This window comes from Grampus griseus (assembly GCF_964374135.1).
Source record: "Grampus griseus genome assembly, chromosome: X".
Classification (NCBI taxonomy): Eukaryota; Metazoa; Chordata; class Mammalia; order Artiodactyla; family Delphinidae; genus Grampus; species Grampus griseus.
In genome coordinates this window covers 110,766,104-110,836,084 of record NC_138999.1, presented here as the reverse complement: position 1 = coordinate 110,836,084, position 69,981 = coordinate 110,766,104, and the positions used below count along the sequence as shown (strand labels likewise).

At 48.5% G+C, this 69,981-nt stretch overlaps 3 protein-coding genes across 3 annotated transcripts in view; 1 reads left to right on the top strand and 2 right to left on the bottom strand.

Annotated features, from left to right (window-relative positions):
• Positions 1-386: 386 nt before the first annotated feature.
• On the top strand, positions 387-31,726 carry ZDHHC9 (zDHHC palmitoyltransferase 9). Its single transcript, XM_082681319.1, has 11 exons — positions 387-515; positions 857-924; positions 2,117-2,418; positions 13,055-13,215; positions 18,806-18,964; positions 23,789-23,926; positions 24,880-24,954; positions 25,709-25,803; positions 27,251-27,354; positions 27,759-27,855; positions 30,144-31,726. Exons 3-11 carry the CDS (start codon positions 2,252-2,254, stop codon positions 30,258-30,260), a joined length of 1,113 nt encoding a protein of 370 aa, XP_082537445.1. The 5' UTR covers positions 387-515; positions 857-924; positions 2,117-2,251; the 3' UTR covers positions 30,261-31,726.
• An 8,464-nt stretch (positions 31,727-40,190) lies between these two features.
• On the bottom strand, positions 40,191-53,896 carry SASH3 (SAM and SH3 domain containing 3). Its single transcript, XM_082681329.1, has 8 exons — positions 53,714-53,896; positions 46,228-46,323; positions 45,683-45,829; positions 44,145-44,286; positions 42,773-42,921; positions 42,442-42,651; positions 42,156-42,306; positions 40,191-41,624 (listed from the first exon to the last, which is right to left on the bottom strand). The coding sequence occupies exons 1-8, from the start codon at positions 53,768-53,770 to the stop codon at positions 41,434-41,436; spliced, it is 1,143 nt and encodes a 380-aa protein (XP_082537455.1). The 5' UTR covers positions 53,771-53,896; the 3' UTR covers positions 40,191-41,433.
• A 9,535-nt stretch (positions 53,897-63,431) lies between these two features.
• XPNPEP2 (X-prolyl aminopeptidase 2) overlaps positions 63,432-69,981 on the bottom strand; it is a gene marked incomplete at its 5' end in the record, with an annotated part of 24,872 nt that continues 18,322 nt past the window's right edge. The window contains 6 exons of the mRNA XM_082681470.1: positions 63,432-63,833; positions 64,122-64,211; positions 67,021-67,097; positions 67,609-67,668; positions 68,088-68,192; positions 68,687-68,756. Of these exons, the coding sequence (XP_082537596.1) occupies positions 63,639-63,833; positions 64,122-64,211; positions 67,021-67,097; positions 67,609-67,668; positions 68,088-68,192; positions 68,687-68,756 (597 nt within the window). The 3' untranslated portion in view covers positions 63,432-63,638. The remainder of the gene's footprint in view (positions 63,834-64,121; positions 64,212-67,020; positions 67,098-67,608; positions 67,669-68,087; positions 68,193-68,686; positions 68,757-69,981) is intronic.

The following is a 69,981-nucleotide window of genomic DNA, read 5'->3' as shown; positions in this document are numbered from 1 at the left end:
GTCTCACAGTACGTGTGGGGGGAGGCAGGTCCCCTGTCCCTCCTGGTCCCATTGGCACTACCCTTCACCCCAGTCTCTTTGGAACTATATTAATAGAAGGCGACACTTCACATTGGCGCTCAGACCCCAAAGGGAGTCTGGCAATGGCTTGGCAGGTGGGCAAGAAGCCGGGAGATGGGTGGGAGAGTGGGGCGGAGGCATCGTCGAGCGGCGTTTGGCTCAGCCAATGGTAGTTCGGGGCAGGGGTGGCAGAGGCGGAGGCACAGAGGAGGATCAGCCAATGGAGGGCGAGCAACTACTGGAACGACCTGGTGACGTGAGGAGCGTTCCATTCGCCCAGTGGTGGGCGGCTGCCACAGCTGGTTTAGGGCCCCGACCATTGGGGCCCCTTGTCAGGAGGAGGCAGCCTCCGGGCTGGGGAGAAGCCGCTGCCACCTCGGGCGGCCGACGCGGTCCCCTGGGACAGTGCACTTCCTGGCCTCGGTTCCCGGCCGAGTTCTGTCTCCGGGGTTCAGGTAACAAGGGGTGGGGGTGGGGGTCTCCGGGGTTCGGCCGCGTGGTCTACCGCTCCCGCGGCTGCTCCGGGACGCGCGGACCCTGGCTCTCCCCTTCTCGGCTAGGCAACTTCCGAGCCCCTGGCCGGGGGTGACTACACGTGGCGGGGCGTGTGTGAGTGTGTACGAGCGTGCGGAGGTGGCGCACGTCCCAACCTGCCCGGGGCGGTGGTCGGCGGCGTGGCCGAGGCAGGGCGGGCCTCCCGAGGCCGCACCCGCCGCCCGCCTGGGACTCCGGCCTCGGCCCCGTGCCGTTGGGCCGGTCGCTGGTTCTTGACGGATTTTGATCTTTGTTCTCCCAGGCCCGGCTCCCCTTCCTGGTCTCTCTTCTCTCGCTGGGCCGGTTTATCAGGAGAAGATTGTTTTCCAGGTTAGTTTTACACAAAGGAAGTGTTCTCTGTACCTCTGGTGCCCCCTCCCCTTTCCCAAGCCTTCCACCTTCTCCTTTTCCTGCTCAGTTCCTCGTCTCTCTTGGGACCCTTACCCTCTCCAGCCCAGGAATGATTTCGAGTTGGTTGTTTCTCATCAGTCAGTTGGGCTGCAGGCTTCCGCCTCATTCTTGCCAGCGCGGGGCATGTGGTATCAGTAAATAGAGGCCACAGCACCCGACCTGAGAGGAGGAGAAGGGTGGCAGTGGCAGAGAAAGGCTGGGCCTGGGGATTCAGGATGCTAAGTGGAGATGGTACTTCTGAAATGTCCCAGAAAGCACCTTTATGACTTTTCCTGACTGCTGCCGTCCCCCCCTCCCGCCCCTCCTCCCCCCAGCCATATCAGAACCTCTCCGGCTTAAGTCAGCCTTTCACCTACAGGTCTGTGATGTGGTTTCATTAAGATTCCCACCAATGTTAGGCTAGACCAGCAAGGTTGGTTCATTTCCCGGACTCAGGAAGTTAGGAGGGTTTGATTAGGGGAAATCTGTTTTGAGTAAATACAACCTGGGTTTGTGTACAGAGTGTCCACAACCTCCTAGCTCTGCCAGAGGATGACTTGTTCCCTGGTGTGATTCACATTTGAGTGGCTAATTGAAGAAAGAAGGCGAAGAACTGGAGGAGGGGTGGGAATGGCTCCTTAAGGGCAGAAACTCTACTATTATTTTTAGAGTCCTCTTTGTGATGATTATAGAAAAATATGGTATAGTGGAAAGTTCCCTGGACTGAAAGTCAGCAGACCTGTTTTCTTGGCTTCGCTTCATGGCTTTGTGACCCTGGAGAAGTTATCTCCCCTCTTCGGTCTTCACTTTACTCATTTCCAAAACAAAGTAATTGGGCCTATCAACTACAAAATCCCTTCTAGTTCCAAGGTTCTATGATAATCACATCATCAGTATTATATTGGAAGTAAAGGGGTATATTTAAGAAGATATGCTAGCCCCCTTCTCTTTTTGAGAACCTTTAACCTTTTCTTCTTTTAGGGGACAAAAACAGATTGGAAATAAACTCTCCCATTTCTTCACCCCCATCCCTTCAAGCAGTGCTCATCTTTCTGCCTCTGGGAAAGGAAGATTGAACTGCATTTTCTTGTTCCTGTCTCATTTGTGTGTGTGTGTGTGTGCTTTTTCTTAGGGCTAGAAATTGGACTTCTGATGATGTTTGACCCAGCGGCAGCAATAGCAGGCAACGTGATTTCAAAGCTGGGCTCAGCTTTTGTTTCTTCCCTCTTGTAATCACAAAACCCATTTTGGACCAGGAATTCCAATCATGTCTGTGATGGTGGTGAGAAAGAAGGTGACACGGAAATGGGAGAAACTCCCAGGCAGGAACACCTTCTGTTGTGATGGCCGCGTGATGATGGCCCGGCAAAAGGGCATCTTCTATTTGACTCTCTTCCTCATCCTGGGGACGTGTACACTCTTCTTCGCCTTCGAGTGAGTTTCCATTGAGTACAGTTGCCTGATTATGGTTACCTTGGGTCCAGGGGAAGAACCTTCTTTCTGGGGAGTTTGTGGCTAGTCCTTGGATGGCTGTCATTGTCCTCTTGGGCAATGTCTATAGATCATGCCAACTGAATTCATTGCTTTGAGCTTATAGCAGAGTATGTACCTCCTAGAAACACCAAGACCCTTGATACCAATTTTATAGCACTGATTTGGGGCCACCCTTGGAACACTTGGGAAATAAAAGAGTTTGTCTTTATTACTCACCTCCCCTTTTCAGTGGTCTCCTTAGGTGCTTAGTGACAGACTGCCTCTTCCCTACCCCTCCCGAGCCTAGGGGCACGCCCCGTGGTCATAACTCCACCCCATAATACTCACTTATTCTGTTATTCTGGGTCCTATTTCCTTAGGGCTCAGCTCTCAGCTGTTAAATTGAAAAGCCAACTGAATTGGGAACCTGCAGATTGGTTCCAGCCTCAGCTGTGCCACAATCTAGCTGTGTGTGTGGCACATATGTGCTTATTAAATGTGAGTTGCTCTTTCTTTCACTCAGAATCGCTCAACATAAACAACTCTCTATTCTGTGTGTGCCTGATACCAGCCTTGGAGTTATTTTTTCTGTGATGTAATAGCTAGTACTAGAGCCACTGTTTGAAGTCCGTGTAGGTCACTGCTCAAGGGAAGTGGCCAGTTGGATTCTAGGGTACTGTGGCATGACTCCTGGGTATGCTGAGAATGCTGTACACTCTAGGGCTGGGAGTAATGCTGATCGGTTTGGGATTACAGTATTATGAGGAAGGCCTTGAGGAGCCAAGAGGTGTGTTTGTGGACTGTGAACCACACCTAATAGGAGCCTGCTACAGTTCCTGTGCCCCGTGACCTGGAAATGGAGCTCCCATGAGGGGGTGTGGCCATGGGACGGAGGACAGGGCTTCTTGGCCAGACTTCGTGGGTAATTAAAATGAGCTCTGGTCTCTTGGGGCTCATTTTTGTCTTTCTTCTATAAGGGCTTCAGGCTTACCCAGTGCATCAAGAGTGATTTTTTTTTGGGCTGCTTTACCGGACTTTTTTTTTTTTTTGCGGTACGCGGGCCTCTCGCTGCTGTGGCCTCTCCCGTTGCGGAGCACAGGCTCCAGACGCGCAGGCTCAGTGGCCATGGCTCACGGGCCCAGCTGCTCCGCGGCACGTGGGATCTTCCCGGACCAGGGCACGAACCCGTGTCCCCTGCGTCGGCAGGCGGACTCTCAACCACTGCGCCACCAGGGAAGCCCTTTACCGGACTTTTTGATGTTTGCAGCTGGCTTGAGTAACAGCAGAGGAAGGAGGGGGACGTAGTTTATAACAGGGCTAGGAAAGTAAGGTCAGAGGACCTCTTTGTCAAAGGCACTTCTGTTGCTGCTATTGCTGCTGACTTTGTAAAGTATTTGGCAAAGTCAGACAGTTTGATGTTGGCTTCTTAGCTGCTTTCCAGTCTGAGTTTCATGGCTGAGTGTGTGTGTGTGTGTGTGTGTGTACTTGTGTGTGTGTGTACCTATGTGTGGTACAAGTGAGTGTGTGCAGGTGGGCAGGCATATGCATAACATTAAAAAAAATGTTTCCCCACTCGTCACCCTTCTCCAAGTTTTCTTTGTTTTATTCCTGCCTTGCTTCTTTTTGGAAGTGCAGAGATGAACTCTGCTTTCTATCATTCTCACTCCTTCCTCTGCTGAATCACTAGCTCTTTTGCCACCCTCCCTGCCCCGCCCAGGGTTAAAGTTTTGTGGTTGGAACCATTCAAAACAGAGATGAGATTTATTTCTAGACCCTGAGTGAGCTGGTAATTCTGGGCCCAGGAAACCTCTGGTTTGACTGGCCAAGGGAACTTGAAATTTGGAGCTACTGGCATTTGACCCTTTTTGTATCTGGGAGCCAGACAGAGTCTGATACGGATCTGTTCCACTTCGGCCCTGAAGGCCTCTGAAGAAAACTGCCTGTGGGATGAAGCTTGTAATTAGCCAAGTTACTGTTTGACAGAGGCAGGTTGGGTTTTCTACCAAGATGACTTTTTCCCCCAAGTTATTTCTTGCGCTTTGCCCTCAGATATGAAGGGCGAGGTTGTTTGTAAACTGCCCTGGGTTCCAGCTGTCTGTGGGGTAAATATTTTTGAGGGTAGGACTTGGGGGAGGGAGTAAGGAGGCCGGAGGGGAGAAGGAAGTAAACGTGTTAGCTGAGCAGTGGAGTGGGGAAGGCTACATCTGACCAAAGGGGAGAGGACCCTGGCAATGAATGCTTTTTTTACTGAGAATGGTAGAATCTGTGTTTGTGAGTGTGCATGCATCTGTCTGTCATATGCAGACACACAGGCACTCTAGGTGGCAGCTGCCTTGAGCCTAACCAATGACAGGCTGTACAGAGGATACCAGCATGCCTCTGAGGAATGACATTTCTTTCTGGTTGACCTTTTTCTTTGGGGTCTGTAATTTACTACCCACCACGTGGTGGTGGATAGGGTTTGGGGGCAGAATATGGGCTCCTTCACTAGTATGAGAACTTAGGGAGACCTCAAGAAATCAGCTGGGGGCTTCCCTGGTGGCGCAGTGGTTGAGAGTCCGCCTGCTGATGCAGGGGACACGGGTTCGTGCCCCGGTCCGGGGAAGATCCCACATGCCGCGGAGCGGCTGGGCGCATGAGCCATGGCTGCTGAGCCTGCGCGTCCGGAGCCTGTGCTCCGCAATGGGAGAGGCCACAACAGTGAGAGGCCCCCGTACCGCGCATAAAAAAAAAAATCAGCTGATCTAGCCCCCTGCCTTCAGGCAGTTGAGGGTGTCTGAACCACCAGTGACAAAGGGCTGTCTCTTTTCATCTTTAAACTGTCTAGGAGCGTAGACTATATGTCCCCTGGCTGCTGCATTTTGGCCTTGAGGAAGAAAGTTCAGATCTTGAGGCACATCTGGACCTGCATTTAGTAACAGCGTCCTGCTTGCAGCAGGTGCATAGGAACGAGTGCGAGGTGATTTATAACCACCCGTGGCACAGCCCTGGGTCAGCCAGATGGCTTGAGAAATCTGGTCAGGCATGTGGGCGCCCCTTGATGAAAAACATGCAGTGTTAGTAGTGCCAGTGGACATCTTTTTATTTTTGGATTTTGCCTTTACACGTTTAGATTTCTCAAAGGAGGGACCTGTAATTTTCAGTGGACAGACAGTAGGTTGAATACGTAAAATGAACAAAGGTGGTCCATCCAGGAGCGAGTTAGCTCTGTATTGTTAGAAGTGTTTCCAAAGAAACTGGGTAGCCATCTCTCAGGGCTGCTGTCACAGAGTGGATTCCTGCCCAGGATGGGAAATTGGGCTAGATTATCACTAGGCCTCTTGCAACTCTGAGAGTCTGAAATTCTATATAACTCTTGTGTCTGTCTGGAAAATTCAAATACACACACAGAAAAGGAGGGGATAGAAGATTACCAGTAGGTAGCTGTATTTTAAATGTAATTGTATCTGTAGTAAAAATGTCTTTGAATTTTGAAGCAGAGTGTAAATTGTACAGTACTTAAAAAAAAAATTTCCTTGCAAGTAGAGATTATCATACTAAGTGAAGTAAGTCAGAAAGAGAAAGATGAATACCATATGATATCACTTATATATGGACTCTAAAATGTGACACAAATGAACCTATCTATGAAACAGAAACAGACTCAGGGACGTAGAGAACAGACTTGTGGTTGCCGGCGGGGGTGGGGTGGGGTGGGGAAGGGATGGAGTGGGAGGTTTGGGTGAGCAGATGTAAGCTTTTATATATAGAATGGATAAACAACAAGGTCCTACTGTACAGCACAGAGAACTATATTCAGTATCTTATGATAAACCATAATGGAAAAGAATATAAAAAAAAGAATGTATATATAACTGAACCAGTTTGCTGTACACCAGAAATTAACACAACATTGTAAATCAACTATACTTCAAAAAAATACTTTAGTTAAAAAAAAAAAACACTTCCTAATGTATTCTTAGGATGAGGTATTTAGGAAGTGTGAGCTTTGAGCACATGAACCATTCTCAGTCCTTTTTGCCCAAACCCTGTCCAGCTTGTGTGATGAACACATAGCAAACAGCTTGGCCGGGAATGTTAGGACACTATAGCAGAATGACACTGACAACCTGTGAGCTGTCCAGCTACTGAAAGGCTATTGTGGTATTTAGTCAAATTCAACTTCCTCATAAAGCTTGGGGAAAGGACCAAGTGCACTGTGTTCTGGAAGTGGCTTCCTAGCTGTCTCTTTTAACATTGTGACCAGATCACTAGTGGGGTCAAGGTCCTGAGACTTCTGTTGTGGCAAGAATGATTGTGTGACTCTTGACCCCTGAAGTAGAAGTAGTTTGCTGCTATGATCAGTGCTTATGCCTCACTGTGCTATATCTAGAGGAAACCGTATCAAGGCACTATCAAACCCTGTTGGACTGACCCTCCTGGGTGCTCCTGATGTACAGAGGAGTCGTTGAATTGGATGAACTGAAAGAAGTTTTGTAGCACTGCTTAGTAATTGTCCCACTTCTAGCCTGTTCATATTCTACCTCTTTTTCAAGTCCCTTCTTGAGTCTTCCTTCCTTCATGAAATTTTTCTAGTAATTTCTGCATTCTCAGGACTAATTGTACATACCAGTCATTTAATATGTAATTGACATTTTTTATATTTCTGAATTCTGTGGTGATTACACTTCGAGCTCTTTCAATGTCAGGGACCATCTTCTGTGTCTATGTGGCCCCCACAGTGCCCTCTGCCAGGCCTTTCATAGAGTAGGTGATCAATAAATGTTACTGAATTGATACATTCTGGATGCACTTAAAATGTAACATTCTTGACTCACAGAATCACAGAGTGATAGAGCCGGAGGGGGCCTTGGAGACTATCCCTATCCTTTTGCAGGTGACAAAACCAAGTCTACAGAAATGGGGTTATTTCATCAAGATCGATCGGCCAGCCAGTGCCTTTATATGACACTACTTTTTTTTTTTTTTGCGGTACGCGGGCCTCTCACTGTCGTGGCCTCTCCCGTCGCAGAGCACAGGCTCCAGACACGCAGGCTTAGCGGCCATGGCTCACGGGCCCAGCCGCTCTGCGGCATGTGGGATCCTCCCGGACCGGGGCACGAACCTGTGTCCCCTGCATCGGCAGGCGGACTCTCAACCACTGTGCCACCAGGGAAGCCCTATATGACACTACTTTTCATCTCATTGTTACCTTTTGAATACGGAATCGTGAAGACGTGCAGATTACTGAAGATGTGCGTGGTGCTGAGTGCTGGACACGCATATTCTGGGATCTTGCTAGCTAGTGTTTGTGTTACCTTAGTGGACTCCAGGTTATTTTGGCCTCCCTAGCCCATGCTCCTAGAAAACGAAGGCATCTTTGTGGAAAACTGACAGCGTTCCAGCATGGCATTCTGGTAGCCTTGCAGGGACAAGGGAGCCCATGTCTAAGTGTGAACTTAGCAAGTAAGCTTTGTGTGTTACAAGAGGTTATCACTGCTGTCGCTGCCCCTAGTCCCTGCTGCCGGGATGAGGACAGCTCAGAGAAAAATTAAGCAGTGTGTGCTCCCTACCATGTTACCCTGTGGGTGATGGTGATGAAAGGGACACCGTGTCCCCATGGACAGGAGGAAGAGAAGAGGCAATCTGATAACAAACTTAGCAGGTTTGAGGAGACACAGGGCTGGGTAGACCAGAGCCAGACTCTGACATGGCAGAATATCTGTGCCTACAGTGACAAGGTCCAGGTTCCTGAATTCCTTAGGTGAGATTAGGAAGAGGAAAAAGTGACTTTATCATGATCTCTAACCAAGAGAGTATTCTCTGCAGAGCTGCTCTATGGAGATTCAGTCTTGTGCTTATCCTGCCCAAGATTCTGTCTGTGACTTGGTCAACCAAAGACAGTTTTAGAAAGGCATAGTTGCCTCTTTGATATCAATCTGTTAACAGTACTTAGCTAAACTCAACTTCCTGATAAAGCATGTCCCCTGAAGAAGGATTGGGTCATGTCTCCTGAACAGTGTGCTTTCCGTTAACAATTCTTTACGGTTCTGTCATTCAGAATTCATCTGTATATTTTCAGCCTCTACTACCTTTTGCGGTAATGAGTTTCACACTGTCAGTCTCCACTGAATGAGTCTCCCATCTTTTGAGAATGAGTCTTAATTGAGTATAGTGATCGTCTATTTTAGGAAAAGTGAGCACAAAGAACAGGGATGTCCCTAGCATGCCTACATCAGTTGAGATGTTTATTGAGGGAGAGGAGTCCTAAATCTTCCTCCTCAGAGATGCCAGAGGTGGTATTGTGTTTAAGAACAAAAAAAGGCATCTTATGCCTCTTGCAATAACAAGAGGCTAGTGAATTCAGGGTAATGAGGGAGATGTGTCTGGAATGGAGCAAGGAGGAGGCAAGAACCTTATGATAATGATTAGATAAGGCCAGTTCAAGGAGGGCCTCGGAATACTGGCCTGAGGAGTGGGGGGCTTAATATAATAGGCAGCAGGGAACTATTCTAAGTTCTTGATCAGGAGGATATTATAATTGAAATTTTTTATATTATAATTGAAATGTGAAATTTATTATTATAACTGAAATTTGGCAACTACTTAGCAGGTTTGCCTGGATAGAGATTTTGGCCTTCCTCAGTGAGAGGATGGCTCATTGCCTCACAATTGAAAAGGTCCCTGTTTGGTTAATTTTCCCCACTGCTCCTGGAGCAAAACAGGGTTATGCATTTTCCTTTGACCTTCACATAGCAGTAAATCTGGAGGGTGATATTAAATTATGTTTTTAGTGTCCAAGGAAACTTTTTCCCTCGTAGCAGACTCTGAGTGTCATCAGAAGAATGTTGAACCAGTCTTATGGGTGGTTGTACGTGTTTACTGTGCTCTAGAGGTAGGTCATATGTAAAAGGACAGACAGCCATCCATATCAGGGAGGACTTATAGCAAAGGCTTATTTCTATTATCTGGGATCAAGGGCCATTATGGGGCTCCAACCCTTGGGCCATTCCTGCCGTTCCAAGCACAGCTCTTCCTTAAAGCCAACCTTAATGGCTGCTATGGGAGCAGTTTCAAGCAGCCATCAGCTTCCCAAGAGAGCTCTTCTCTGACCACTTACAGTCCTTAGAGTCTGACTCACCATGTGAACACTTGATTATTGGTCTTATCTTATTTAGCTGTTTCATATGTTAGTTATGTTTTCCTCAACAAAATTAACTCCCATTTCTCTTGCTCTTCATTTGTTAGACCCATAAATACTTGTTGGCTGATTGATTGCATTGATAAAAGGACAACAACAAAAAGCATAGCAAGAAAGCTATTAGGGAGACTTTGAAGCAGAGTATAGAACAGTAGTCCACACTGCCAGTCTGTGAGACAGCCCTGCCATGGAATCTGTCTGGTTTCTTACCAGCTCCCCTCATGAATCTCTTTTGAGTTTTTTTGTGTGAATTGAAGTCTGTGTCATTATCATCGTCCCTCCAATGAACGCTAGTGTGCTAGGGATGGGGGATGGAACATGACACACCAGCTCAGCCTGGCACTGCTGGTTACTGCTGGTCAGTACCACCATGTGGGAGTCCTGTCGTCTAGTCCAGCTATGGAAGCCTGAGGCCAATCGAGAGGTTGGTAGAGGATGGCTTAAAATGATGATGTCTCTTCAGGTGGCAGAAATGAAGACTTAGTGGGCACATGGTTGCATTTATAAGATTCACAAGGGAGAAAAGCAACTTCTAACCCCGTGGTACTCTGAAGACAAAGGAGAGTTCTGTGTCAAGAAGTGTATGGATATCATTATTCGTATCGATATAGATGGAAACTACTACGGGGTTTCAAAAACAGCTTATATTTGTGGATGACAGATCCGTGTTTCACTAGGACAAATTAGTGATGTTTGAGGGTACTCCTGACTTTTGAGGTCGATACTGGGAATTACCCCCAAATCTTCACATAGCTTATTCCTATACAAGACAGATCTCTAGCTTACTGCAATTATGGGACTGACCTAGGTGGGTATTAAAGACAGACAGATGGGTTGTAGTTCACAGTGGTCTTAGCCGCTGGCTCTCTTATTTCTTCTTATTCGGGGTAGAAAGGCCTGCTGGTCCCACATCTGCCTTGCCAGCCACACCCACTCACTAGTGACAACTGGCTGCCAGTATCCTTGTCTCTGGAGAACAATACAATGGGCCTGTTGTGTACTTGTTGACATACAGAGTGGATTGTTTTAGCAGGTGCAGATGATAGTCTGTGTGGAGATTACAGAGACCTTTATCCTTAATGGCATAGTGTAATTGAAATCTAAGTTGTTCTTTGTCTGGTCAACAAGCAGGTGTTGAAATGGGACTTAGTTAAGCTTGGGTCTTCTGTGCATGGGGGCGACATTAGTATGTGTGTGTGTGGGGTGTGTGTGGGTGTGTGTGTGTTCTACCTTCTCTGTATCTTTTCCCTCTAATAAAACAGTTTAAACTCCCTTAGGTGGCCAATCAAATGGCTCTGATTTTTCTAAGGGTTTTCGTTGGAGACTATACACCCAGGGCAGTTTGAATCCTGGAGACGTCACTTCTTTGTTTTCAAGAGTGATTTTAGAGATGGGCAGTGATGAGGAAGATGGCTGTTTTCTGTCAGCATGGTAATTTCATTTGGCTTGTTTGTGAAACGGAGCCTCGTGATTCTCCTGTGTCCTTTTGGGTCCCTGATAAGTGGAGGTGACTTTTCTGAATTCACTTCTTAATTATCTGTACCAGTGAAGGGGAATAGTGGAAAAGAGGGTAATCCACAAGCGAGTGATATGGAAGGACCTTCATTACCCTGAACTCAGTTAGCCAGATCCTACCCTTGGCTTTTAGGAGAAGGAAAAAAATCTTACAAAAGCAAGCTAAGACCAAGGATTTTATTAAAAAACAAACGAGCAGGCAAGCAAACAAAAAGCCACAGAAATCATTTTGCAAGTTCACTCCGTATGTTCACCTTCATGGCAAACTGCTCAGTACAGTTGGTTTGAACTCCCCATGCAGTCGTGTGTGTGGCACGGAGGCAGGAGGAGGATCTCATGGGGATTGTTCCAAACCTGCAGCAAAGGTACAACCCAGGGTTAAACGTTTACTCTGAGTGGACAGCAGCTTGCTTAATCCCTGTGCAGATGAGATAAGCCTTTTTCCTTAGCTTACTTTCTTCACTCTGCCTCTGGTCCTTGCTCATCCACTTATAGTCTGCCTCCAAGAGAAGATGTCTATGTTGAAGGAGAAAATATGCCTCAGGAGGAGGAGAGTAAAAATAGGTCAGTGGTAACTCTAATTACGTATTCCCATTTATTTGGTTTGATACTCAGTTCAACTCGACAAGTATTTGTTGATAGCCTCTTTGTTCTCATACTTGTATTAGGCTCTGGGAGATAGAGAACCGTGATGATAATGTTAATAACTGACGTTTACTTAGCGTTTACTATGAGTCAAGGGCAGTTCTAAGCACTTTATTTCTATTCATGCATTTGAACCACACAACCACCCTATGAAATACTGTCATTATCATCCTCATTTCACAGATAAGGAGACTGAAGTTAACTCAGTTACCCAACTAGGAGCTGGTAGAGCCAGAATTCAAACCCAGGCATTCCCACTCCTAAAAGACAAGGTTCTTGCTCTTATGAAGTTCAGTTGGGGGAGATGAGGTCAACATAGTGAAAAACAGTGCAGTTTAGGATAGGCCTTTGGAAGAGCCAAGACCTCGCTAAATCCCAGATTCTTCAGCTATTATAGATGTAGTGTGAGAAGTGGATGCTGTAATGTGCCTAAAGAGCTTAGTGCATCTGGTGTGTTCTCAATAAATTGTGGCTGTGATGATGACAGTGACGGCATTGATGGCTTTGGATCTGAAAGAAGAGTAGAGCTGGGATATCCAGAGAGAAAGAGGAATGGCCTTCCAGGTGAATTATGGAAAGAGGGGAACAAACATGATGTTGAGAAGGGGTGCTAAGGAGATACAATTTTCTTATTCCCTTGCTTATGGTCACTAGTCATCTATTGGCTCAGCTCTTTGAGGAAGGAAGAGGAGTGAGTGGATGTTGCAGAGTCAGTCAGCAACCCTGAAGCTTTTCACTGGCCTTCAAGCATGCTGGACATACCGTCTGTCTGACACTGGGACTCTGCTTCATGACTGGTCCTCATCTTTTCTTCCCCCTCCTTGAGCTCAGGCCTAACGCCAGATGAGTGGATATGAAAAGCTCTAGACATTCCCAGAGTGAGAGCAACCTATGGTGCTTACAATCCAGGTTCAGTTGGGTCCCTGACCTGAACAGGTATGAGCCTTTGCTGAGGTACAGAGGAAATGTGACCCCCAGCAGGCTGATGGGAGGGACTGGGCTTGAGGGTAACGGAGGTTCCTTAGGCTATCTTCTGTATGTTATAGGTGGCATCGATCAGTTAAGTATTTGTTGAGCGCCTAGTATGTGCAGAACCAAATGTTAGGACTTTTCAGTAATTCGAGAGAAGTAAAAAATATGGTCCCTGCCCTTGAGGTACTGTAATTTTGTTGTGGAGATCAGATTGACATACTGGTAACAATTCCAGGTCAGTATAGGGTAGGAATAACTAGATGTTCAATTGCTTGCTTTCTTCAGATGCCGCTACCTGGCTGTCCAGCTGTCACCTGCCATCCCTGTGTTTGCTGCCATGCTCTTCCTTTTCTCCATGGCTACACTGTTGAGGACCAGCTTCAGTGATCCTGGAGTGATCCCTCGGGCCCTACCAGATGAAGCAGCTTTCATAGAAATGGAGATAGGTGAGTTTTCTAACCAGCTGGCAAGATATTGTACAGTGGGTGGCTTTGATTAGTAAGAGAATGGAATCATAATTGTAGTTGCAGACTAATAATCACTTCTAGCCTTTTCCCTCTGAGATCCTGAATCTGAGATCATTACTACCCTGTGAAGAATATGAACTTCATTCTTCCCTGTTCTGTGTTGCATTTTAGGAGGGATATCTTGCCAAGGTCCTGCTGCACTGTTCCCAAGAGGATTTTTTAAAAAACTTTTTGGGGGTCGTCAACTCATTTGATTTTTTTTTGTATTTATTTAATTTATTTATTAATTTGGCTGTGTTGGGTGTTCGTTGCTGCTCTCAGGCTTTTCTCTAGTTGTGGTGAGCGGGGGCTACACTTCGTTGTGGTGCATAGGCTTCTCATTGCGGTGGCTTCTCTTGTTGCGGAGCACAGGCTCTAGGCGTGTGGGCTTCAGTAGTGTGGCACGTGGGCTCAGTAGTTGTGGCTCACGGGCTCTAGAGTGCATGCTCAGTAGTTGTGGCACGCAGACTTAGTTGCTCTGCGGCATGTAGGATCTTCCCGGACCAGGGCTTGAACCCGTGTTCCCTGCATTGGCAGGCAGATTCTTAACCACTGTACCACCAGGGAAGCCCAATTCATTTGATTTTTTTCAAATTTATTTATTTATTTATTTATATTTTTGGCTGTGTCGGGTCTTAGTTGCAGCACGCGGGATCTTTCGTTGCAGTGTGTGGGCTTCTTTCTAGTTGTGGCTCGTAGGTTTCTCTCTGGTTGTGGCACGCGGGCTTCTCTCTAGTCGTGGCATGTGGGCTCCAGAGCGTGTGGGCTCTGTAGTGTGGCACACAGGCTCCAGAGTGCACGGGCTCAGTAGTTGCAGCACGCGGGCTTAGTTGCCCCGCAGATGTGGGATCTTAGTTCCCCGACCAGGGATCAAACTTGCGTCCCCTTCATTGGACGGTGGATTCTTGACCACTGGACCACCAGGGAAGTCCCTCATTTGATTTTCTTGATGAAAACTATAAACCTCTTCATAAAAATATTCTTATATGCATCACATACATACAATTTTGGATATAATTTCAGGGATTCATAGATCTTTTGAAGCACATGAGTGGGTTTCTAACCAAGGATTCCTGCTTTAGGGGAACACACAAGATGAGAGGGGACAGGAACCATTGGGAATTATAGGAATGGTAAAGGAAGTAGTTACAGGCTAATCACAGTACAGTCTGCAGCTCAGGGTAGGGCTCTTTGGGACAGAAATGAAGAGCTACACTAACCAGGAGCCAGGGTGCCTTCATGAATTGAAGCAGAACTTCCCAGGAAGCTCCTGGGAGACTCCTGGGAGACTCCTGGGAGCTCACACTCCTGGGAGACTCCTGGAGCTCACACTGGGAAAGAAGGCTCTGATGCCAGTACTAGGAGGGACTGGAGCCCACCAGATCCAACAGTGGTGCCTACCTAAATTGTTCTCAAATCTGGTACCCAAGTAGCTAGAGTCAGCATCCAAGCCACGTAGAGTAGAAGAAAGGGACCCAGGACTTGTAAGACTAAAAGCTGTACCATTGGTGTACCAATCTGTGGTTAGCCTTTAGTTCTTTCAGGTGCTTTGTTGTTGTTGTTTGTTTGTTGGGATTTTAATATTTTATTGAATTAAAAAGACAGACACATTGGGGTTCTAATAGGTATTATATTTATATATTATTTTTGAGAGAATTTACACTTATATAATTATTATGTATAATTATCCCCAAGAAAATAGTACATCTTTCTGTATTTTTAGACTGAATTTTGTGCCCTTTAATAGAATTTTTATAGTTTTTTTTAACATAGTTTCTATACTTCTCATATTGAGTTTATTCCTGTTTATATGCATGCTATTGTCAAGGAAATATTTTCTCCCAGTTCTAGTTGGTTTCTTTTTTTTCCCCACAGTTTTATTGAGATATAATTGGCATATGACTTTGTGTAAGTTTAAGGTGTACAACGTTTTGATTTGATACTTTTTTAGGTTGCTTTGAAGGCTTCCAGCTTTTGTATTTCTTTTGTTTATTTAGCTGTGTTTATTTAGCTTCTTAGTGGATTTCTTTTTGAAAAATTTCAGCCTATTTTAGTTGCGGTAAGGGGACATAGATTTGTGCACATCTGAGCTCAAACTACTTAGGGGTGGGGAGAAGGTGGGAATTGTGGGAAGGAAACAGAGGCGAGGTGTGTTGGCGCAGCTGGAGTTGGGGGAGACCTGGACTAGTTAGGAGCAAGATAGGAAGGGACAGTTGTGAGTGTAGTCTTTTCTCTCTCTGGGTTAGTCTTTTGTCCTCCTCTTTCCATCACGTATAGAGAAACTGAAGGTCAAGGCAGTGCCTTGGCTTGATCTTGCCTCTCACAGCAGGCTGTTAGCAAGGTTAGCTCTGTTTCGCCAGATTGCTGGGCCCGGGGCCCAGGCTTAAGCTGTCAGGTTGTTACCTCTGCATTTAGCATGTTTCTCTCAATAGTAGAGTGCGTTCTTGAGTTCATACGTATGTTTATGTTAGCAAGTTTTTGTCAACTTACATTCAGCCCTGTACTGGGTATGCTGTGGGTAGGGTCTGGGTGGGGGAGAGAAGAAGACATGTGGTTGGTTCCCTTGCATCATAGCGCACCTCATGGGATGGGAGAGCCTTGAACTCTCTCCCAGGTGCCCTCATGTAAAGTACATGCAGAGGAATGTTAGGGTGGCATGCTGGTACTTATATCATCCTCTAATGAATAGCTATCCCCATTCTTTAAGACTTGTGTCACACTGTTATTGTTTGATTTCACAGCATCCACCCCACTCCGCTAAAAAAGGAAAAAAGTTCCATATGGCAGATATTTTTAAAATCAAAGTGAATTGAAAAAATATTCTGTTTTTAGAATTATCCTGCACAGCAAGGGTGCAATGAGACAGGCACTCTCATATGCTGCAGATGGGCGGGCATGCAAATTGATACAATCTGTCTGGGAAGCAGTTTCCCAATAAGTGATATGGGCTTTAAGGGTTCATACCCTTTGAGCCAGTAATTTCACTTCTCTCAGGATTAGCTAAAGGAAATAATCAGAGATTTACACAAATACTTGTAGAAGGATTTTTAATGCATCATTTTTTCTTTTTCCTAGCTATTTTAATGCCAGCAACTTCATATATTACTGCTCAGACTTCAACATGCTTTTCTTTTTTTCTTTATGTTTTAGAAATTAATTTTAACACATGAACATATTCTTGAGGAAGGGAGGAGGGGGTTGGGATTAGGGTGGAGATCAAAGGGGACTTAAGCTTTGTCTGTAATGTTTTAAGTTTTTGCATGCAGCATCATTTAAATAGCAAAATACCAGAGGCAACTTAAATGCCCAATAACATGAATTGGTTAAATAAATTACAGTACATGCATATGATAGAAAATTGTATTGCCAATAATGATGTTTTCAGAAAAAAATTAACAACCATGGAAAAATACTTACTGTATAACGTTAAGTGAAAAATACAGGGTATAAAATTGTATCTAAAATATAATCTCAAATTTAAAAAATCATGAATGTTTATTTATTTGTTAAGAGTAGAAGGAAAGGGACTTCTCTGGTGGCACAGTGGTTAAGAATCCGCCTGCCAATGCAGGGGACACGGGTTCGAGCCCTGGTCCGGGAAGATCCCGCATGCCGTGGAGCAACAAAGCCCGTGCGCCACAACTACTGAGCCTGCGCTCTAGAGCCCGTGAGCCACAACTACTGAAGCCCACCCGACTAGAGCCTGTGCTCTGCAACGAGAGGCCACTGCAATGAGAAGCCCACACACTGCAACGAAGAGTAGCCCCTGCTCGCCGCAACTAGAGAAAGCCTGTGTGTAGCAATGAAGACCCAATGCAGCCAAAAATAAATAAATAAATAAGTTAAAATTTATTTAAAATAAAAAAAAGTAGAAGGAAATATACCAAAATGCATAAATATCCCTGAGTTGAGAGACCATCAGTGATTTTTTTGTCTTCTATTCATATTTTCTGTTTTTTCCAAATTTTTTACAATAAGCATGTATTACTCTTATTTTTAAATAATTGTTTTTCTGATTCTAAATATTACCAGTCTTTTTTCATGCATATATTTTACTTTTGCAAGGTAAAATGCTTCTTTTTAGTGTACAGTTTCATTTTTCAGTATGTTGTGAATATTTAAAATGTGTACATCATTTGAAATGGCTGCATAATATTCCATCCCATGCACGTATCATAATGTACTTAACCAACCTTCTATTATAATATTAAGGTTATTTTCAGTCTTTCACTATTAAAAGGGACTTCTGTGACAAATACCCTGTGTTACCATCTTTTGTACATCTCTTTGTAATTTTGATAAGTTCCTAGAAGTAGAATGGCTGGGTCAAAAGTATACACATTTAGGAGCTTCCCTGGTGGCGCAGTGGTTAAGGATCTGCCTGCCAATGCAGGGGACACGGGTTCGAGCCCTGGTCTGGGAAGATCCCACATGCTGCGGAGCAACTAAGCCCATGCGCCACAACTACTGAGCCTGTGCTCTAGAACCCGCGAGCCACAACTACTGAGCCCATGTGCCACAACTACTGAAACCTGCGCACCTAGCCCATGTTCCGCAACAAGAGAGGCCATCACAATGAGAAGCCCACACACTGCAATGAAGAGTGGCCTCCGCTTGCCGCCACTAGAGAAAGCCCGTGCGCAGCAACGAAGACCCAATTCAGCCAAAAATAAATAAATTAATTAATTTTTTTAAAAAGTAAGCACATTTAAAATTTTGGTAGTCACTGCCATATTGCTTACTGGTAATGTATAAAAATACCTTCTCCCTATCCTTGCCAACACTGGGTATTTTTATTCTTTTTTTTAACATCTTTATTGGAGTATAATTGCTTTACAATGATGTGTTAGTTTCTGCTTTATAACAAAGTGAATCAGCTATACATATACATCTATCCCCATATCTCCTCCCTCTTGCGTCTCCCTCCCTCCCACCCTCCCTATCCCACCCCTCTGGGTGGTCACAAAGCACCGAGCTGATCTCCCCGTGTTATGCGGCTGCTTCCCACTAGCTATCTATTTTACATTTGGTAGTGTATATATGTCCATGCCACTGTCTCACTTCGTCCCAGCTTACCCTTCCCCCTCCCCATGTCCTCAAGTCCATTCTCTATGTCTGCGTCTTTATTCCTGTCCTGCCCCTAGGTTCTTCTTTTTAATACTTGTTAATATAGAAGGTGGAAATGGTATCTTTATGTTAATTTCTTTGATTATCAGTAAAGTTATATGTTTTCATTTCATATGTTTTTTAGCCATTTTTATTTCTTCTATTATGAATGTTTTTCTTTGTAATCAGCCAAAAAGCTTGAAGAAACACTTTTTTACGTGTACACAAAATAATTGCATGGCACTCAGTGGAATTTGGGGAGGATACTCTGTGATGTTGAGAGTCTAGTCTGGAAATGCCAGCCTGGCGGGGACAGTGGGCCTAGGGAACATTTGATTACTCCCATTGCTCTTGGAGAGGTGGTAAGGCTTTTGGTCTCAAATAATGGCTAGCAGTGGTGTTAACTGTCTTTACTGATCTACAGAAGCTACCAATGGTGCAGTACCCCAAGGCCAGCGACCACCCCCTCGTATCAAGAATTTCCAGATAAACAACCAGATTGTGAAGCTGAAATACTGTTATACATGCAAGATCTTCCGGCCTCCCCGGGCCTCTCATTGCAGCATCTGTGACAACTGTGTGGGTGAGTAAAACCAAAGAGATGTTGCCTGGGGAAAGGCTGAGTTGAAGAAGAGGGTCAGGGTGATTTTTCTCAGGAAAAATCAGTGGGGGTGGGAGGATAGATTTAGATAGGAAACAAGCTAGATTTTTAGTTAAGAAACTTAAGATGGGAAACAAGCTTCCGAACAATTGCAAATCAGCTGTACTTCTGTAGATCAAATCATAATTTAAATATCCTCTAGTTTAAAAAAAAAACCTCTTTGGTAAATAAAGAAATAAACTTTACCTGTTTTTCAAATCTAGATTTTCTTCTACTGGATCTGTTTCAAGTGGAACCCACCTTACGTAGGGGGAGGAGAATCCTAGTCCACTGGAGGGCAGCATCGGGGAAGGAAGGGCTAAATAAGAAGTGGTGTTCCCAGGAAGAAAAAAATTGCTAGCATTTATTGAATTCCTAATATATACTAGGCACTTGCTAAGTGCTTTCCCTTTCTCTCATTTAAGACTCATAAGAACTCCATAAGATAGGTATTATCCTCATTTTACAGATGAAGAAATAGATGAAGCACCTTTGTGTAGGTTCATATAATTAAATTAGTATGAGATGAAGCTGGAACAGCTCTGATTCCAAAACCCTCATTTGTTCTTTCTCTGCTTCTGCTGCAAGGGTGGGGGGTGTATGTGTGCATAATACAGAGATCTGTGCTTCTAGCTACATATATGTGACTTAGTTGTAATCACTGCCTAGTGTATGCTGAGCCCTGGGAAAGATCAAAAACAGGCAGTAAATACGTCTGTTGATAGGCAGATATGTGCAATTCCTTATATTATCAATAGGCATACTTCCAGCATTCTTTATGTATGCCATGGAGCATGCCTGAGCACATTGCTTTCCTCTCATTAGCCAATTCTTTTTAGGTTAAGGTTGGGAAGATATATCTTACTTTATATGGTAAAAGCTATATGTAGATAGGATTTTTATAAATTGAAACTCATTTTAAATGAGCCAGGAAACTTGATATTTCAAGGAAGTGTGATGTGAAGGTTTTCAAAAAGTATTCCCTCTCCTTATTAATATTCTTAAACATAAAGAACTCATGCAAATTGATTTTTTAAAAAAGAAGCAATAACATTTCAGTAGAAATATGGACAGCAGATAAAACAGGAAATGCAATTACTTAGTTCACATGAAAAAAAGGTTCATCTCTACTAAAAAGCAAAGAAATAAAAATTAAAACAAGATCTTAAACCTAGAAATTTAGCAAGGAAAACCTGATAACGCTTAGCCCTACACTGGTAGGAGTGTAAATTGGAACAAACTTTTTGGAAGGCAACCTAATAAAATTCATGAAAACCTTAAAACATGTATACCCTTTGGTGCCAGTGACTTGCCTTCTAGGGATCTAACCCAAGAAAATAATTAGAGATGTGGTAAAGATTTAGGTATGGACATATTTACCTCCAGATTATTATAGTAATGAAAAATTGAAAAGAAACTAATTGTCCATCAGTAGATAAATGGTCAAATAAATTGTGGGACATAACATACAGTGGACTTCTATGGGTAAAGCTCATACCAGAAAGCTAAATGAAATAAAATAGAAGATAGGCTACATTTATAGTGTGATCTCAGTTACACATTTAAAAAAATATAAGTATGTATAAAGAATTATGCAAGGAAGTACTCTAGAACGTTTATTGTCTATTATCTATAGGTTGTGGGGTAATAAGGGATTTTGTTTCCTTCATTAGAAAAAAATTATTTTCAAGTTTTCTACAATGAGCATGTATTACTTGTATCAATATTATCAGAAAAAAGTGTGATTTATAATATATTGATGGTAAAAATATTGAATATATCTGTATAAATCTGCATTCTTCAGTGTTTTTTATGTGGCAGGTTTGCTTAAAGTAAGGCTATATCTTCCTTCCCTTTTCTGAAAAGATATAGCCCTTTAACTAGGAGATGCACCTGTTTTTACAGCCTTATTTTTTGACTGGTACACAGCTCACTGCGCTTTAAAAATGATATATTTTATTCTTTGTGCTTTTTTCATTCATTAAAATAATACATGTTGGGCTTCCCTGGTGGCGCAGTGGTTGGGAGTCCCCCTGCCGATGCAGGGGGCACGGGTTCGTGCCCCGGTTCGGGAGGATCCCACGTGCCGCGGAGCGGCTGGGCCCGTGAGCCATGGCCGCTGAGCCTGCGCGTCCGGAGCCTGTGCTCCGCAACGGGAGAGGCCACAACAGTGAGAGGCCCGCGTACCGCAAAAAAATAAAATAATAAAATAATAATAATACATGTTCATTGTAGAAAATATGGGAAGTACAGGTATTAATAAAACTTAATCCCAAACTCACTCTCCATTTTGCTGTATTTCCTTCTAGTCTTTCTCTTGTTTGTGAAATTGGATCATACTAGAGTTTTTAGTCCTGCCTTTGTCACTTACCATTATATCCTGAGCATTTTTCTACACCTTTAATAAATGTTTTTTGAATATATTATTTTAATGACTGCATAATCCATCATATGGCTATATTCTACTTTATTTAGGTGGTCTCATATCAGTAGATATTATTCACGATCCTGTTTTATTCATTATTATAAAACTGCAATCAAAATTATTAAATTTAAAAAAAATATTAAATTTAAGGATGTGGCGAAATTGGAACCTTCATACATTGCTGGTGGGAATGTAAAATGGTGCAGCTGCTGTGGAGAACATTTTGGCAGTTCTTCAGAAAGTTAACATAGAATTATATGACCCAGCAATTCCACTCTTGGGTATATACCTATATTACCCAGTGTGCTCGGGCTGCCAACAAAATACCACAGACTGAGTAGCTTAAATAACAGAAATTGAATTTCTCATAGTGCTGGAGGTTAGAAGTCCAAAATCACAGTGCCGACTGTGTTGATTTCTGGTGAGGCTTGCAGGTGGCCACCTTCTTGCCGTGTCCTCACATGGCCTTTTCTCTGTGCTCGTGCGCTTCTGGTATCTCTTCCTTTTCTTCTTATAAGGATACCAGTTGTATTGGATTAGGGCCCCACCCTTATGACCTTATTTAACTTTAGTTACCTCCTTAGAGGCCCTGTCTACAAATGCAGTCACACTGGGGTTAGGGCTTCAATGTATGAATTTTAGGGGGACACAGTTCTGTCCATAACAATACCAAAAAAGAACTGAAAACAGGAGCTCAAACGTGCTTGTACATCAGTGTTCACATCAGCACTGTTCATGAAAGCCAAAAGATGGAGACAATCCAAGCGGTGGTTTGGGGGTGATGAAAATTTTGGGAAATAGGTAGTTGTGATAGTTGTACAACATTGTGAATGTAATTAATGCCAGTGAATTTTACACTTAAAATTGGTTAAAATGGCAAATTGTATGTTTTATATATTTTACCACAATAAAAAAATTAATAAAAAAGTATTGAACTTAAATTTCTGTGCACATCTCTATTTCCTTATGAGAAATTATTAAAAATGGATTTATTCTGCCGAAGGGGTGTGAGCATTATTAAGGCTCTTGATACATACGGGCAAATTGCTTTCCAGAAAGGTTCTCTCAATTTGTACTTCCACAAACAGTATATTAGAGTGTATGTTTTCCCGTGTTCTCACTAGCACTGAATATTATTTTTTATATTCTTATTTTGATAGACAGAAAAGTATCTTATTGTTGTATTAGTATTGCGATGAGTTAGTGAATCTGAAAACGTTTAAATATATGTTTATATGGTATTTATTAACTGTTTTGCTTTTTGACTATTTTTGAAGGAGTATTTGTATTTTGTTATTGATTTGTAAGGACTTTTCATAGACTAAGTTACAAAATTCACATACTTTCTCGGGGTTTTTTTTCCTCTTTAATTTTCTTTATAGTATTTTTAACATCTATGAAATATTGTTTAAAGTGTATGGAGTCAAATCTATTTTTCTTTGTCATCTGTGGTTTTTTTCCATTACTTTTATGCTTAGAAAGTCCTTCTCCATACAGGAGACAAATGTTCACCTATTCTTTATGGTTATTTTAAGGTTTCACTTTGTTTTTACATTTAACTCTTTAATTCATCTGGAATTAATTTTGGTAAATAGTGTGAGGGAAAAAGATCTAACCTTATTTTCAACCAAGTAACCAATTGTCTCTGAGTTGTTGATGGAATGATACTTCCTTTCTCTACTGGTTTTGAAGCACTACCATTCTCAGACAGTAAATTTTTATATATTCTGTTTCTGGGTGATTTCCATTCCATTGAGCTATGCCACACCATTCCAGGTATGTAGGTTTATAATTTTTTACTAACTGGAGTTTAAGAAAAACCACGCTACTCATTTTTCAAAAGTCCCTTGGCTATTTACACCTATTTATTCTTCCTGTGCTTAGTAGACACACTTACTAAGACTTTTCTTTGGAAAAGCAAGGTCTCTGCTGTTAACTGACAGTGAGACAGATCACTTAACCCCTCAGTGTCTCAGTTTTCTCATCTGTAAAATGGAGAAAAGAACATCTTCTTTTGCCCAACTTCCAGGACGATTGTGGGGATCAAATGAGATGGCTGTGAAAACACTGTAAAAAATAAAAACCAGTGTTTTTTTTTAATTTATTTTGGAAGGAAATAGGTGTTTTTGGTTTTATTTATTTATTTGAATTTTATTTATTTTTTTATACAGCAGGTTCTTATTAGTCATCCATTTTATACACATCAGTGTATACAAAACCAGTGTTTTTTACAGTTGAAATAGGCAGCGATCCTAGGGGTCTTGGACTTAGGTATTAAGTGGATGGCAGGGTTGTGCTTAGTTTTGGAGGTTTTGGCACTGGACTCTCTCTTTCTCCCACAGAGCGCTTCGACCATCACTGCCCCTGGGTGGGGAATTGTGTTGGAAAGAGGAACTACCGCTACTTCTACCTCTTCATCCTTTCTCTGTCCCTCCTCACGATCTATGTCTTTGCCTTCAACATCGTCTACGTGGCCCTCAGTGAGTATACAGGGCAGTGTATGTTGCTGGAGGGGTGGGTGGTGGGAGAAGACTTGAGGACAGCTTAGGAGAGTGGTTCCGTATCCTGGCGGGACTTTACCATTGCAAAGCCACCTTAGGACCAGTTAGAAGTGTGCACTACTATCTGCTCCTGAACAGAGCTCCAAACCTCAGCTCACATCAATTAGGATTTACCGAGTGTGTTGGTCTTCTCAGTGGCCCTCTGCTGGAGACCAGCACCATAATTACTGGTCTGTACCTAGAGTACTGGGCATTTCTGAGGTGATCCCAAAGGTTGGGGATGTATTTTTGCCTGTATGTGTCACCTCTTTTGCCTCATAAGACCTGCCCTTGTGTCAGGTGGTAGAAGGGGTTACACCAGAGAAATGTCTTTTAGTGGCTCATGGTCTACTTTGGGAGATAGAAAATATACACCTGTGTGTGTGTGTGTGTGCGCGTGCGCGTGTGCACATGCACACATACACACACATAAAACAGCCCAAGGGCAGATGGGATGAGGAGTTAAAGGAGTGGTCTTAATCCAGGCAGCTTCCTGGGGAGAGATGAGTCCTGAGCTGGATTTTGAGCAGTGAAGAGATATGGATTGATGAAGAGAGAGGATTTTTCTTGGATATTTCTGATTTCTTTCATCTGTGAATGAATTTCCCGCTCCATGGCCATAGCTGGAGGCTAGGGAAAAGGGAGGGGAGCCAGATGCTTGGCTTGTGGCCGACTCTCTAGTCCAGTGTTGGGTCCTGTATTGAGAAGGTGGACCCTTTAGTCAAGAGAGTACCAGCTTGGAGGTGTGAGTCCCTTGCCTGAATGAGGGCTTATCTCTTGCCGGCTTGTAACAAGGGATAGGGAGGGAAGAAAGTGAGTAGGCACTAGGGTATGTGTGTATTTTTTACTAAAGTTACTAATCTTTCTCTCTACTCCTCCTCCCAATTTCACAGAATCCTTGAAAATTGGCTTCCTGGAGACATTGAAAGAAACTCCTGGAACATATCCTCCCCTGGCAGGATGTCCCCGTGAAGCCCTCTTAAACTACTTTTCAGCATGCTTTCTGTCTGCAGTTCTCCACCATCTCATTTTTCAGACATCAGAGAGTGCCAACGTCTAAAATTTTTAAATGTAGCCTTAGTGGTAGCAACTAGAATGGAGGATGGCCAGGGCTTAAAGGGAGGTCTTTCCTTCAACTTTGTCTCCACTGCCTCCCTCCCAAGTCCTTCTGATCCCAGGCTCAGCCCTGCATTCTCTAGTGGGCTATACTTTGCTCTCAATAGACCTCTTGCATCACTTACTAGAAGTCCCACCTTCCTGTTACAGCTAAGCTTATTTTGTACAGAAGTTACATTTCTGAAAAGGAGATTCAGATGGGATTTCTAGAAATCACATTCTGGTTTCTTTCCCACCAGTTGTTTCATCTATAAAGTTTATTTTTTGATGTGTTTTCCATTGGCAGTGATGGCCAACGTTGTTTAGCTTTGGACCCCTCCTAAATGTCCCCTTCGAAGAGCCAATGATGAATAAACAGACAAACACCTAAATAGACTAGATCTGTTAGAGAGCTACTTGTAGTGGATAAACAGGCATCCTTTACCTTTCATGAGGGATATAGCCAGCAAGTTTAGAATTCACCCATTGTTATGTATGGATATATATTTGTGGTATATGTTCCAAGGGGTAAAGATGGTGTGACTGGTGTCATGAGTATGGGCTGCGGCATCAAGTTCCGTGGTGTGGCTTCTTCAATATTCCTTAACCAACACCTCACTGTTCTAGAAGTACTCATTTGCTTCTTCACACTCTGGTCCGTCGTGGGACTGACTGGATTCCACACTTTCCTTGTGGCTCTCAACCAGACAACCAATGAAGATGTGAGTCAACTTTTCCTCTCCTCATTACATATTCTTCTATCAAAAGCCTATTCTCTAATTACCTGCTGGAGAACTGAGTCTCCAGGGCCTGGGAGGTTGAGGCAGGCAGAAAGCCAGGTGTGGGAGATTGTTAAACCAGGTGTGTAGAAGAAAAAGCAGACTGCTTTGTTTGGAGCTGAATGCCTGTAGGGAATTAGGAAGAAGAGATTGAATATGGTTGGGTGAGCACAAGGTCTTTAGCTGTTCATAGGTCCTTAAAAGCTAACTGGTGCCTCTGGGTTTGGAATGGAGAGGGACAGTTGCATTGAATAAGTCCTTGCTTTTAAAAAGTTACCGATTGGGACGTCCCTGGTGGCGCAGTGGTTAAGAATCCGCCTGCCAATGCAGGGGACACCGGTTCGAGCCCTGGTCTGGGAAGATCCCACATGCTGCGGAGCAACGAAGCCCGTGCGCCACAACAACTGAGCCTGTGCTCTAGAGCCCGTGAGCCACAACTACTGAGCCTGCGTGCCGCAGCTACTGAAGCCTGCACGCCTAGAGCCCGTGCTCCGCAACAAGAGAAGCCACTGCAATGAGAAGCCCGCGCACCGCAACAGAGTGGCCCCCGCTCGCCGCAACTAGAGAAAGCCCGCGTGCAGCAACGAAGACCCAGTGTAGCCTAAAATAAATAAATTAATGAATTAAAAACAAAAATTTACCGATTAATCCATATTCATTGTAGAAAATCAGGAAGTACAGATGAGTAAAAAATAGCAAATAAGTCCCTGTAATTTTACCTCCTAGGCATCACCATTGTTAATGGTATGATCTATAGTCTTCTAGACTTGTCTAGACTTGTTCTCACGTTTGTTTATGTGAATATATTATGTATTTTTAAATGGAAATAATACATAACGCTCAGGTATCTGCTTTTTTACTCTATTGTGAATATTTTTCCGTGGCTATGCATGTATTTCTCTTTTTTTTTTCTGTTGTGGTAAAAGACACATAAAATGCACCATCTTTTTTTTTTTTTTTGGCTGCGCTGAGTCTTCGTTGCTGCGCACAGGCTTTCTCTAGTTGCGGTGAGCAGGGGCTGCTCTTCGTTGCAGTGCGTGGGCTTCTCATTGCGGTGGCTTCTCTTATTGCGGAGCACGGGCACTAGGCGCGTGGGCTCAGTATCTGTGGCACAGGGGCTTAGTTGCTTCGTGGCATGTGGGATCTTCCTGGACCGGGGCTCGAACCCGTGTCCCCTGCAGTGGCAGGCGGATTCTTAACCACTGGACCACCAGGGAAGTCCTTAAAATGTACCATCTTAAACCATTTTTTAAGTTTACAATTCAGTGGTATTAGTACATTCACATTGTTGTGCAACCATCACCACCATCCATCTCCAGAACTTTTTCATCTTCCTGTGCTGCATGTATTTCTTCAACATAATGTTTAAGCCTTGGCTTTTATCTTGCAGATCAAAGGCTCATGGACAGGGAAGAATCGTGTCCAGAATCCCTATAGCCATGGCAATATTGTGAAGAACTGCTGTGAAGTGCTGTGTGGCCCCTTGCCCCCCAGGTACTCAGAGGACTAGAAGATCCTGGAACTCTTGGGACAAGCAGTTTGACCTGATCCTGTCACCTGGTGTGATGCATTCTTCTGAACATGGCCTCTTCGTGTCAAAAGAGGTCTTCCCAGGGATTGTCCCTTGGTGCCGTATCTACATGGACCATAGGCCATGGGCTGGTTGTTTTGAAGGGATGACCTTTCATTCTTATTTTATCTGTTTGTTCCCTTGTTAATGTGGTATTCCCTGGTTTGTGGAAGAAAAAGTGAATGGAAGGTAGGAGATGTGTGCTAGGATCAGACTAGACTGCCAAAGGGCAGGTTTATATTTTCCAGCACACACAGGAAGATTCAGTGGGGTGGGTGGGTGGAGAGGTGGATGCAAAGTGCTTTGTTAACTCTCCTGTCTCCTTCAGTGTGCTGGATCGAAGGGGTATTTTGCCACTGGAGGAAAGTGGAAGTCGACCTCCCAGTACTCAAGAGGCCAGTACCAGCCTCTTGCCTCAGAGCCCAGTAAGTGTTCCTGACTTTTTAAGGCTTTTAGACTTTAAGACTGAGTTGGGGGTAGAGGGTGTAGACTAAATTTACACCTTAGAGATATAATTAGGCAATTTTGTGTCCAGTCACTCCAGCTTCCCTGTCTCTGCTTCTGCCCTGACATTGCCTTAAGATCTTTGTGCCCTTGACATAGATTGAGATCTAGTCATTTCTTCAACATTCTGTGCCAGCCAATGTGCTAGGTGCTAGGGATACACCAGTGAACAAGTCACATAATGCGTCTGCTCTTATGGAGCTCATTGTCTAGTGGGGATGAGAGAAAACAGGTTATTAGTCCGTGTAGTGAAAAGTGCCTTGATGAGGGAAGCATAAAATGCTATAGGAGCAATGACAGGGGTCAGGAGGGTGGGTTGGAGTTAGTGGTGTGGTTACCTTGGTAGAAGGAGGCTTCCTCACTGGAATATGCAGATGTGGAAACTCTCCAAGCTATACTGATCACATATGCTTTAATAAAGTATGTTCCTAAAATTATTAGTTGAACTTTCTTTTTTTTGTAATAGCTCTGTTGAGATATAATTCAGATACCATAAAATACCTGTTTAAAATGTAGGATTCACTGGTTTGTAATATGTTCACAGAACTGTGCTATCATCACAACAATCCATTTTAAAACATTTTCATTGCCCCCCCAAAAAACCCCTGTACCCATTAGCAGTCATTCTCCCTTTCCCCCCAGTTCCCTCAGCCCCATCCCTAGGGAACTATTAATCTACTTTCTTTTGCTGTAGGCTTCTTCTGTACATTTCATAAAAATAGAATCATATTATATGTGGTCTTTTGTGACTGGCTTCTTTGATTTAGCCTTGTATTTTCAAGGTTCATCTATGTTGTAGCATGTAGCAGTACTTCTTTCCTTTATACGGTTGAATAATATTCTGTTATATAGATAGACTACATTTTATTTATCCATTCATCAATTGGTAGACATTTAGGTTGTTTCCACCTTTTGGTTATTATGAATAATGCTGTAATGAACATGTGTATGCAAGTTTTTTTTTTTTTGACACAACTCAATTCAGATTTTTTTTAGCAGATATTCATTTTTAATTATTTATTTATTTTTGGCTGTGTTGGGTCTTCGTTTCTGTGCGAGGGCTTTCTCCAGTTGTGGCAAGCGGGGGCCACTCTTCATCGCGGTGCGTGGGCCTCTCACTATCGTGGCCACTCTTGTTGCGGAGCACAGGCTCCAGACGCGCAGGCGCAGCGGCCATGGCTCACAGGCCCAGCCGCTCCGCGGCATGTGGGATCTTCCCGGACCGGGGCACGAACCCGTGTCCCCTGCATCGGCAGGCGGACTCTCAACCATTGCGCCACCAGGGAAGCCCAGTTGGTTTTTTTGTATATTGATTCTGTATCCTGAAACCTTGCTAAACTTCTTTTATTAGTTCTAATAGATTTTTAGTAGACTTGAACGTTCTTTTAAAATCAAATTCTCCTGGAATTCCCTGGCGGTCCAGTGGTGAGGACTTAGCACTTTCACTGCCATGGGCCGGGGTTCAATCCCTGGTTGGGGAACTAAGATCCCACAAGCCACGCAGCGCGGCCAAAAAAAAGAAATCGAATCCTACTCTTAGATGAATGCTATTTGTAAGTTAGATAATTGTTCTCTACTTTGCCTTTCTTAAATTTTTAATTTTCTTTTTTGAAGTATAGCAAACTCATGTTTATATATCATTATCATCATTTTGAATATTGTTTTTCTGATGAGTCTGATCTTAAATCATTACAGTACAGGTTAGTGATTCTCAGTTGAATGTGGGGAAGGGTGGTATTTTAGAATCACTCAGGAGGCATTTTCAAACCAGATATACCATCTGAAGATTCTACCACCCCACCCTCTTTGGTTTAGAATCACTGTTCTAGGGAGGTATGTGTTAGGGCCGAAAGAAGATTGAGAACCACCATGTCAGGCCTTGTTAGACAAATATGTTATAACATTGTGTTGTGAAGGAGGGAAGGTGGTCTGTGTAATTATTTGTGATCCCTTTTATTATTATCATGCATAGTAATAGAAATATCTGTCCACAACAGACAGTTAAGAATAGAACTCAAATAAACTTCAATTGCCTTCTGCTGAGAAGACGACAGTCTAGTCTTGGTTCTGAGTTTGGTGTTGGTGGCGGCATATCTGTAGCGTCAGTGTGGTTGATGGGTTCAGAGGAAGAGTTCAGTGTCTATGGGTTATCTCCATTTGTATTTTGAGGGAGAGCTTTGTATTGAATTTGATATCTTTTCCTTCTCAGGCTCCAACAGACCATCTAAGCTCCGATGAGATGCCGGAGGACACCAGCACTCCTGAAGAGATGCCACCCCCAGAGCCCCCAGAGCCCTCACAGGAGGCCACTGAAGCTGAGAAGTAGCCTATCTATGAAAGAGACTTTTGTTGTGTCTGATTAGGGCTGTGAGAGATTTAATGGGAGAAGATAACCTGAGACAGAGAGCAAGTAAGCTGTTCCTATTACTGTTTTTCTTTGGTCTTTATTCACCCAGTTGTAAACTGGCATTTTCTTGCTGCAAGCTTTTTTAAATTTCTGGACTCCAAGCAGTTGCAGAAGATGTCAGTCACCTCTGGTAACTGGACAAATGGGTCCCTTGGGCCCTGGCACTGGTTTTCCATGGCCTCAGCCACAGAGGCCCCTTGGACTCCCCTCTCTTCCCAGATCCCAGCTCTCCTGCTTGGGGTCACTGGCCCAATTCTGGGGTAAAGGTTCCTGAGACTGACTCAGATCCTCTCAAGCTGCTGTGCATCATGAGTCCAGGGGCAGTCACAGAGAACTCTGGCCAGGGAATTCTAACTGGATTCTTGAGGCCTTCAGAATGGAGGGGGATGGAGAGTGGGCTTGGAAGATTCTCCTGGCTACAAAGTGCCAACATTGCCAGCAAATCCTTTCAGGAATGGGGTAGGCAGTTTCCACTTGTATTTATTCGTGCAACTTCTCCTTTGTCCCCTGTCCACTCTCTAACACCCAAGCCCCACGCTTTTCCAGTGAGATATATGTAAGTAATTGCAGTATAGATAACAATTCACATTTCTCGTAGACTACCCAGAAACTTTTTAATACCTGTGCCGTTCTCAATAAGAACTTATGAGATGCCAACGGCACGGCCCCTCGCACTCTCTGTCTCATGTCTCTTCCTCTCTCATTAGCCCCTTTTAATTTGTTTTCCTTTTGACTCTTGTTCCCGTTGGGAGCAGGAACGGCAGTAATAAAAGTCTGCACTTTGGTGGTTCCTTTTCCTCAGAGGAAGCCCGAGTGCTCACTTAAACACTACCCCCTCAGACTCCCTGTGTGAGGCCTGCAGAGGCCCTGTATGCACAAATGGGGAAACTAAGGCACAGAGAGGCTCTCCTCTCCTCTCCCCCTATGTCCCCTCAAAAAAGAAAAAAAAAAGAAAAAAAAGGATAACCAGTACTTCCATTAGGCCTCGGCTGAGTGAGGAGGGAAAGCCCCGCACTGCTGCCCTCCTGGGGGACCCACTCCAAGGCCTTGGCCCACCGCGGGCTTGGTAACCACACCGGGGGCTTTCTCCAGGCCCCGCTCTTCCAGCACTTCCACCGGCAGAGTCCCAGAGCCGCTTCACCCTGGGGGTGGGCTGTGGCCCCCAGTCAGCTCTACTCAGGACCTGCTCTATTTCAGGGAAGAAGATTTATGTATTATATGTGGCTATATTTCCTAGAGCACCTGTGTTTTTCTAAGCCAGGGTCCTGTCTGGATGACTTCCGGGGAGGGGGGGAGTGTAAAGCAGAACTTTTAATCTATTTGAAGGCGATTAAACTGTGTCTAATGCAAGCTGCCTGCCTCCTCCTTCCCCCTTCCATTTCAAGAACCACCATGGGGGTGTGAATATCTTTGGGGGGTGGGGTGGGGGTGGGGGTTGAAGGGGGTGCTTGTTACTACACATACTTCCATTTTCCAGGGGGCCCTTGGGTTGGAGAGGTAGCTCCCAAACTCTCCATTGACCTATACTACATTCTGGGTTGAAGTTTACCGTATTCTTGACTATGAAAAGAGGCCTTTCAAGGCCATGAACAGTGTTAGAAAGATTGGGAGGGTCAGGGGTTATATTAAATTAAGAGAACAAGTTCTTTAATAGGATATTGTTTTTATGCAGATGGATGCTGTTAATTGCAAATGAGTCTTGGTTATTAAAGCAGGCTCCTCAGGGCCTCCCCTTGGAAATATTTTGTTAGTGATCTTTTACAAGTGATGGTATATATTTCTTTTTAAATGGTCTGTAATCAAGATCCCTTACCAGTTCTTGTCTCGCTCTTCCCAGTTAATCAGAAGTAATGAAAAAAAAAAAAAGAAGTAATGAAATTCGGCCGCTCCTAGCTTTTTCTCTATGTCTTCCTATTTTCTTGTAGCAGGATTTGAGTTTAGCAATCCTTAGAGAGACAGAGAGACAGACTGGGAACTCTGACTGACTCAGATTCCGGTCCTATCTGCCTCTACTTTCTCATTCTTTTTCTGGCTCTCTCAGTTTTGTCCTTGTAGTTAGATTTTAGTTAGTTCAAAATAAGGCCAAGCCTGGAGAGTTGGGAAGATACTAGGTTTTTCCAGTTAACCTGCCACTCAGATGAACCCATTTTTAGTCAGTTCTCAACCCATCCTGTCTTAGCCCATCTCCTCTCTCCTCCCTCAACTTACCTCAGTCACTCTTCTGTTGACCCTTGTGTGAGTTAGAGAAGCTTTCTTTTTCTGAGGTCAAGGGTCAGAATGGAAACCCCTTATCATTAGTGTGAAATGATCTTTTTTTTTAAAAGCTTCTGCTTTTCCCTACTCCCTACCCTTGTTCTTTTCCTATATAAATCTTCTGCATTTAAGACCTTGGCCTGAAGATCTGTCCCGTTCATACCATGCACCGGCTGGGACTGTTCCTAGTCTGAGTTCTGATCAGAGGGGAGATTGAAGAATTGGTCCCTCCCAGGGGAATAGGCTTTAAATTGTTTGCTCTTTTCAATGGCTGACATTCTTTCCACCTCTCCCCTTCCTCCCCATTCCTTAAGTTTCCTATGCACCCCACTTCCCCAGACCAGGGTGGTTGGCACGGATCCAAAACCTCTGGGGGTTGGTGGAATTTGGCTCTTTGAGGCCTCTTTTTTTTCCTTCATGTCCCTTTGGCCCTGGGGCCCTGCTTGCCACAGTGGAGAACACCATCTCCCCCTTTGCTTTTTTCACCAGTGGCGGCAGTGGGTTCTAATTCTATAGCAGCTAAACTCCATTCTTCCTGCCCTGCCCTTCCTGCGTTTACCCTTAAGGCCCCTTTTCCTACTGACCAAATCTCTTTACCTTGTTGGGGGAAAAAGAAGTATTTTGTTTTTAAATCTATTTTCTAACTTAAATGCAATTTAATATGTAAATCTCTGCACTTTTGTGTGAGCCTACGAATGTGTATGTGTGCTGGGTTTTTCACTCTGGTGTTTCGTAATAAAGAAATCCTTCTTTTCGGGGGGAAGCCAATTAATGAAGGAGACTTGAATGGTTTTAGAAATACAGGGATGTCTGTTTCTTTGTGCTTCTGCCTCATTTCTTTACTTGTGCCTAGCGTGCGTGACCGGACCCCTCCCCCACCTTTTGACCCCCTTCTTTTGAGAGGGCCTTCAGCCTAGTGGGGCAGAGAGAGGGACCTGAACTGTGTGTCTGGTGCCCCTCTGAGACCACTTGGATTGGCTCAAGTGGTAACCTAGCAACCTAGCCCTCCTCCCTCTCCCCATAGCCTAGGCCCGTTAGTCCTTTTCTTCTAGCTCAGTTCATTTTGTACCCCTTTAGGCTTGGGGCCAGGCTAGGGAAAATCACCAAGGGATCACAGTAAATTTTTTTTTAATGATAATTTGCTCTTGTGCCTTGGTGATACTAAAGAAGACCAGTACTTCCAATAATTCAAAGAGCATTTGTGTCAGTTTTGAGAATACATTCTAGGAATTGCTTGCTGTTCTTGAGCAGTGCGTTTTAGAAACTGTATCAAAGGCTAGAACTGCAAATATCGTTAGTTTTAAAGGATGCAAGCCCAACTCACAAAAAAGGGAGTCATTGTGGATTTCATGTTTTGGATAAATATGAAAGGGGAATGGGAACTAACATATTTTTATAGTTTTAATATCATACACTGAATTTCCAGTAATGCAACAATTGTGTAAATTGAGTGAAGATGGTACTTTATTTTACAGAAGTTTACCAAGAGTTGTGATCTTTGAAAATCATGTCGCCAGTAGCAATGCCATTCATGGATTTTTAAGTTGCCAATACTTAGTCTTCCTCTGTAGCAGCTGCATTCGCAGTGAATCTACATATATAAGTGGAAGCATCTGACTGTTAATCTTTTAGTATAGTCTTGTGCAGGCATTTGTGTACTGAAATATCTATTATCTGATTATAAATGACTTTCCTTTTATTTCTCCTTTATACTATAGTTAGTGTATTATATTGCTATTCTGGAAATTACGTGTATAAGCAGTTTATATTAACTATGAGATTCATTTCAGGGTGGCGAAGGGTATGCTGCAAAATATTGTATATACCAACGGAGGGCTGGGGCTGATAGGGTTGAGAACTGTTGGACTAGATTATCTCAAAGGTCCCTTTCTACCTCTAAATATTTGGAAAATTTAGAAAATCAACAAACACCGCCCCATCCCCTTATACCTTTAACATGCTTTTTAAATTTTAAAAGTAACACATGTTCATCAAATTTAAAAGTAGCACATGTTGAAAATTTTGAAAGTACAGGAAAGTAAGAAGATTGAAAAATCACTCATAAACACATCACCAAATATAATAATCACTGTTTATGTTTTGGTGTATTTCTTTGTGGTCTTTTTTCTGTACATATATATTTTTGAACATAACTGGAATTCAACTATAAATATAGTTTTGTAATCTTGCTTTTTTTACTTAGCGTTTTCCATATCATTAGAAATTATTTGAAAATACTTCTTAATGACTCCATAATACGTGCATAACCTTTTCCCTATTGTCAGACATTTAGGTGTCTCCAATTTTTCATTATTATGAATATTGCTGTGATGAACTTCCTGATATATGGGCATATCTTATTTCCTTAGGATAGATTCCTAGAGGTGGAATTACTGAGTCAAAGGGAGCGCTCTTTTAAAGGCTCTTTATAAATATGGCCAAATTGCTTTACAGAAAGGCTGTTCCAGTTTGTCCTACCAGCTTTGTATCAGGGAGCCTCCTTCAACACACCTCAGTTAAACATTTGGTAATTTAGTAGCTAGCTGTAAACTGGTATCTTGACGCCTTCATTTCTTAATTTCTATTTCTTCCGTTAATAATGAGGTTAAACATTTTCCACACCTCCCCCTGCTTTATGTTTCTTGCTTTTTGTATTCTGCGAATTGGCCTTCCAAGTCCTTTATCTTTCTTCTGGTATTAGGGGGTTTTCTACTTAATTAATAAATGAAAGCTTGGAGCTCACCCTCCACCATGGGCCAGGAAGTGAAGGGGCCTTGATTTAGAAGTTGTTTTACAACTCTGGAGCATGGCATAGAATTACCTCCCTAAAGTTCCATGTCCCTTCGCTCTCTTCAAGCTCCCCTCCCACTGCCTTTTCTGCCAGCCACTGCCCATCTTCAGCTTCTGACTGTTCCAACTTGGCCAAGTGGGTGATAGTTTTGTGCCCCAAATTAGAGACATGATTGTCATAAAACCTGGCCTCTGTCCATGACACCCCTGAAAGGAAAACACTGATCATGTAGAGTCCACGTTGCTTGTGCTCACTCTTGCTGCCTCTCTCTCTCATCAGAAAATTAAGTACTGTGACTTATCTAAGGTCACATGGACAGTTACTGGTAAAGCAGAGACCAGAATCCAGATGTCCTCACTCCCAGTCCAGAGAGTTTTCTGGCATAACCCCCTGCCCCTCAGTCGAGCAGGTGTAGACAGAGAAAGGAGTTTGAATAATTCCAAGTGTCACTTGAATGAAATGAGCCTTTCCTTCATTTAACATTCAATAAATACTTGTTGAAAACTGACCATGTGCTAGGGTTAACTTTAGGAGAAATGGCATTGCTGACCCCATTCTCTTGTGAGTTGAGAAACAGCAATAATTTTAGGATTTTTTTGCCATTTTGGATGAATTTTACCAATGATCTCTCCCTTTTGGGCATGCAGAGGGCTGACTATATATAGTCAGACTGATATGGGGGTAGTTGTTGGGTTTTTGTTTTGGACTTAAATCTCTTAAATCTCTCTGCAGACCCCTGCACTTAGATTGAACTGGTGGTGGGGTTTCTTTAGCACAGAAAGTCAGGAAGTTGCCTTGCCGAGTTCCCACAGTCAAATCGCCTGTCCCTTTGTGAGGGCCATTGCCCTGGGCTCTCTCTGACGCTATCCCTGGCAGGTCCCAGAGGCAATGGTATACAAATGCTGTATTGGTAACTGTGAAGTTCTAGGAAAAGGTGAAGCCTACATATCAAGTGCTATAGAATTCCGTTTATTTAGGACCTTCCTGGAGGAGGAATGTTGGCTGGGTCTAGAGGAGAGGCAGTTCCTTCCCACTTGATTGTGTTGTTGGCTGAATAATGTAGAATGTGGCCCACGTTGTATGAGAAGCCAAGGTAGCCTCTATTGTGAAGGAGAGGTGGGAGAGCCACTTCTTTTCCCCAGCTGGGAAACCTCATACCTCATCCTGAATTTCCTGACTTGGGAGGGGGGAAGGTGTTGAACCTCACTGAGACTACCGTGATCAGTGCCCATTTTCCCCTTACAAACCTCTTTTAGCTTTTGTTTTAATGCCCTTGGTCTCTAGTGGCCCCGCTGAGGCCTCCACTTCTGTGAGAAGCCTGGGCGGGGTTTCTATGAGTGAGAGGCAGACCATGCTGCCTGAGAGTCTGGGCGGGAGCAGGAGAGGGAATTTGTGGAGGCGATAGCCATTTTTGTTGGGGGGAGGGGGGAGCTGATCAGGACCTACCTGGGGAAATAAAGTCAAGGAGTGACAGGCAGGGGTGATGGTTTAGCTAGAATGTGCTGATACCCCCAGCTGCTTCCCCTGATGGGCTGGGGCGGTATCTCTAATCCTGAACTGGAGAGGAGCTGGCTGGACTCTATCTACACTTTTTCTTTTTGAATCTGGCCTTTAGCCTCTTCTTTCTAGCAGCCCATGGATGTCCAGCGGAATTGCCTAAAATAAGTCTGATACCCAGGGCTGATCATCGTACTGTAGGCTGGGCAGAGCTAGGGCTGTCCCAGGCTCTCAGGTGGGCTTTCTCCCCATCACCGGGCTCTCGGGACACCAGAGCTGGCACCCTCTACCCTGAATCCTAGCACCCTCTGGGAGCTTTGATATAGCATGTCTCTGAGCTACAGCAGTTAGTCTGCAGACAAGCACATGTCAGAGTGGCCTTTGTGCCCATTCTTGAGCTCAGTACCTTGGAGGTTACAAAAAAGTTCAAAAATCCCCAGCATTTATTGTCACTATGTGCCAGAAACTTTATACGCTATCTCATTTATTTCTCTGATAACCCCAAGAGGTAGGTATTATTAGCTCATTATTCTTTTTTGTTTAATTTAATTTTTATTTATTTTAAATTATTTTTAAATTGAGATATAATTAACATATAACATTGTGTAAATTTAAGGTGTGCAATGTGTTCACTTGATATATTTATATATCGCAATATAGATCATTGTTCTTATTTTACAGAAAAGAAATATATGTGTATGTAATTACCTCAAATTCTGTAACTAACTAGTAAGCAGTGGAGCCAGGATTTGAAGACACTTTAGAATGCCAAAGCCTTTGCTCTGGGTCACTACACTAGCTAGGGGTCCAAGGTGAGACTAGCCTTGAAGGGAATGAAATGGAGGTTGCAGGGTGGTGACTTGTTATCATTCATTGAGCGTGAATTTTGTGCTTGACACTGTGCTAAGTATTCTACATACACTAGTTCATTCAATCTGTGTAACAACCCCATGAGGCTAGTACTATTATCCCCACTGTACTGATGTGGAAAGTGAGGCTCAGGGAGGTTAAGCGGCTTGTCCGAAGTGACCCAGCTAGTGAGTGACAGGGCCAAGACTTGAACTCAGGTTGGCCAGAGCTCCTAACTGCTAGTCTTCACCTTCCTGCTCTAGAGGAGCCTCCACTTACTGGAAAGGCCCAAGGGCACAGGAAGAGCCCCATTGCCCTCTTGGACCAGCCCTCCCCCACCTTCCAAGGGGAGCTAGAGGCTACGGCTCCCTGGGCCTCTGACATCCGAGGCTGGGGTGGGGGTATAGGGTCTCCAGCTGTGAAGACTCAGCCTCATGGACACCAGCCCTTGGTTTGCTGGGCTCAGGGTGCCACTTGGCATCTTCTAGATGTCCGTGGGGCTGGATAGGAGCTTCCAGCAGCCCTGCCTGGATAAGGGGCTGCAGGCTTTGCACTGCAGACCTACAGAGGCACTGCTTTCCTCGCCCTCAGGCCCTGGCCTGTAGTCTACATTTCCTCATTGCCCCTCTTCACTGGCCCCTCCCTAAGTCTGGTGATCATTGGAGCCCTTGCACAACTACCTACTTTCAGCCTGTATTCAGCCTACAGACCAAACTGAAGCCCTGTAGCTCTGAGACACCCCCCCACACACACACCCAGGGCAGGGGAGGATTTTAAAACATCATTTTCTCAGTCATTCCTCTTTTTCTGAAATTTTCCTTTCCCCAGCTTGGAGCTAATAGATAGGTATTACCCAGGGGGTTCAAAAGATTTAGGAATCTCCTCTGATAGGCTCCCCTTGGTGTATGTGGATTTTAAGCACTTTGGGTCTTATTCACCCCCACTCCCCATCTTTCCAAAAGCCTCCATCAAAAGGCAGCAGGATCATGACTTTGCTGCTACCGTAAATTGGAGGCTTAGGCCTATTTATTTATTTCGTTTCATTGTTTTCAAATTTTAAAATATTGTTCCTTTTTATAGATATAAAAATAATACTTTTGAAATTCAAATAAGACAAGAATGTATTAAGTGAACACTTCCCTTCCTCGCTCCCCTAATCCCACCCACCCCCTCACAAGATCACTGGTAACCATTTGGTGCAGATTTTTCTGGTCTTTATTCTTGTGTATGTTTCCTTTTCTTAAATAAAAATGGAATCACCCTATAAATAAAGTTTATTACTCACTTTTCCCCCATGATATTGCACAGACTTCTTTTACAAGAACGTTTGTACGTTATTTGTATAATTTTAAAATTTCAATTTAAACAATAAAAAAATCACAAAGATTTTCCCCGTGTCGTTAAATATTTTTCTACAACGTCATGTTTAATGGTACTGTATGAATGAACCATAAGGTATCTAATTCCCCATTTGCGTTGTTTCCAATTTCTTACACAAAGCTGTCGTGAATATCTTTGTCCATATATTTGTGGCCACTCGTGTGGCTCTTTGTAGGGATGGAATCCTGGGAAGGGAATGGCTGGGTCAGAGGGTGTCAGAGGCACATCACAGGAGTGATAGTTTGCCCTCCGGAAGGCTGGCGGGGCTCTGAAAGCTCGTTGGGCTTCCCACTCAACATCTTCAACCTGTCTGAGCTTGTTTCCTCCTCTGTAAATTGGGAAGATGATGGTACTACCTCAGTGGGAGGGGGATAGCATGAGGATCACAGGAGAGATACACGCAAAGCGCGTGGAGCCCAGCACACATGTCGCTGCTTACGAAATGACAGCAACTATTCAGTACCACTACGGCGGTGAGGCCATTTGGGCTGCCCGAAGCCACTAAGGGTAGTGGGATGAGTGCAGCTGAGAACAAAGCTCACACTCCAGTTTGCCCTCCCTAGTGCAGTTAATGCCGGAGAACCAAAGGAAGCCAGGAGTCTCCAGCCCACCTCCCAGGAGATGGTGTAGCTTCAGTGGGCACGCGGTGGGACCCAGGAAGAGGTGACCTCAGAGGGAAGGTCCTGCTCACTGCAGATCTCCCTCTCTTGGACAGCCCTCGGAACAGGCCCTTTGTCGTGGGGTGCGGGGGGCAGGGTGGGCAATGAATAGTTCTAGGAAGAGGGGAATAGCTACCCCCCACCCTCAGACCCCAGCAAGCTGGTGGCCACGGGAGCCAGTGCTCTGAGGAGGGCTGGTTAGTGGTCAGCAGGGTCAAGGGCACTGAGCATCTTTGGGGAAGGGACAGACGGCCCTGACAGTGGAGAACATTTTGCTGAGTCCAGCTTTGAAGGAGACTGGTCTGTTCCGCCCGCCCGCCCGCCCGCCCAACGCTCTCTCCATAGGAAAGATAACCGGAGACGGTAATTTAGTTCTACCTGTTTATTGCTACCAACCCATCTCCCTTCACCCCCCTCATATTTACACCCAAACCGCTCCCCCAAGATGGCTTCTACCAGAGTTCCTGCGACTAGGTCCAAAAGTGTCCACTAAACAGGCAGTCCAAGACATGGCGGGCACTGTTTGCCCTCAGGCCAGTTGGGCCCCAGGAAAGGGTTACTCTGGGAATTCTGGGCATGGACTTGGCACTGGGGTCAAGTACCAGGATCCTTGACTCTCCCTCCCCTTCTGGAGCTCAAGGTCCATCAAAACCTTTAGCAGAGTAAAGGTGGGACAGTGGACTCCCCAGTATCAAGCTTTGTGCTTTCTTTGCTTGTAAGGACCCACAGGAGAGGCCAAGTCTTGCTTCTGAGGGGCCGGTCTGCCCTTGGAAGTCAGGTCGGGCCATCTGCCATTGGCCTTGGGGGAAGTGTCATTTAAGGGGCTGGGAGTGGAAGGGGAGGGCGCTTGTTGTCTGAGGTGTGGGCATTGTTTTAAGCTGGGGGAGTTGCAGCTTGGCTTGAGTTACGTGGGGAAGTATGGAACGGATGAGCAGGAGATGTTTCATTTGGGAGCCCAAGGCCCCTCCAGCCCCCTTAGTAAGCCCCACTGGTGTCCTGGGCCACAGGTAACGGGACAGCAGACGTTTAATATCACAGAATGTCAGAGTTGGCCCTCAGCAACTATCCATTCTTATTCTGACCTGTCCTAGACCCAGATTGAGGAAGGCACTCAGTTCAAGTGGCACAGTGATTTAGTGGCTAAACCTGTAAGAGAATTAAGGTGAAGGAAAGTAGGAAAGATACATGTACATGTGGCTTCAAACCTTATTTAGAGAATCTGGATTCACCTGTGATCAATTAGAGTCCTTTTCGATGACCAGGTTTCCCTAGGGTATTGAGATTGACCTGAACCACCGACTCGGCCCCCTTTTCAGGAGCAGCGCGACAGGGGAAGGTGGTGTGGAGGCAAGGAGGGTTTGGAGGCCTTGGTGGTGAGGGGCATGGGCCCGGTGCCCCCTCAGTGCCCCCCTGCTCTGGCCGCAGCTGGAAGGGCTGTGCTGTCAAGTAGCTGGTGGAGGGAGGCGGCCCGGCTTCGGCGGCTCAGCTTGTCGTGCACTCCAGCCGCGCCTGTAGGGCTCGGCTGGCCTCTGCTGACCTAGGCACCCCTGGGGGAGCGGGGCCGGGCTCGGTGCCAGTCCTCCGGCCCGGGGCCACCGCGGAAGGCTGGGTCCAGCCCCGCGGCCTGGGCTGCTCAGGCCCAGCCTCGGCCCACACTGCTGCCTCAAGGTGCCCCGGCCAGGGAGAGGCCGTGTAGCTGCTCCTCGGCACCCGCCAGCTCTGCTTCATCGCGCCCGCTCTCTGAGCCCTCGAAGCAGCCCGAGTCACGCGGGATGTCCACCTTGGGCTCTGCCACCGTGTGCGCCACTGGCTCCTGGCCGCTCTCGGCGCCCTCTTCCGCCTCCTCGCTGCCGGCTGCCAGGGGCCAGGGAGGGAGAGGAATGTGGGGGGCTTGGCCCTTAGCTGGGAGGGGCTTCAGAAACCCTGGGGGCCCCATGTGGGTGGAGGGACCCTGGGAAGCCCGCTGGAGGCCGTCTCTTCTTCTGGTCACCCACCACCAAGCACCCCTGCCCTTTCTCGGCCCTTCTGGTGGGAGTGGTTTCCAGGCCAGCTCTCCCGCCCAGGAGCTCAAGCTTCTTCAGCACTGAGCTAGTAGCCAGGACACCTGCTCTTGAATCGTGGCTCTGTCATTACCCAACGTGAAGGCCTCGAGTCCATGCCGTATCTTCTCCGGCCCTAAGTCTCCCGTTTGATCCCAAAGGGGGTTGAGCCCGATCGTTCCTAAAACCCCTTCTCATCACAAGCTCTGCCCGAGACTGGAATTCAAGTGTGGAAAGTGCCTGCGCACTGCAGAGGGCTGCTGGGGCAGGACCCGGGCAGGCCTCCCCGCCTAACATGCCCAACTCCAGCGCTCACGCCCCCTCCCCCGCTCCTAAGGCCACTCACTGTCGTAGTCCAGCAGCAGCTCAGCAGCCGTGAGCAGCTTGGCCCGATGCTGTGGGTCCATGATATTCAGCTCATTGAGGTGTGTTTCCCGCAGCTCTTTGAAGTCCTCCAGCGTCTGGTAGCCATTGAGCAGCAGGGTGGACGTGTGCTCCTGTGGGCAGAAGCAGGCCACCAGCGCGGCCGCTTACAAGCTGCCCCCACCTACGACCTGTCTCTCCCCGCAGAGCTGACCTGCCCTGGCCCCCATCCCTTGCTCCTAGACACTAGACTAGGTCCCAGCTCAAACCTCAAGGCCGATGCGCTCCAGCAGCTCATGCAGAGTCTTGGGCTTGGGCCTCTTGCCCTTGCTCTGTCGGCGGCTGGGGCGGGCAGGTCCCACAGCCTCCTCGGGCAGCACGTCCACGTAGATGAACTTGAAAGAGCCCAGCCTGCCATTGAGCAGGCCCAGCCACGTGCCCACAGGCGGCTTTTCGATGATCTGGATCACATCTCCCTTCTGTGGGAGGAGAGCAGAGCAGAACAGAGTGGGGGCAAGGTGGCCCCTTGGCCTCCTGTACCCTCTACCTGTATGGGGTACAGCCTGCCAGCCTCAGCAGGGGCCTGGATGCCAACCTTACCTGCAGTTTCAGTGAGTCATGGTCATACGGGCTGGGAGTGAAGTCGGTGTGGACTCGTGCCCGGCCACAGAAGGGCCCTGTGTACTGGGGGGCAGGTGGTTCCTCCCCGAAGCTGCCAGAGCCTGGGCTGGGGCTGCAGAGCTCACTGCCTGCAGGAAATGGGGCAGGGAGGAAGGTCACCTTTGTCCCCGGACAGCTGCGGCAGTGCCCAGCAGGTACCTTCCACGGGGTCTGGCTAGAAATCCCAAGGATACATGCTGGGGAAGAAAACTGAGCTCTAGTAAGTCTCACACTGCAGAAGGGATTCTGACCCAACCCCTCTGCCACCCCGAAGGAGCATAGCTTCCCTCCTGGCATCCCAGGCATGAAAATAGTTGACCATAGAAGGAGGAATGGCTCACAGATCAAAGACTGGGCAAAGGGGAAGGGTCTCTAGAGAACAACTGGGCCAACACCCCAATGAACAGATGAGGAAAACTGAGGCCAGACAGGCCAAGTGACCTGCCCAAGGCCTCTCACCTTATAATTGGCAGCACTGGGTCTGTTAGACTCCAGGCTTCCTGACTCCCACTCCAGTGCTCCTGGAAGCCACCTTCCACCCAGGAAGCCACATCGTGCATCAATATTTTACTTTCTCTACTCAATAAGACTCTGTGTCGAGTTACAACATCACACGGAAACTCAAGACTTTCTCTCTGGGAAGGGCAGGATGAGGGCCTAAGTGGCTTTCAATGGGGATAGGGAGGTGTCTTTGGAGCCAGAGAAAGATCAGAGGACTTGGAACTAATCCGAAGGGAGAGAACGACAATGCCTCTGTAGGTCTGCAGCGCAAAGCCTGCAGCCCCTTGTCCAGGCAGGGCTGCTGGAAGCTCCTGTCCAGTCCCACGGACATCTAGAAGATGCCAAGTGGCACCCTGAGCCCAGCAAACCAAGGGCTGGTGTCCATGAGGCTGAGTCTTCACAGCTGGAGACCCTATTCCCTCACCCGAGCCTTGGATGTCAGAGGCCCAGGGAGCCGTAGCCTCTAGCTCCCCTTGGAAGGTGGGGGAGGGCTGGTCCAAGAGGGCAATGGGGTTCTTCCTGTGCCCTTGGGGCCCTCCAGCAAGTGGAGGCTCCTCTAGGGCGGAACTAAGTTCAAGCCTGGGTCACCTTGGGCAAGTCACTTAACCTCCCTGAGCCTCAGTTTTCACATCAATAAAGTGGGGATAATAATAGTACCGGCCCCATGAGATTGTTGTGAAGATTTAACGTGAAGAGGGCTGGGAAAGGTCCCAGCAGGCTGACAGTAAAGGTTCATTTCTCTTTACCACCCCCTCCCAGACCCCGCCCTTTCCTCTAGACTCAGCAGGTGTGCCCCTCCTCCCCTCCTCACCTGTGGATGCCTGGCGGCTGAGTGCTGGGAGCTGCGTCTCCTCTTGCTCAGAAAAGGCCAGCGCCATCTTCTCAGGGCCGGGGCTGTCCAGGCTGCAGTCCGGAGACGTCGGGGAGGCTGAGCCCTCCTCCAGAGTATCTCCCTGGAGGGGAGGAGAGGCAGCAAGCCCTGAGCAGCCCCGGGTGCAGAGGAAATGGGCCTGGGCTCCAGGGAGAACTGGGGCCTGGCTGGAGCCCCAGCTCTGCCTCTTGCGGGCTGCATGGCGCCCTCTGGGCCCTAGTTTCCTCTTTCGTGAAGTGGGACTGACAGTCCTTGCCCTGCCCACGTCATGGAATGAGGCTCAACGGGGGTGCTGTGTGAATGCACTTTGTCAGCTCAAAGTGCCAACTTACACACAGAAAAGGCCTCAGTGCCAGAACTGAGACTCAGAGCTGTTACTAGGGCGTAGCCAGGCAGACCACGGCGCTGGAGAGTCACTACTTTTGACTGTGCTCCTATGTGCCAGACAGAGGATTTCATTTAATCCTCACTTGAGGATATGTGCTCCATCGTCCCAAGTTTACAGATGAGCAGTAATGGAGGAACGTTCCCGAGGCCACGCAGGAGCCCACAGACAAGTCGGTCTGACACTAGGGCTCCTGGGCCTCCCCACACCTCAGTGCGGTGGTAACTTTCACAGATGACTCAGTGGCAATAAAAGCCCTGATCTGTAGAAGTTGCCAGCTCCTGTACTGTAAATATTCCCCACCGTGGCCAACAGAGAGCTACCACTCTGGTGTCACTGAATGAGTAGCATCATCGGCTATTTCCACCCCCCAAAGACTGTAGATGCCAGTAACCTCAAGGGCACAGAGGACAGTGAAAGGTAGTACAAGAATTAGGAAATGAGTTTTGAAGACTGACTTTAGTCTTTTTATTTTTAAAATATAGATTTACTTCTAAGTTGGTAGAAGTTAATTTTCAGTAATGGTTGTATCTCACACCTGGCTCACAAAATTCCCGAAAATTTGACCAACTGCTATCCAGAGCTGGCATGAGCCAGTTAGCACACTGCTGCCAGGGCACCTCCTCCAAGAACCAGGAGCAAACCAGACTCGCTGTGTCACTTTAGCAACTTGGACGTGCCTGCCCCACAGCTGTGTGTTCTGCCCTCCCTCCCTGGGCCAAAGCCAGCCTTCTCGATTTTCTTTCATAGGGCCTCTTTGAATCAAGCCTTCCCAATCACAGGGGCTGGTTCCAAGCAAAAGTTTGCGGTGGATGAATTTGCGCTATGTGATCTCATCTCCTCAGACCTGCCTGCCCAGGAAGCTCCTGTTACCCAGAACTTCATCCCTCCTCAGACCCCACTACTGCTCCCTCAGGACCATACCTTCCTGCCATGTCCATGGCTGAGGGAGCTCCCTTCCCAAGGTGACCTTCCTGCTTGTATGGGGCCAGGCATCGTTACCGGAGCGTGGCTGTCACAGTGGCCGTGCTCAAAGCCTACCAGAGCGGTGCCTGTCCTCCCTGTCCCCTCTCCCATGGGTCCCAGGCCTCACCATCTCCTCCGACAGGGCCTTCACCATCATCTTGCCCATCTTCCTGTTCATGGTTCGGGAAATCACGGCCCTCCACTTCTTCCCCAGCTTTTTGCTGCTCTTTCCAGCATCCTCTGGGGGCGGAACACCTGAGTCATCTTCTGGAATCTGTGACAATAAATGTGCAGGTCCAGGAACCCTGGTGACCATGTCTGGGTCCACGACTTGGGAGCAGAAGGCGGCTTTTGGGTCCTGGCAGATGCTGGAGGGGTGGGAAAGAGAGCTCCCCATCCCTTCCCTTTTAGCCCCAGACCTGTCCTAGGCCCTATTCGTTTGTATTTAAATTGGCCCTATTCATTTGCATTTAAATTGACAATTAATTTGCAATCGAAAAGAATGCAGGTGAGGTTTTAGGGCCCAGAATTTTGCTGGGTGAGAGATGTGGGCCCATTGTATTTAAAAAGACTTTGCCTCAACAATCCTAAAAGGGTCTTCCCCCCACCTCCCCACCATTACCCCACCCAGGGCCGGCAACCAGATCCCCCCAAGGAGGCTCTGAAACTCACATTATCATCCAGATTAAATTCCTTCTCGCTCACCACTGGGGAGCTGGGTTTGGATTTGGCAAAATCTTTGAAGCTGCTGGAGCGCTGAAGCGAGAGCTGGAAGAAGCAGAGGTGTTGCCATCAGTGGCACTAAAAATGGTGGCCGAGTAAGGAGCAAAAAGCTGTCCCTGCTCCCAACACACCGCATGTACCCCAGGGCTGGACAGGGCCACGGGGCTAAGGAGGTGAAGCTACACGACGCCCTGCTGGCTACCGGGCTTCATCCTGTTCTTTAGCTGTGAGCGGCCCCTAAAGCAGGCCGCAGAGCAAGCTCCTCGCCTCAGGAGCCTCCACCCCGGTCAGGCCTCAGACTAAGCCCGGCTTTCCACCAGTACCTGAAGTCTGGTCCCCAGAACCCTGTGGTGAAAGACTAAATGAGTCTGAGTAAACGCGTATCTCCTACTGGAGACATATCTCAGCACGAACCGCAGCATCACCTTTATTTATATAACAGGGCAAACCCTCCCAAACCCCGCAGCCTGGCCTCCAGACTCTGTCTTCCCCAAGCATGGTTTCCTGTGATGGTGATCGTGGCAAACACACTGGGGCCTCCAGGCTGATGCATCTGTGTCCCAAGAAGAGGAAGACAATCCCCCCAGGGGCCAGTAAGACCTGGCATTACGCGTTCTGGAAAGCCACAGGACAGACTGATTCAGAGAAGGTTTCCCCGCAGATTTGAGACACAAATGATTTGGTTGAATATCGTAAAAGAAAGCTGCCATTTTCTCTGTCTTCATCTCTGCTTTTAACTTAACTTAGCTGCTAATGCGACGAGCTGGCTACAGTAGACGTGTGCCAGTGTTCACAGACTTGTAGGCCCGACCTATTGTTTGTGCTGTGAATGAAAAATGCTGCCGGCCATATCAGCAAACAAAGGATGCTGCGGCCAGCAAGCCATCGACCACTACTGCTGCCCAGATGGTGAGCCCCGAGGGAACTCAGGATGGAGACACACGGGCTGCCCTCTGTGAAGCCCCCAGTGGTGCACCCTGAGGAGACACAGGGTGGGAAAGATACTAGCCCTTATCTTTGCATAGCAAAGGAATGATTTCAATAAGCCCCGACTCTTGCATCTTCCCATACACAGAAAAGTGCTAAATTCAACTACTTGGGATATCTGGTTTCCTTGAACTAACAGTAATCTTTTGATGTTCCCACTACCTGGTCTTTGCTGCAAAAACCCCTGTATATCCTGGCTTCTCCCTTACCTCTAGAGAGCAGTCCCTCAGAGCTCTCTGAGAGGCCGCCTCCGGGGCTTGAAGTCCTCAGAAAGTCTGCTGAATAAAGCATAATTCTCACCTTTTAGGTTATGCATTTTTTTTCAGTCGACAGTGCTGACAAGCCTGTTTTCAGGAAATGAGCTTTTCTTAACTGTACGTGCCACGCACATGGCAGAATACCAGGAGAAACCCGGGCCAGGTGAGGAGGGCCGACTTTAGACACAAGAGGTGGAGGCTGAGCCCGAATCAAGAGCAACAGTCAAGACCAGAGATACACACAGGAACCAGAGTTCACAGATGGCCAGACAGATAGAGCGGGTCGGCGGCAGACACCAGAGATAAGGGCTTGAGGAACCGAAGCCCCAAACCCGCTCAAAGCTGAAAGTTTCACATCCTCTTTCCTACAAAAGGGGGGTCCAGTGACAATCCCCCAGGGCAGGGGCAGTGTCACCTGCCCCCTCAGCATACACACAACTAGCCCTGGCTCCTGGGGACTGCAGCGGAACACTTCAGTTCTCTTGGTGGGTCTTGACCAAAAGCAAGTCGGCAGTCAGGGACAGCGGCCACACCTTCCTAGAGGTCACAGCAAGCTAGATGACCAGAAACTAGGTCAGTGGTCAGGCCAAGCAGACACCACCACCATGAAGGCCTCCTGGGTGAGGCACTTGCAGCCTCAGGGAGAAAGCCTCTTCCGCAGGATGCTGGGGAGCTGGGAAAGGGGGCTGAGGGGTTACAGGGAGGGGAAAGCACGGCGGTGGGGTGACTGCTCCTGTTCCCTGCCTCTCCTCCATCCTCCTTCCCTGGTTTTCCCTGCCCGCTATTCTTTCCTCTTTTTCTTCCTTGCTTTCCCCTTCTCTCCTCCACCTTCCATTCATTTCCTCCTCTTGTATGGCTAAGAGGCAGCTGCCTGGATAACTTCCTCCTTTTATTGCCTGGAAAAGAGGGAAGAGAGAGAGGATGGGCACCAGGCTGGCCTGGGCCCAAGGAGGGCAGGCTGGGGTGCTATTTTTAGGCCGATGGGGCCTATTGTGGCCTCCCCTCCACCCGTCCCAATCCCAGGAGTCTCCCCTGAAGCCCCAGGGATCAGTGATCCTGGAAAGCCAGCAGGAGGGCAGGCGTGGGGCTGGAGGTGGGCTTTGCTGAGGAAGAGTGGACTCACCGCCAGGCTGCCCTCTAATTGCAGTTCTTGCCTTTTTCTGTCATTAAGCTCAGTCGGGGTTGGGGGTGGCTGGGAAAGTGATTTTTGGCTCCTGGGACCTCGTGTCGGGGCCCCTCTGTCCCAGCTTTAGCTCAAAATGGGAGAAAACCACCTAAAAGGACCATGTGGGTGGCGCCGGGACATGGGCCTGGCAGGCCACTCCTCAGCCCAGGGACGGGGAAAGAACTAGACAAGTTCTTTGGGTGACTAAGGGTGAGGGCTGTTTGCCCTGGGGGGCCTCTTGCCCCGCCCACCTCTAAACTCAGGGGCGGCCTCAAATATCCTGAATGCCTTTCGGTGAACCTGAAGTGACCCCCCCCCCCAGCCAGGTGTGAGTGGACATCCTTGGGCCCTTTTGGATTTTCTGCCTGGCCTCCCTTTAGGGTGAGACCTTCCTGGGGGTCCTGGGTGGGAGGTTGTACCGTACACGTCGGCCACTTTTTCATATCTAAGGGGAGGATATGGGCCTCTTGGAAAGAACTACTTTTTTGGCGTCACACATTGCTGAGTTCAGCTCTGGGATGTGTGGCCTTCGGTGAGTTATTTGACCTCCCCGAACATCAGTCTCTTCACCTGGTGTCGGCTAGCGAGAGTTCACATCTTGCTTCTGCCATTGACGAGCTGTGTAAAGCTGGGTCAATTCCTCAACTTCCCTGGGCTTCCGTTTCCTCATGGGTGAAATGAAGACCGGAGCACACACCTCACTGGGTTGTTGTGCGGATGACAGGGGTGAGCATGGGATGCAGCAGCCCCACGAGGCACGTTCAGGGAGGCTTACTTAGCCTTTCCAACAGCCCACCTCCAGGCTCTTAGCCCTTGCATTCCCCACCTGGAACACTCTGCCCTTCTCTGTGTCAACCATAGTTTTTCCCATCCTTCAGAATCCAGTTTAACTGGAAACAACTCAAATGCTCAGCAGCTGTAGAGTGGATTTGCAAATTGTGGCCGAGTCCCATGAGGGAAGAGCACATGGCAATGAGCTTCGTGCAACTCTCCCCAACAATACGGTGACTCTCACGGCTACACCGCTGGGCAGAAGGGACCCACCACCAGAGTATATTATATGGTTCCCCGTACAGAAAGTTCAAAACCCGGCAAAACTAATCCATGGAAGTCAGAAGAGTGGTGGCCTTTGGGCAGGGGCATGAGGGAAGCTTCTAGAGTGTTGGAAGTGTTCTGTTTGATCTGGGTGCTGCCTACATGGGGATGTTCACTGAATGGAACTCCACTGAGTGCTACATTTATGATTTATGCACTTTTTCTATGGATATTATACTTCAATAAAAAAGGTTTTTCAAATCCGGTTTTAAAGGCACTGCCCCCTGCAGGAAGCCTTCCCTGATCACCCCCTCAGAGCCTCACCCTGCCCCCACTGGCATCTTCTTCCCCTGCTTCCTAAGACCGAGCGCCCTCTGGGCACTGGGCACAGGCCTGTGCATGTGTGGGAATCCGGTAACGAGGGGTCAAACACCGCCCCTGTTCCCAGTGCCCTGCCAAGCACTTTGTGTGTGTCCGCTCACTTCAGCTTCACTGCAGCCCTGTCTTTACATCACGCTTCCCATCTGGGCACACAGAATCGGAGAAATGACGCATCCTAGGTGGAGTGGCACAGCTGACAGTGGGAGGAACAGGGCTTTGAACCCATGTCTGTGACTCTGGAAGCCCGTGCTTGTTCCTGTGCTCAGAGCTCAAGAAGTTGCCCCCTAGTATAGAAGTGGATTAAGGGCAATGGCGACTGCAAGCGTTGTTTGGAGGAAGCTACCAGGAGAGCAGGTGGGGGCATGGAGGAAGAAGGGCTCCGGAGGGCTTCGCGGAGAAGGAGGCACATTTGAGCTGGGCTGTAGCAGGGGAGCCAGGATTTCTCCAGGTGGAGTTGAGAAGAGTTTGTCAAGAGTGGGAGTTAGGGATGTTCCAAGCGTGGCGATGGAATGGTGGGTACGCCAGTGCTTGGGGTGGGCAGCGGAGCATAAAAGGCCACAGAAGGCCCTTGCCAGCCATGGCATCAGCCTGTGGGCAATGAGGAGCCACTGGAAATATGAATTGCATGCTGGTGTGGAGGGGGATGCCAGATGTGTGCTGTAGGAAGGGAGCCTGGGGGAAGTAGTGTGCTGGGATTGGGGAACAGAGGAGCAGGGAGAGACTGGAAGGACGGGACAGCTGCACACTCGAATGGGAGGCTTGATTCCTCTCCATTTCTCCTGGTGAGAGGTCTGGGATGTAGCGAAAAGTAGGGGTGTGATGGGGTAGGACCATCCTTAGGGGAGGTAGGTCCCAGGACAAACCCCTGTCGACTACCTACACTCCAACAGACCAAAGAGAGTGCAGAGAGACACTTGATGGAGGCAAAAGTCTCCAAAAGGCAGCCAAGGGGTATTGCTCCCCCCATCCCGGGCGTCTCCCCAATCCTTCATGATGCATAGCAGGTGACACATCCTGACCCCACCATCCTAGAGGGCCTGTTCCGACTCTGCTCTGCTGCTTTGAAGGTCACTCATCCCCTGGCCATCTGGACCTGCCCTGCAGAGCTCTCCTGCCGATAGGCTGAGTCTTTTATGCTCATCAGACTCTACCAGTGCTTTTGAGATCAGTAGGGAGACAAGAGAGTAGAGGGAGAAGGGGTCAAGACCCTGGACACCAACAAATCTTGGCTTAGATCCCTGCTCTGCAGTTTACTAGCTGTGTGACCTCGGGTAAGTCACTTCACCTCCCTGAGCCTCAGGCATAAAGTGAAGACAATGCCTGCCCTACTTCACAAGGTTGTCGTGAAGAGCCAACGGGCTAAGGGATGGGTGGAGTGCACAGCACAGCACAGCACCTGGCACCTGCTGAGCTGTTAGGTGTTGTTTTCTCCACTTCAGGGCTGGGACCGAAGCTCGGTCCTTGCAGCGGGTTCCCCACCCCCACCCACGCCTGTAGCGTACACCCTCTCGTGGACACATGTACACATGTGACACAGTGCACTCACACGTATTGTTCCAGGCAATCCACACCCTCCTGAGGTGGGCAGATCAGGAACTATCTCCCTTTTCCGAGGTGACGAAACTTAGGCCCAAGAAAGGTCAGTGAACTGTCCAGGGTCCTACAGCTGGAACCTGGTAGATTCCAACTCTGCTTTCTTGTCCTCTGCCCAGCACATTCTCCACTTGGTAGGCCCGAAAGGAGGAGAGGGACAGGAAAGGGAGGCCTCTCTTGCCTTTGTGCTTTCCCTCCACCACGTCACCTTGGCCTCTGAGGGAAAGGGACTTGCCCGAGTCACAGTGCTGGAGCCACGCCGCTGCCTCCGGGCCTGGGGAAGATGCCGTCTCCACCTTCTGGAAAGTCGGCTTTTCTAAGGGCACTCCCATGGGATGGGCCTTGGAGAGTGGCTCTGGAGGCTGGCCCAGGCTCTGCAGGGGCGAGGTAGGCTTTGCCTGGACGATGCTGCCCTAGAGGACATGGTCCACAGAGTGCCACAATGGCCTTGACTCTCCGGGGAGAGGCCTGTGGGAAATCCCAGAGGCCCAGTCACCAAATACAGAATCTGGATAATGGAAGTGGGGAAAGAAGACGGGACTTCTGGCTTCTGGGAGCCTCTGGGCACTTCCACCTGAGGCGGCACAGCGTGCCAGCGTTGCAGTGTTAGCTCTTTCTCAGACTCTTTCCTCCAGCTCAGCTCCCCTGTGGTTTGGGGCCCAGCAGTGTGTAGGGCGGTCTCTGCTTCCCACCCCCATCAGCCGGACAGCAAGGGGAAGTGGACCCACTCACTGAGCAGTGACAGCCAGTGGTAAGTCTGCCGGGGGCTGGCGCCGTGTGGGGCTTGGACAGGGGTGACAGAGCCTGTGAGAAGATTCATGAATCTCTTTCCCACCCGCCCACCTCCACTGCAACCTTAGAGAAGCAGTTGGAGTGGGGAGAGTACAGCTGGAAGTGGCAGCCACCCCAGGACCTGAGATGGGGCAGGATGTACACCCCAGTGCCCTGATGCTCGGCTTCTCAGCTGGTTCAGTCTCCGTCTGGAAGCTACTCCCCTGACAAAGGGGCTCCCCCACGGAGCACCTGAGCTGGGCTCCAGGGGAAACCAGTGGGGTGCAGTGAGGGCCTGGAGGCCCTGGACCTTGGCCTGTGGCTACGCCTGGCCTCTTGGACCTGGTTCAGGCCTGCTTTGGGATGGTCCTAGGCTCCTGCTGGATGTGCGGAACGTACTTGCTGATTGCCCGGGAGGATCTGACGATCGAGTCAAAAAATTAAGTCTAGAAATCCTCAGATCCAACTAGAGAAACCTAAATGTGGCAGAGCCTTCAAGGAATCTTCGAGTCTGGCCTCAAGACTCCAGGAAGATGAGCACCTCAGAATTTTTTCCTCCTCAGCCCTCCCTCCTACTCATCGTCTCAGCACCTTCATTTCTCATTCTTCACAAATAATTTCTCTCCACCTGGGAAGAACCTGTATGCCCCCAGCATCCCACTGCAGGTTTGGAGGCCCTTTCCTTAAATCTGGAAATCACGCTGGGCCCCATCTTCAGGTGGGCCCCCTCTCCTTTGGGCCCCGGGATCTACAACAGAGCTGAACCAAGTGAGCAGAGCCTGGGCTCTGGCCAAAGGGCGGGGGCCCTGGGAGCATCATGGCTCCTGGCTGGGCAGCCCAGTGGGGCCCTCTGAGTGAGATGGCTCCCAGTGGCGGGCCCGGTGTAGGGAACAGAGAATTAAGTACGGTCTTAGGGTTCAACGTGAGAATTGTATTTTATAATTCTCGAATTCTAGTCTAGGATTCTAGTCCCCAATTTTAAGTCTCTATCTTACCATCGTAGGGTTGAATCCTACAACTTTTAGACTTCTAAGAATGCATTCTGTAACTCCGTTTCTCTAGAATCTGTCTCTTCTGTACTTCTGTTACTCTAGTTACCTTTGGGCCCACGTCCCATGCCCTTGGGAGTATGGCCCTCACCTACAGACTCAACAGAAGGCCTTCGGCTCTTCCCACTTCCGTGAGTCCCGGAGAGGCTGGGTTGAGAGAGGGAAGGAAGCAGTGAGCTCCCAAAGATGCTCCTCACCTTTTTCTTCTGCGTGGGCTCCTTCTCGCTGGCGTTGGAGGGCTTACGGCGCAACATGGTCCTCTACCCTGGTGATGCTCCGCCCCTGCGCTCGTAGGTATCGAGATGCGGAGGCCTCTTGCTCAGCCTCGCCGGCACCGTCCAGGGGGCACGGCATGGACTGAGCCTCCGGCTGCCACTCTGACTGCTGCACTGGCAGCTTGGGGGTGCGGGCCATGGACACCCGGCGGCAGCAGCATACAGGAAGCCCCGTCACGTGACCTGCTCTTACAGCAATCGCAGCCCCTGCCGGCCCCTAGGGAGGAAGGAAGTCCCAGCTTCAGTCTCCAGAGATTCTGATGCAGACGGCTCTTGGGTTGAACAAGCAGAGAAAAGTCCCTACCCTGCCATCTCATGGCAACCATTGCCAGTCCTTCGGCCAGTCAACCTGACATACGGCCTACTCAAGCCCTTTATCTCACTGACCAGAGTCCCGAAACCGGAAGTGGGACCATCTCTCTGCCTGTGGGGCCAATGCTCCCAGTCACCTTGCATCGCCAAGGTCATCACTGCTATCAGTCCCTCTCCTATCACCCCATAGCCATCACTCCTATCTACAGCCATCAGCCCTGAAGTCATCTCCACTGCTACTGGCACACCTACAGCCACCACTGCTAGAAAAACCATCCCTACAGCCATCACCCCTATAGTCATCACTGCTGCTATCACTGTCACAACCATCATCCTCTCGGCTGTTATCCTTACGGACATTACAGCCAGTCACTCCCATGACACTCTTACCCCACGACCATCATCCCTACAGCCATCACCCCTACAACCATCACCACACCCCTGCAGCCAACACCTTTCAGCTATCATCCCTGCAGTCATTCCCACTGCCATTAGCACCACTACAGCCATCACTGCTAAAACAACCACCCCTGTAGTCAACACCCCTCGGCCATCTATCTCTATCTGCCTCACCACTGCCACTATCACCGGTACGGTGATCATCCTCATAGCGATCACCCTTACAGACACTATCACTATAGCCAGTCATGCCCACTGATGCCCTCACCCCTACAACCATAACTCCTAGAGCCATCTCTCCTCCACCATCACCCTGCAGCAGTCATCTCCACTGTCACCGGCACACCTGCAGCCGTTCTCACCAGAGCACTCACACCTAGAGTCAACATCCCTTGGCCATCACCACTTATATTTATCACCACCACAGCCATCAACAGGAATAAAAAAGCAATTGCAAGCAACTCCACACCACCAGCAAATGTCCCTTTCAGCAGGCATTTCTCGAATGTCTATGTGCTAAGTTTAGAATGTTCGCTTTGTGGGTTATCTGTGGCAGATATTTTAATAACCTTAATTACTTTTTCTTATTACAAAAGCAATTCATATGTGTCATATACGATTTAGAAAACAAGGATAAACAAAATTCAAAAATTCTCCGAAATTATCTTCCATACTATTTGCATGAATATTTTTCTGTTTTTGAGCATTTAACCTCTCTCCCCCCCGTGTGTGTGTGTGTGTGTGTGTGTGTGTCTCTCTCTCTCTCTCTGTCTCTCTCTCTGCAGCATGATTTGCACAGAGAGCAGATCAGTGGTTTGGGGGATGGGGAGGGGAGGGAGAGATCAGGAGGGGCACAAGGACCCTTTTGGGGGTGATGGGTAGTTCACAATCTTGGTTGTGGTGATGGTTTCATCGCTGTATACATATGTAAAAACTCAACAAATCGTATACTTTTAAAATGTGCAGCTTATTGTAGTTAAATTATACCTAAATAAAGCTGTTTTTAAATTTTTAAAAATTAAAGTCCCACTTCACACACTGCATCTGCTTGTCAAACTGAGCACAGGCTCAAGATTTTCTCCTGCCATGAATGTTCTTCTACGACGTGATTTGTAATGGCCGCCGAGCAGCCCATTGTACGAATGCACCACGATTATTTCACCAGGCCCCTACAGATGAACTTACGTTGCCTTGATATTTTTACTCTTAATTGTACATCCTTAAAGTAAATATTCGTGTATAGCCACGAATTTGTTCTTAGGATAGATTTCCAGAAGGGGAATCCTTGGGTTAAAAGAAAGGTGTGCATCTTTTTAAGGCTTCCCATTCTGGGACGCTTGTGAAATCTGAGCTGTTCCCAAGATGTTCTGGCGACTTCCTCGCCCCTACTCTCCAGCCTGCTCTACGCCCTCCCAGCAGCCATCCGTGGGGATGAGCTCAGGAAAGACGAGGTCCTTCTCCCCCAAGCTGAAACCATACTTCTTTGGCTGCGTCCTACTCAGCCTGCCGGGTAGACTCGCGAAAAGCCCACGCTCTCCCGTCCCCTCCCCCCACGCCGGGCCTGCGCTTTCCAGACTGAAAGTCCCTCCCCTGCCGCCCCAGGCGCGGGCGCGGGAACTGCTGAGGCTGCGCGGCGCGGTGTCGGGGACCCGGCGGGCCTTGGGTGGCGGGCGCGATCGGGGGCGCCGGGTGGGGGACGTGGCTGCAGGGCTCGGGGCTCCTGGGGGTCCGGCGGCCGGAGCGGCCGGCGAGGGAGCCTTCAGGCAGAACCTTCCCGGCCTGCGCCGCGACGGCGCGTCCCGGCCCCGCGCAGGATGTGCCGGCTTCCTGTTTGCTCAGTCCCGGCAGCGAGCCGAGCTCACACACTAACCGCAGAGCCTTCAAAGGCAGCCAGCCACCTAACCCCAGCGCTGGGCGGCCCCGACCGCCTCGCCGAGGCCTGGGAAAAGGCGGCGGGGTGGGGGCGGGGTGAGGGGCACCTCGAGAGAAGTACAGAGAGGCGACCAGCCCCCGGGACAGAAGGGAACGGGTGTTTTCAGCCTTTCCCTTCTGGCTTCTTTTCAGATCTGTCGCTTCTGGTAAGAAGTCTCCACTCCGGGGGTCCTGGGCTCCCTCATCCGGACTTGCCTTCCCGGAATTTTCTCTCCCAGCAGATTGCCTTGGCCCCAGTTCCGTTAGGTCAGGCCCCAGCTGGCTAATGGGCCCTAAACACTTTTTTAATAGGTTTCCCTTCCAGGCAACACATTTGCATTTTATAGGTTCTGATCCAGGTACATAAAGCCCTCAACTAAAGAAGCGATCCGGGTCAGTAGTTCAGTGAACAAGGCCACCTCAAACTTGATAATGGGCTGGCAAACAGGACCTAGGAGCTAGCTCTGGGTCCTCGTGCCAGGTACTCAGAGGAGATGCAAGATAAATAGCTGTCGAGGTCCCTTGCACCCGGGAGCTTACATCCTAGGTGGGGCGGCAAGCTTACATTGCCCAGCACTTGTTCTTTGACAAGCACTGCATCAGGCACTTCAAAAACGTTATTTAATCCCGGCACAGGCTCCCCACCCCACCCGGGTAAGTAGTTTAAATTGGGATTATTATGACAAAGATGTGTCCAGTATAAACGTGGGGCAGGAGAGCCTTGATTTAACGGCAATATTGCGTGTGTGTGTGTGTGTGTGTGTGTATGTGTGGTGGGGTAGGGAGGTGTTCCACCAATAGTGAGACTCGTCTGAACCTTCAGAGGGTGGATACCGGGCTTCCAGAGATACAAAGGTCATTGTAGGCATTCACATAGAGCAGCCCCCCACCTGCACCTCCCTGCAAGAGATTCTAATTTGGTAGACGATCATGAGTGGAATATTTGGGCAGATGGGACCCAGACATGTATGAAAGCATCCCTCACTCTGCGAATGGGTACAATCCTGCGTTGAGAGACTAAGAGTTCGGATAAGCGATATCTACGTTTGGAAAACTTGCTGAATAATTCTTATTCTCACCTCCCCCTGCCACCCACACATATCCAGTCGAAAGTAAGAACACTAAGTGGCAGGCGGTGGGCTTTACAACAACCCTATGAAGCAGGCACTGCTGTCATCCTCATTTTCCAGGGAGGAAGCCGAGAATCAGAGGGGTTCAGCAAACTGTGTAAGACCACACAGCTAGGAAGTGACGGGAGCTGAGTTTTGAGCACAGGCTTGGTCTAGGTTCAGGGCCCGTGCTATTAACCACTAGGCTCAAGTGCCTCTGATGCAGAGTTCCTGAACAAGGACGTGAGAGAATCGACACCCTACGCTGATTGGGGTGCCACAGGGCCACCTTGAAGCAGAGGGGAGTGAAGAGGATGGGGGGAGCATCTGGAAGCGGCATCATATACACAACAGATGGAGAGTTAGGGTTGATCAAGTGGGGGCGATCTGCAGGGGAGCCCTTGTCAGCCTGGGGAGTACTCAACATCTGTACTATCTGGCTTAGAGGGTTGGCGTTGGGAAGCAAGTTGACTTCAAACAGCTGTCGTGTAGAGGAGGAGGATGTATTCTGGGTGGCCAGGAATGACGGGGAAGAGGTAAATGGAGTTTGGGTTCATTTCAAGGAAGACATTTTTGATATTCAGATGGTACTAGCTCAGCCCTGGTAAGTAGTGATCTCCCTGTCTCTAGAAATGTTCAAACAGAGACCACATAGTCCCTTGGAAATACCTGGGCATTTCCAAGGTGAAGTCCATCGTGGTAGCCTGAGCCCTTATCAGACTTCATGGTGGTCATTTTAGGCAGGGAGGGCAAGGAGAGCAGAAGTGCAGGTGGGAGGAGGGCAGAGGAGAGCAAGGGGCCTGGGCAGGAGGCAGCCATTCCCACGCACACAGACAGTACACACGAGCTGGCAGCTCTGGGAACACTAGGGAGTCCCCGGCAGCAGGGGCTCATGGGAGGGAAAGACAGTCATCTCTGAATCTCTGAATTCATGATAAGGTCTTGGTTTAAAAACAAATAAAAACTAACACCTGCAGGCAGCTGTGGCAATTAGCATCAGAAGAGGAGGCTGGGCTTTGGTGCTTGATTAAAAACACACTCGGGACTCACCGGAGGGCCTATCTATGGGAGACAGGGAGGGACTGGAGACAGCTGTCTAGGACTCTAGGAGAGGAGGAGCAGGATAACATCTCCAATAAATGGAGTCAGGTAGAACTGGATTCAAATTCATCACCACACATCACCTACTGACTGCATGACCTTGGGCAAGTGACTTTGGGCAATGAGCTCTAGATAATGACAATGATAATGTGGGCCTTGCTTCGGGGGGAGGGGGGAGGAGTGGTGTGTGTGTGTGTGTGTGTGTGTGTGTAAGTGTAACCAGCATTACCCAGATGGCACGTATGGAGAGAGTGCTCTTGGCCCGGTGCCCAGTGCATGGAAAGTTTGGTTCCTGGTGGGGGACTCCACTGATGTTCACTCCAGCCTCCAGTCCTGCCTTGGCACCTGCTTCTACATCTCATCTGGGCCCCAGCTGAATCTCTGCTCCGTGACCTGGTGGCCCATATCCTGTGTGTCTCCACCTTATCGGGGCAGGGTCCCTCAGCCCAAGCTATTCTAGAACACAGGAGGTGTGACAAGCAAGAGGGCCTAGGACTACGCAGGACCACTGGGAGGGAAATTAGTGTTTCAGCTTCAGGGCCTTGCCATGGACCACTGGGGCTTTCTCACCCTCCCAGCCTACCTCACTTGAGCTGCTTGCTCAGTTCCTGTTTCACAAAGAAACTAGGAAGTGAGGAGATGGGCCAGCCTTAGGGCAAGGGTTGGCTGGGCAGGGCTGGCGCTGGGGAGTGCCTCCCACTCCCAGCTGAGAGAACCCTGGAGGACAGAGATGGACAGAGAGGAAACAGTTGCTCCTGACTCTTTCATATTCCTATTTTTTGGCACCAAGAGTGCCCACCCACTGAGGAAGTGCCCAGTGAGTTGGTAAACTTCACTGCTGACGTGCTTTAGCTGGTGAAGGGTAGCGAGCCCCGCCCCTTCTGTGGTCCTAGCCCGTGAACAGCTGGAGCAGCTGGCGGGCAAATGAGAGACAACTGACAGTTATCATTTTTTTTTTTTGCGGTATGCGGGCCTCTCGCTGTTGCGGCCTCTCCCGTTGCGGAGCACAGGCTCCGGACGCGCAGGCTCAGCGGCCATGGCTCATGGGCCCAGCCACTCCGCGGCATGTAGGATCCTCCCGGACCGGGGCACGAACCCGTGTCCCCTGCATCGGCAGGCAGACTCTCAACCACTGCGCCACCAGGGAAGCCCTGAGAGTTATCATTTTGAAAGTGAACCATTTAGACTCTTTGTGTACGTATGCAGGTATGTATGTATGTGTCATCTTACCCACGCTCTTTCCTATTCCAAAAAGGATTAAAAGGGTCAAAAGTGTAGCTCAATCCCATCATCACCACTGCTGTCACAGCTGTGTGACATCAAACTGGTCTCCATGGGCCTCACTTTGCTCATCAGCGCCAGTAAGGGAGTGACAGAGGCGCACACTGAGAGGCACAGGGGAGCCAGCACAGAGCTGAGTCAGGAATGCTGGGGACTTCATCCCAGCTCCTGGGCAAAGGGCAGTGTCACCTTGGGCAAGTCCCTTCCTTTCTCTGGGCTGCTGTTGCAGTTTCCCCGTCTGGACACTGAAGGGACCAAACCTGGTTTTTGTTTGTTTATTTGGTCCTGGAGCTCCTAGTCAGGACGGCCTATGGCATTTGTGGGGCCCGGTGCAAAATGAAAGTGCGGGAGCCCTTGTTAAAAAAATTCTTAAAGATTTCAAGATGGTGACAGCAGAGCATCACATCAAGAGTGGGGCCCTTCTAAGAACAAGGCCTTGCGCGACTGCACAGGTCAGTCACCCAGGAGGTGGCCCTGCAATTGCTTCCAGTACAACTTTATGGGAAGTCCATCCAGCTGCTTATTTTTTTTAATTGAAGTATAGTTAACTGACAACATTGCATCATTTTCAGGTGTACTGGGGCTCTGCTTTGCCTTGTGGCATTTCTGAGGAGGCTTGAGCTCTGGGAAGCATAGCTGGGAAAACAGATTAGATACTTGCTCAAAAACCTGTCTGGTTTTGACAATTTGTATGTAAAATTTTGGTCCCAAACGTTTTCCTTACCTCCCTCCAAAGGTGGGCAGATAATAGCATTTTCATCTCTTGTCTGTGCGGCTTCCTGGCTTACAGAGCGCTGTCATATCTGGATCTTACGGGCTTCTCACCTCATGAGGAAGGCGGTCCAGGTAGTTTACAGAAGGGATAACTGAACACCAGAGAGGTGCAGTGACTTGAGCAAGGCCACACAGCTGGTACAAGGACCCTAGAATCCTAACGCCTAGGAAAAGGGAGTTTTCCACGTGGCCTGCTCCACAGCGGGAATCAGCAGGCGAGGAGGGGTTTGGTAAGCTCTATTCTCCAGCAGAAAAAGCAAGGACCGGAGCCCAAGGGGACATTTATTTATCTTCGGTTCCTAATGATGTCTCAAGTGCCCTGCACGTGTTAGGAGCCCCGCTGTGTGTGCCCTGAACGTTTCCCTGCCTGATCCGGAGGGAAGCCCTTGAAGCAGGATGCTCCGTGTGCCGGGCACCTGAGGCCCTGGAGGGGAGGCGCTCGGGTGGCTGTGGCCCCCTCTGCAGCCAGGCTTCTGAATCCAAAAATGGTGGATTAGAAGAGGCAGTTTAACTGTGGGGAGGAGATGAGGCGCAGCCCTGGGTCTTGCACTAAAGGGAGGAAAGGGGGGCATGTGAGCTGCCCTGGGCTGAACGGTCTGCGAGTGGGTCTTGGCCAGGCACCCAGGCCCTCCTGCTGCCCAGGAACCCCAGGATCAAGTGTCAGGGGTCAAAGGTAAAGGCCTGGGCGGGAAGGCTCTGGGGAAGCAGGATCGTGTGGAGAACATGAGCTAAGTCCTACTCACCAGCCACGTGATCCTGGTTGAGTCTGTTTTCTCATCTGTAAAATAGTGAAATCCAGATCCCTTGCCCTTTTTTGAGAGAATGGGTCCTGGAGTCATTTGCCTGGTTTGATTCCTGCTTTTTTCATATCCTTGACGAGTGACCTTGAGCGACTTGGATAATCTCTATGAGCCTCGCTCTGTTCTCTCACTTGTAAAATGGGAACAATAAAAGTACTTTCTCAGAGGTTGTGGGGATGAAATGGGAAAATGCGATAACGTATGGTATGCTTAAAAATTTCAGAGGGTAGATCTCATGTTTAATGTTCTTACCACAATAAAAATAAAAACATGTAAAAGAGTGCATGTAAAGCACAGTGCCTGGAACATAGTAAACACTCAGTGGATGGTACCTCTGATGGTGATGATGATGATGGTGGCGACGATGGCCACTAATTTTATTATGAGCAGCTGTCTTTGTGGGGTGAGCCTGTGGGGGAACAAATGACTCAGCAAACAGAGGCCCGCTGTTGGGTGTTACAGGCTCTCAGTGAGGATGGCTCAGAGCTGTGGCCTTTGGGTGCAAGTATCGGTGGTGATAACTGTCACAGGTCACCCTCACGCTCGGCAAGCTAGGCCTGGTGGTCCCGTCTGGGGGACTCCTCGGCCTGGTGCCTTCGCCCAGCACTCTGCCCCAGAGACTTGCTTCTCTCCTCCCTTGACTCTGCTCCACTTCTGCTGGCCCCAACTTTCTGTGACCACCTTTGCCAAGTCCTCCAGCATGGGGCTCCCCTCATCCGGTCCACGAGGCTACCCGTCCTTTAGCACAGGAGGTGGTTGGCTGGGCGTGGCATTCATGCGAATCCACGTACGCGCACGCATGCTCACTTGCACATTCTCAAACACATGTGCTCCCCAACTGAGCTTCTGGGAGCCTCACATCCCCGCCGCCACCGCAACTCCTCCCCTTCCTCTCCCACCACAAAAGCCACAGGTAACAGCAGTCCCCGGCTGCAGAGCAGACAATGCAAAACCCAGAGGCAGGCTTCCTTGCCAGGCTGTTTTAAGCATTCAGCAGGATGTGAGCCCAGGTGGCTAACGGCTGGGCTGGCCAGAGACAGCTCTCCCCCACCCTCCCCCTGCCCCAGCTTGGCGAACTTGGAAGGGGCTGGGAGGTAGGCTAAGGGATTCTGCATGGTGCCAAAGAGCAAAAGAGCTGGACTGCTGACCCACTGTGGCCCCGCCACGTTCCCACCAAACACGGTGTGTCGCTGGGCAGGTCCCACCCCATCTGGAGTTCAGTTCTCTTATCTGTAAAATGGGGAAACCAGATTCTGCCCACACAGGTTAAAGGTCATCCAAGAGTGTGGAGGATTTAACAGCCTTGTCCCAGTGGCTGCACTTTGGAAAGCTCAAAGGGTGACACACGTGCCGGGAAGTCTGGGAGAGTGATTGGGCACTGTGCCTTAGGTTGTTCTCCGCGTCCTCTCCTACCCCATGGCCAGATTGCTACGGCTTAACTCCCTATGCTGTCAACTGGCATGGAGTCTGCTTAGGGTTTAGGAGTGATGGGCTCACACATGGGTGGGTGGGGCGCTGGTGTATGTGCCCCTCACCTGGCTGGTCTCCCTGACCCTGGGGTGGCGGTAACACAGCCAGAGGACTCAGCCACCACCCCCTCCTCTCCCTCTACAGGCACAGTAGGGAGCCTGGAGGCAGCAATTGTTCCTTCAGCCTGTGGCTGCAGCCAGGAGGCCACTGCAGGGCCAGGGACAGTGGGGGTGACCAGAGGTGGCCTCAAGGATGCGGGAAGACCAACAAGTCAGGAGCCGGTGTGCGTCTGGCTCTCTCCAGCGGGTGCTGGCAAGGTGGGGCTCTCCTAGGGCCACGGAGCCCCTGCGGGCTAGGGCAGTGTCCTATATTGGTCTTTTGGGGGTGGAGCCGACAACAGCCTCTGCCAGGTTACAGCCTAGGCCTACCGGGTTCATGGGAGGAAAGGGACTAGCTGGCTCCTGTATCCTGGGGCTGGGGGTTTGGGGGTGGGGAGCTGAGGGTGAAATGTCGAAGCCCAGGTGTGGGGGGGAGCTGGGGGTGGCGAAGGTGTGACCCAGAAGCCCTGCACCCCTAGGGCTTGGCCCTGCAGAAGGAGGCTAAGGGCAATGGGTCAGCAGGGGCTCTTGGGGCACGGGTGGGGGGGTGAGGGGAGCTGAGTGAGAGGGTCAGGAGGGGAGTCTCGAGCTGCTAGACACTCCAGCTGAGGATGGTGAGAGCAGAGACTGTCATCAGAGGGGCCAAGGAGGCGGTGGGCGCTGCCCTGGAGGCCAGGGGCTCCGTGTGCCGCTGTAGCCAGGAGAACTCCTTCAGCAGCTGGCGCCGCTGGAGCTCGGGGCCCACCTTTTCGCGGATGGTCTGGTAGTAGCGGTTCAGGTACTGGAGCTGCAAAAGGTAGGAGGGGTAAGGGCCTCCCCAGGCCAAGCTGTCAAGGTGTGGGAGCTTGGTACCATCCAGGTCCCCACAGGTCCCCAGCCATCATCAGGTGAGCAGGGGAGGGATGCCACAGTGCGTGCCTGTACGTGCCATCAGTGTGGACCCTCCCAAGGGAGGGGAAGGGGCAGAGGGTCTTCGCTTAGGGGAAGCAGGGGTGAGAGAGGCCCAGGGCTGGGGAGAAGGCACTTAGTGGCTCGAGGGCTGAAGGGGAAACAGCGCCGAGGGGCGCTCGCTCACCTGCTCGGGGGACAGCAGGCTGACGTCGATGAGGTTCCGGTCATAGGGCACCAACGACACCACTTCAAATGTCAGGTAGGTCCCTGGGTACTGGGGCGGGGGCACAGGTAAGGTAGGAAGGCAGGAAGTGAGCGAGGGGGAGGAGCTAGGCTGAAGGGGTGGAGGGAACACTCCACCCAGAAGCCCTGGGCATGGGGAACTGACCTTGTCAAGCCTGAACCCTCCACAGTGCCCTTGGCCACCCCCGTGTCTACCACTTAGGCACCCGCCTTTGGTGCTTCCCTCATGATTCCTGAAGTTTAGACTTAGGCCTGTGTTTTTCAAAGTGTGTGCCTCCAGAGCGCCAAGGGAGCCTGTTAAACATGTAGATAGATTCTGCGGTCCACACCCCAGATCACTGGAGTGAGAATCTCTAGAGCAGAGCTGGGAACCTACATTTAAATACTTTTAAGGTAAGTATTAGTTTTTTATATCTTTCTATCTGATTTCCATCTCTATCTACAGCTCTCTTTCTATCCATATCTCTGTTTCTATCCATTGAGGTATCTATGGAGATAAATATAAAGAAGAAGAAATAGCCCATAATTCCCATCTCCCAGAGAGCTCTTGCATATATGTGCTTAGAAAATTCAAACTACAAAAAGATACTCAATAAAAATGGAAAGTCTCCTCCCTGCCTGGTTTCCTTCCTGAAAACATTTTTGGCACATATAGTATATATATGTGTATATTCTAAAAATTCACGCAAAATGGATCCTACTATACACTTTTCTGCACCTCCCCGCCCCCCTGCCATAGTAAACCTAGGAGAGTGCTCCATATTGGCACAGGGAGGTCTACCTCACTCTTTTTTTTTTTTTTTGCGGTACGCGGGCCTCTCACTGTTGTGGCCTCTCCCGTTGCGGAGCACAGGCTCCGGACGTGCAGGCTCAGCGGCCATGGCTCACGGGCCCAGCCGCTCCGCGGCACGTGGGATCTTCCCGGACCGGGACACGAACCCGTGTCCCCTGCATCGGCAGGCGGACTCTCAACCACTGCGTCACCAGGGAAGCCCTACCTCACTCATTTTAAGGGTCCATAGTGTGCAGATGATAATTTATTTAACCAATGAAGGATATTTAGTCTGCTTCCATTTTTTTAAACTATTACCATCACTGCTACAATCAACATCATCGTATAAACATCTTTATACGAAGTGACGTTTTGCGACTATATCCAGAAGGGATACATCTGGCAGTGGGAATGCTGAGACAAAAGGTATAGGCATTTTCAATATGTATTTTGATAGATATTACCAAACTGCCCTCCCAAAAGGTTGTACCAATTTGTACTTCCCCCAGCAGTGTATGAGAGTGTTCTTTCCCCCACAAACTCACAAGCACTGGGTGTCATCAAAGTCTTTCGCTTTTGTCAATCAAATGGTATTCTACTGTCACTTTGATTTGTATTTCTTTAAGAATAAAGTTGAGCATCTTTTCACATTTATGGACCATTTGTGTTGATCTTAGTGAATTGTCTCTTTACGTCTTTTGCCCATTTTTTCCCTTTTCCTTATTTCTGTCTTACTCGATTTTTAAAAGCTTGTGGTAAAAGAAGGACATTCCCCCTTTCTCTGACACACGTGCTATACTCATCATACATCTTTTGAGTTTGTATGTGGTATTGTTCCCATATAGATGTTTTTTATTTAATTGGGTCAGAGTTATCAATCTCTTTCTTCATGACTTCTGAGTCTTACATCGAAAGGCCCCTTTCCTCCCTGGGATTATAAATGAATTCAGATAGGTTTCCTTCTAGATCTTTTATGGTTTCACCTTTAAACCTCGATCCATTTGGAATTTTATTTTAGTGTAACAGTGAGGTTCTTCAGTTTAATTCCCCCCATTTATTAAACAATCTTCCTCTTCTTTACTGTTTTGAAGCACCAGCTTTATAGTAAACTAAATTCCCATCTTGTTTATGGAAATTAGAGGGTCCATTTCTGGACTATTCTGTTCCACTGTTCCGTCTTTCCCATCTCTGGTGTCTTACTGTTTTAGTGATGGCTGCTTCGTAGTGTGGGCTAATATCTGCAAAGGCTAGTTTCCCTTATTGTTCTTTTCCAGAATCCTCCTAGCTATCTAGCTATCTTTGCATGTTTATTTTTACAAATAAACTCTACTATCATTTTGTGAAGTGTTGAAATTGAGGTTGCCTTGAATTTATAGATTAACTTAGGGAGAAATGACATCTTCATAATATTGAGGCTTATTTCCAGAGACCGCCATTTACTTAAATCTTTTTTATGTCCCTCAGTAGAGATTTTCTCCGTGTAAGTCTTTTAAAGTTTATATCTAGGTATTTTATCTTGTTGGTTGTTATTATACAGAATCTTTATACCTAACAGGCTCCCCTGGTGATTATTATGTGCATTGAGAACCAATGATTTAGGGCAAGGATACTGATTCATTTGGTTTGGAGTGGGACCTGGGCATTAGCATTAAAAAAATCTCCACGGGCTTCCCTGGTGGCGCAGTGGTTGGGAGTCCCCCTGCCGATGCGGGGGACACGGGTTCATGCCCCGGTCCAGGAGGATCCCACATGCCGCGGAGCGGCTGGGCCCGTGGGCCATGGCTGCTGGGCCTGCACGTCCGGAGCCTGTGCTCCGCAACGGGAGAGGCCACAACAGTGAGAGGCCCGCGTACAGCAAAAAAAAAAAAAAATCTCCAGGTGATTCTAATATTCTAATGTGCAAACAGGTTTGAGAAACTGATTTATGGAGTTATTCTGACACTAAGGAAGACTCCAAATAAATTCATGACCCTACATTAAATTCTCCTTTGACCTTCCTTACCCCCCATGCAGCCCAGAGTCACTGCCACGCTGTCCACACCTCCAGCCCGCCTCAGTGGCACTTTACCTTGGTCTTTGCTTCTACCACAAGGGCCACATCTTCAAGACGGATCCCAAATTCTCCATCCTGATAGTAACCAGGTTCTGGGAGGCACAAGAGATGCTGGTGACATTAAGTAGGGGAGGGGACCCAAGCCCAGGTTTCCTATGCTGACTGAGGAGTGGCTGGAGGGCCCGGCTGCCCCCCGCTGTTGGCTTGGGCAGACCCAGCACCTGTTAGATGCTCCGTGGCTACTCGGAGGCCACTGCCAGACTTCAGATTCCCCACCCTCCCTTGTGACCCAGCGGGGAAGACTTAAGAGCCCACTTGGGTCCTGGAGGCGCTCCCCTCTCCCTGTGTGCCACTGTCCTGTTACCCCGGCACTTGAATGGAGACTCTGGAGTTTGGATGTACAGCTGGAAACCAACTCCCATGGGCAAAGTGAGGGTACGGGCTGAAGGGGCTTGGGGTTAGAGTGGGACAACCCATTCGGGGCTGGGAGTGGGGAGGTGAGGGAGTGCAGCGGTGGAGCCGGGGCGGGCCTGTGTGGGGCTGTGCTCCTTGAAGGCTGGCGTTCCCTAGACTGCGGTCCTGGAGGAGCCCCGAGAGCCGTACCGATGGAAGTGAACATGCCCTTGGCCATGGCAATGTTGCCAGACTGGAATCCCACTGGCCCTGGAAAGGGAGAGTCAGGGACAGTGTCAGCCCTCCTGCACTCACCAGCTTGGAAACTAGCAGGTTCCGGGGAAGAGCAGGTAGCTGGGATCCCTAGCAGCGTGTGTCCACCGCATCACCGTCTACCTGCGACTGGTACAGACCAGACTGGCTCTGGCTTATATTTCTCTGGGGTCTATGCCAGTCAGCCACTGGACCTTGACCTGCCTCTTCTCTCTCTGAGGCCGTCCTAAATGCCAGCGGAGCGGCCAGCTGCCAGCATTTCTCACTTACCCTGTGGAGCACCAACTCCCCACCAGCTGGGTAACCTTGCATGGGTCACTGCACCTCTGTGGGTCCTGGTCATTTCCACACCTGTGAAACGCTCCACCTCTTTCATAAGAGGGGGAACTCCAGGGGAGTGCTGAGGAGATACCTACATTCGTGCACACACAGGAAGTTGCCAATGCCGTGGCCTGTCCCATGACCATAATTGAGGCCAACATCCCACAGGGCTCTGCGGGCAAAGGCCTCCACCATTCGCCCTGGAAGAGAGATGACCTCTGGTCAGCTGGCTGGACCCCAGACTATTGGCTTTGCCCCTTCCTGCTCTCTTTTTCCAGACCAACCACCAGGATGGTGCCTGAGGAGAGGGCCCCCTGAGAGGCAGGTAACCATGCCCTATCTCCAGTATACTGTACGTTGTACCCACTACCTGGACCTCCCCATCTGTGAAGACACCCACTTCCTCCAGGAATCCTCCCATGACCGCTGCAGCCCACACTGACCGCCCCTACCTCTGAGCTCCGGCTCCAGCTCCTGAGTTGGACTAGGAGACAGGAGGCCTGGGCTCAAGGCCTGGCTCTCCCACTAACCCTCTGTGTGACCTTGGGCAAGTCACTTTCTCTCTCTGGGCTGGATTTTATCTATACAGTGGATGGGATGATGATATAATCCCTGCCCCACTAGCCTCCCAGGGTCTGAGTGCAGTGAAATCAGGGCCTGAGGTTCTGGGTCCAGCCTGGTTTGCAAAACCCACCTGATGTAGCAGCTGGGAAGACGAGTCTGGAGAGATCAATATTTCCTATCAACACGCGGGTGTACGCCTCCTGATGGGGAGAGGGCGAGGGAATGCGGTGTGTGGGCCCAGGCCTGGGTTGGGGGATGTTTGGGGGAAGTACATGCTCATGTGTGGTCACCCAGGTTCTGGAGGATGGCCGGAGGAGACCGAGGGGGACCTGCTCAAAGCTGGGGCTTGGTCCATGCGGTTCCCTTTGGCTGGTCCACAGGGATGCTTGTAGGTGGGGGTGAGCTGAGGCCACAACAGTAGGGATTGGGGAGGCAAACTCCCTGGGCTGGAATCCTGACGTGGCCACTCACAAATTTGACCTTGGGCAAGTGATTTTAACCGCTCTGTGCCTCAGTTTCCTGGTCTGTAATGGAACGGTCATAGTACCAGCTCATAAGGTTGCTGGGAGGACTAGGTAGACTCGTGCATGTTGGGTGCTCCCAACAGACTAGATGCTCAAATAGAGGTCAGCACCCTTCATTGCCATGATCACGATCACCATTTAGTTTTCTTAAGGCCTTATGGTTGGGTTGAGGCCTGATAATTGGCAGGTCGGCCTTGCTCTGTCAGGGCTGTTACCTTGTGGTAAGAGGGAGGGAGGTGGGCTGACAGTGGCCTCTTCTCCTGGTCACTCCCTGTGGCGACCTGGTGAGTCCCCTTCACCGCCCCCCCCCACACAGGCTTGTCATCTTGAGCATGATAGCCTGGGGCATTGGATCTAACAGCTAAACTGAGCTCCTTGAGGCCTGACCAGTGTTTGTTTTCTCTCTCTCTCTGTCTCTGGCACAATGTCTGAGCCACAGTCCACTTGCTGAATGCACAAATGTGGCCCCCTGCTCTCCAGCCCCCCAGAGGCCCCCAGAGGCACACAGACCATGTCCCTGCCTCGACCCCAAGTGGACCAGCCCTCGCTGCTTTCTGAAAACCTCCAGCTCCTTTCCACCTCTGAGACTTTGCTGGTGCCTTTCTCTCCCCCTGGAATGGAATGCCTGTCTTCCTCTTTTCTGTTCAGCACAGTGCTAGGCTCACAGACAGCACTAAGAAAATATTTGTTCATTGAGTTACTGAAATGGGATGATGATAAGCTTGGGGCCCTGTTGGGGGCCTGAAATATCTCTGGGGAAGTAGTTGGGGGCACTGGGTTTTCTGGTACTAATTTGCTGTGTGACCTTGGGCAAACTACTTAACCTCCCTGGGCTTCAGTTTCAGCCTCTGTACAATCAAATGGCTCTTGGCGGAGTGGTTGCTTGGGTGTCCGTTGGGTG

What these genes read in the sequence shown, in the direction of transcription:
- ZDHHC9 (XM_082681319.1), top strand. Translation starts at nt 2,252, where the DNA reads ATGTCTGTGATGGTGGTGAGAAAGAAGGTGACACGGAAATGGGAGAAA. An exon ending in TCCCCTGGCAGGATGTCCCC is followed by an intron (nt 24,955 to 25,708) that starts GTGAAGCCCTCT and finishes TCACTGTTCTAG; the next exon opens with AAGTACTCATTTGCTTCTTC. An exon ending in GCCTCTTGCCTCAGAGCCCA is followed by an intron (nt 27,856 to 30,143) that starts GTAAGTGTTCCT and finishes TTTCCTTCTCAG; the next exon opens with GCTCCAACAGACCATCTAAG.
- SASH3 (XM_082681329.1), bottom strand. Translation starts at nt 53,770, where the DNA reads ATGTTGCGCCGTAAGCCCTCCAACGCCAGCGAGAAGGAGCCCACGCAG. An exon ending in AATTTAATCTGGATGATAAT is followed by an intron (nt 45,830 to 46,227) that starts GTGAGTTTCAGA and finishes TTATTGTCACAG; the next exon opens with ATTCCAGAAGATGACTCAGG. An exon ending in GCTGCTGCTGGACTACGACA is followed by an intron (nt 41,625 to 42,155) that starts GTGAGTGGCCTT and finishes GGCCCCTGGCAG; the next exon opens with CCGGCAGCGAGGAGGCGGAA.